The following is a 71,175-nucleotide window of genomic DNA, read 5'->3' as shown; positions in this document are numbered from 1 at the left end:
GCTTTACTTGACTCCTCCCTCCCTATAATGATTTCTTAGTGTGGGGATTATCTGCTGGAGGTACCACATGAATTTGCTTTACCAATCAGTAAATCCCTTTTGTCCAATAGCAAAAATAATCTGACTAAATTATTGTGTGTGTGTGTGTGTATACATACATATACACACAGTAAAACCTTGGTTTGCGAGCATAAATCATTTCAGAAACATGCTTATATTCCAAAGCACTCATATATCAAAGCGAATTTCAAGAACCATTGGCTCAGTTGTGATCATGTGACATTTGGCTTTATGCACTACTTGTATTGCAAGACATTGCTCCTTTATTAAGTTAAAATTTATTAGAAATGTTTGCTTGTCTTGCAGAACACTCACAGAACAAATTACTCACCATCCAAGGTTATACACACACACACACACACACACACATACATATATATACACACATGAGTGTATCACTTTCAAAAATATATCTGTCTTTGTTCTTCTATCAGAAATCAGATGAATGTTTCACACAGCAACCTGAACAGTGTGCTTAGGTCAGCCTTCCCAACAGCTGTGATCTATGCTTAGGTCAACTTAAAAGCAGCTAAAATTTTAGGGACAAACCACCAACTAGGTCTTTCAAAACCAACAAATTTTCCATAATTTGGGAAAATATAAATGCCACAGATAACATTTGCAGGTTTGTAATACAGCATTTAGTACAGAACCTGCCACATGGTTAAGTTTTTACAATAAATGGTTAGCGAATCAAAAAAGACCATACAGAAAAAAGCATTTCACCCAATTTGGATATCTAACTTGTCTCATGAATTTGGAAATATCACTTAACTGCCCTGAGCCTCAGTTCTTTTATATGTTAAGTGAAATAAAATATCTCAATTATTAGATGAGGCTAAATACCATACATGAAAGTATCTGTATATGGTACTCAGTAAATAAGAGTAGAATAAATAAAACTATAGCCACTGGTAATTAAACACTCTTAAATTAACCAGGGTTTTTCTGTAAACCTGTAATAGTAAAGTGTCAAAAAGACTATTCAGCTTTAGGTAATTCTCAACCAAATGGAAAAGTGGTTCCAAAATATATTTGCTCAAATGTTGACATATGATCTAACCCTATGATGATATTTTCTCCCCTGCAGACATGGATAGAGACAACCAGACTACGGTCACAGAATTCCTTCTCCTGGGACTCTCTGGGCAGTCAAAGCAGGAAGAGATTCTCTTTGGGCTGTTCTTGTGGATGTACCTGGTCACCATCATTGGGAACATTCTCATCATCCTGGCCATCAGCTGTGACAGTCATCTCCATACCCCCATGTACTTCTTCTTGGCTAACCTCTCCTGCATCGACATCTGCTTTTCATCAGTCACAACCCCCAAGATGCTGCTGAATCACATACTGGGAAGCAAGTCTATCTCTTATGTGGAATGCATGACCCAGATCTACTTCTTCATCACTTTCATCAACATGGATGGGTTCCTTCTGAGTGTGATGGCCTATGACCGTTATGTAGCCATCTGTTGCCCACTCCACTACAGCATGATCATGAAGCCCAAACTCTGTATCCTTCTGGTGGTGGTCTCTTGGGTCATTACAAACCTGCATGCTCTCCTACACACTCTTCTCATGGTCCGACTCACCTTTTGTTTCAACAATACTGTGCATCACTTTTTCTGTGACCCCTATGCAGTTCTAAAGCTGTCTTGTTCTGATACTTTTATCAATGACCTGATGGTATTCACTGTGGGTGGACTGATATTTCTGACACCATTTACATGTATCATCATTTCATATGCGTATATCCTCTCTAATGTACTGAAGTTGCCATCTGCCCATGGAATAAGGAAAGCCCTATCCACATGTGGATCCCATCTCACTGTGGTGTCCCTCTTCTATGGGGCAATCCTGGGGGTCTATATGCGCCCTTCATCCTCCTACTCAGTCCAAGACACGGTGGCCACTGTCATCTTCACAGTGGTGACTCCCCTGGTCAATCCCTTCATCTACAGTCTGAGAAATCGTGATATGAAGGGAGCCTTAAGGAAACTGATCTCAAATTCTAGAAAATTTTAGAGTTTAGAAGATTTTTGGCTATTATACATTGTTTCATTTTATAAACAGAGAAACTGAGTCCCAGATAGATATAAACTCACTCATGACTATTCCTCCAATTAATGATACATGATCATGCTCATGCTTCTAATGAGGCCGATAGTTGCTTGTAAGTCCTAAAACTGCTAAGTTTGTTAATTATAAAAAGGGCTCATTCTAAACACTCATTTTACCAACAACCAAAAACTCAGGACAAGACATATTTGGATAGTTTTGGGATGATTCCAGCAACCCCATGAGACAGTGGCCACCACAATGGTCTGGGAATTTCAGAGGACTTTAGAGCTGGCTCTAAATCAATGCCCTCTTGGCTTCACATTAGGAGGTGTTAAAATTATCCACAATTTACTGAGTCACAGAAAGGTTATCATTACCAAGACTGTACAACTAGTAATTGTTGGTTACAGAATGGTCCTATTGACTCTCAGGGTCACTGGTTGTTACTGAGTTAGGTAATTTTCCCTCTATCCTAGGCTCAAGTCAATCTCCCAATCTCTTAGAGTTCAGAACCCTACCTGTACACTACTCTCCCTCACTACCATTCTAAATTTTTGGTGCTTTTTTGCTCAGAATGGGAGTCAGGAAACGTCAGATAGTAGCTAGACTTCCTCATGGAACTCTTGGTATCCCTTCAAGTCAAAATGGTCTAAGGGAAGGGGCACCTGGGTGGCTCAGTCAGTTGAGCATCTGACTCTTGAATTTGGTTCAAGTCATGATCTCATGGTTTGTGGGATGGAGCCCTGCATCGGGCTCCATTGTGCTGACAGTGTGAAGCCTGCTTGGGATTCTCTCTCTCCCTGTGTCTCTGCCCCTCTTCTGCTTGCACTCTCTCTGTCTCTCTCAAAATAAATATATAAACCCTTTTTAAAAATGGGCTAAGGGAATTAGGATCCCTTGATGCTGAAGTGTCCAGAGTTACTATAGCATCTTAGGGACATGAAAATATGAATTAATTATAGAATTTGGATTGGGACCCAGGACTTCTGATTCAAAGCCCAGAGTTTGTTCTACTCCATGGGGCCAAGTGTCCAGGAGTCCTAGCCTCTTCTACTCTATACCTGAGGGCTCAGAACCCACAAGAAAGTTCCCACCTCCTCTTTCTTGGTGTCCAGAGGGCACTCATCTAATCTCCAGTGGCCAATCTTCAATATTCCTCCCCTCACTGGCCTTCTTGCCCTCGCTTCTCTCCTTTCTCAAACTCCTCCAATCTCCAATCCCCAAACTCCAATAGGACTGAGTGCTAATCAGTACTCATTGTTCTCACCATCAGCTCCTTTCTGACTTGGTCCTAACAGTGACCAACTCTTACCTTGACCACAGCAACAGCCTTATGGTAAATCTGACTGCCTCCTGCTTCTCCCTACACTTCTACCCTGCACACAGGATCTGTCTGATCATACTAAATCACTGATTGTATTTTTTCAGTCAGTCCTTATATAAAACATTGAAGAGGCCAGGATAAATCCAAATATTACCTTCAAATAAAATGTCTAACATGATTTGGCCTCAACCTATACCTACAATTTTATCATCAACTCACATATTCATCTGTTCCATGACTTGTCTCTCCTATTTTCCTTCTCTTTCCTTCCTTCATTCTCTGCTGGAAGACTCCCCAGATTTTTTTAAGACTGGAATATTTGTGCATTTCCCTGAACCCATTTACTGATCACATCCCACAGACATTTATGGAGCACACAATATAGTGCTTCTCAGATACAGCATGTGAACTTCCTAATGTATGTTGGTGCTGATGGAAACCGGACTATATGTGGTAAACCTGATGTATCTTCCTGAACTAGGAGTTTGACTTTAGAAGTAGTTTAGTGCAAATGTTCGAGATATAACAGACCAACATTGGTGTTTAAGGTTATAGGACCATTTTAGGCTCATCATATTTTTTGCATTGCCCATATCTTTCTGCATACATGTCTCATATGGTTATTACACAATGCACTTATTCAAGAAAGTACCATAGATTATGCATGGGCATATCCCCTACAATGCTTAGTAGACCTTTTCTTCATCCCAAATAATAATGTATTGAAAAATCATTGATGATGTGGTAGGCAAGTGTAATGGGAAACTGGAAAGCGGACATTCCTAGACACAAAAAATCAGAGTAGTAGAATTTACATCTAGGGATCTAGAATACTGACAAATTTACTCTGGAACATGGAAACATTTCACTGAATTCTAGGACCCAAAGAGGCATCAGGGTTGAATGGAAAGAGCCATGTTTTGGGGTATGGTTTTATTCCTCAGTCCCTCTCTCCCTCAACTTTCAGTTAAAGGTTGGGTATGAGAAGGAGGATGAAGACAGAGGGAAGTCAGTGAATGTACTAGATGGTACAGACTCTGATCACTCTGTATCCACATGGTTCCCATCAATTCATCTTAGGGCAGAAGCCATCATTCACCATACAGCAAATTTGCCTTAAAGGGGAAAAGAATCCTCTAAAATGTCAGTGTCATGGTGTGAACAGAAAGAGGAAAGGCCTTGGTCTGGGTCAGACTGGCTACGGTATGAGAGGTTATATGCTGGTCAATTTACCAGAGCCTCAGAACTTTAATCTTCCTACTTCTGCAGACCACCTTCTACTGAATCTTCACTGGCTCCCTGCATTACTTTTCACAGGCCGACTACATAAGGGGACTGTAGGGGAGACAGTGAAAGGAGTTTACTCCAGGGGCCTGGGCAGAATCAGCCTTTATTGTGGTTTCTTGCATGTGAGGCACCCATAGGATATGAACTCATGAAATTCTGAACTCATAAATTAAAGCTCAGCATCATCTGGGGCCTCTAGTGCCCTCTCCTCCATAGAACCAGATGCAGGACCAGGCTGGCAGAGTCCACCCTGGGTGCAGTCAGGAAATCAGGACTCTGTCTGGGAATTCACTCTCCAGGGCCTCTTCTCTGCAGGTGGGACTCCCAGCAGACACTATCCCCCTTCCTCACAGGCAACTTCCATCTGGCACTAATTAGCCACTAGGGGCCAGCTTTTTGCAAACAATTGAAACAACTTGGGTAGTTGACTTCAGCTCAGTGAATGTTGAAAGAGAGGCTTATCCCGCTTCCCAGCATATTTCCCCAGACACTGGCCATTGCAAATGAGATGTTTTCCAGTGACATGGGATCATCTCCCTCCAACTTGTGCTTCAAGTGTCTGCTCCAAGGCTACGCCAGCCCAGGGAGCCTTCCAGGAGAGCCTGGTACTATCTCTTATGAGCTGAAGCCTTTCACTGGTATTGCAACCTCATAAAGATTGTTACTGTCCTGCATGTAGTATCTTGTCTCCCTGTGCTTGAGGCCAGAAGCTAAGCTTCACATGGACTTTGTCTCTCACAACATCAATCGGCCTTCAGTAGATGACCTTGTCCTTTTATCCCATGAATATTAAAAACCAGTTTGGCCTAACTGATGAATTCTGATTCCTAATAAATCTAGTTATCTATACTAACTTTTCACGAGCCACAAAGAATCAGTATCTTGCCAAACCCATTTTCAAGACAGGCCATCTTTTATTTGCTCTAAACTTTAGGCATATCATGTTGACGGCCAAAAACTACTGGTCCAGGCTTGTCTTGATTTTTAAAGCTTTTAAATTTTTTTTTTAATGTTTATTTACTTTTGAAAGAGAGACAGAGAGACAGAGTGTGAGCAGGAGAGGGTCACAGAGAGAGAGAGGGAGACACAGAATCCGAAGCGGATTCCAGGCTCTGAGCTATCAGTACACAGCCCAACATGGGGCTCGAACTCACAAACAGTGAGATCAGACCTGAGCTTAAGTCGGCCACTTAACCAACTGAGCCACCCAGGTGCCCCAGGGTGTCTTGATTTTTAAATGTGAGATACAGTGATCTGTAGGCAGATCCCTGCTACTGTATTGTGAAAATATCTGGCAAGAAGGATGTGACATTATTTTTACTCTTTCTTAGGTCTTTGAGTATAAACAAATAAATAGCTTTTAAGCCAAGTTATTTTAAGCAAGCACAATACAGACTTCCCATAACTGATGTTGATATGCAATCTGCCATTTAATACCTTTTAGAATTTAGTTGAAAGAGCAGTTTCCTGAAATTGTCAGCAGACATGACATGAGGTATAAGAAAGTAAGGAAGGGGAGCCTGGGTGGCTCAGTCGGTTAAGCGACTGACTTTGGCTCAGGTCAAGATCTCACAGTTCATGGGTTTGAGCTCCTCGTCGGACTCTGTGCTGACAGCTCAGAGCCTAGAGCCTACTTCAGATTCTGTGTCTCCCTCTCTCTGCTTCTCCTGCTTGTGTGCTCTCTCTCAAAAATAAATAAACATTAAAAAAATAATAAAGTAAGGAAAAGCTAAAAAAAAAAAAAAAAAGATGGGAGCATGACAAAGAGACATAGCAGGCAACAAGAAAGAGCTCCCAATGACCAACACTAGAACAAGTCAAGCAACAAATAAATAAAGTAGTACTGCATTATAACCCAAAGTATAAAGTAAATAAACATGAGTCCATACTAATAAAAACAAATGATCGAATATACAAATAAATGGGGGAGAAGGGGTACATTTTTCTTACAGAAAAACTCCAAGTATTATATGTAGATACTTCTCCCACCCCAACTTGCCAAAAGGTGGAAGTTAATCCTCTTCCCCTTCCTTCATGGCGGCTGGACTTAGTGACCTACTTCCGAAGACCAGAGTACAGAAAAGGGAAAACAGTAACTTTAAAATACAGAAACCTGACCATGATACTACCTTAACCAAGTAATCAAGGTTAACATCATTCAAAGTCACAATGATATCATGTGCTCCCTATATGACATGATGAGAAGGGTCCTCCACCTCTGTGGGATTCTTCCCCCAAAGCCATAATGATAGCCTAACCATGAGAAAGTTTCTAAAACCCAAAACTGAAAGGCATTGTACAAAATACCTGACCAGAACTCTTCAGAAGTGTAAAGGTCATGAAAAACAAGGAAAGACTGAGGAGCTGATACAGATCAGAGCACACATAAATGAAATAGAGACTAAAGAAAAAACAATAGAAGTGAACAATGAGACAAGAGCTGATTCTTTGAAAAGAGACACAAAATTGATAAATTTTTGGTCGGACTAATGAAGGAAAAAAGAGAGGACTCGAATAAATAAAATCAGAAATGGAAGAAAAGTTACAACCAACATAACAGAAACACAAAGGATTATAAGAGACTACTATAAAAAATTATATACCAAAAAATGTGCCAAACTAGAAGAAATGGGTAAATTTCTAGAAACATAAAATCTTCCTAGACTAAATCAAAAATAGAAGATCAATCTGAACAGACCAATTACTAACAAAAATTGAATTAAAAACTTCCAACAAACAAAAGTATAGGACATTTATCCTAACATTTAAAGAAGAGTTAGTACCTATCATTCTCAAAGTATTCCAAAAATGTGAAGAGGAAGGAATGCTTCCAAACTCATTCTACAAGGCCACCACTACCTTGATATTAAAACCAAACAAAGATAACACACAAAAGGAAAATTACAGGCCCATATCCCCAATGAACATAGATGCAGAAATCCTCAACAAAATATTAGCAAACTGATTTCAACAATACATCCAAGGAAGAGTATTACAGATCCTTACAAGGGTCAAGTAAGATTTATTCCAGGGATGTAAGAATGGTTCAATATCCACAAATCATTCAACACGATATACCATATTAATAAAAAGAATAAAAATCATATGATGACCTCAACAGATGAATAAAAAGTGCTCAAAAAGTGGGTATGGAGGAAACATACCCAAACATAATAAAGGCCATATATGACAAACCCGCGGCTAACATCATACTCAATGGGAGAAAACTAAAAGCTTTTCCTCTAAAATCAGGAACAAGACAAGGATGTCCACTCTTGCCACTTACACTGAACACAGTGTTAGAAGTCCTAGCTACAGCAATCAGACAACAGAAAGAAATAAAAGGCATCCAAATTAAAGAAGTAAAACTGTCACTATTTTCAAATGACATACTATATATACAAAACCCTAAAGACTCCACCAAAAAAGTTTAGAAATAATAAATGAATTCAGTAAAGCTTCAGGATACAAAACTAATATACAGAAATCTGTTGCACTTTTATACACTAATAATGAACTCTCAGAAAGAGATTAAGAAAACAATCCCATTTACAATTGCATCAAAAAGAATAAAACATCTAGGAACAAATTTAGCCAAGAAGGTGAAAGATCTGTACTCTAAGACTATAAGACAATGATAACTAAAATTGAAGATGATATCAATAAATGGAAGGATATACTGTAGACTAGATTCATGGATTAGAATAATATTGTCAAAATGCACATACTACACAAAGCAATGAACAGATTCAATGCAATCCCTATCATTTATCACAGAAGAAGAACAAATAATCCTAAAATTTGTATGGAACCTCAAATAGCCAAAGCAATCTTGAGAGAGAACAGAGGTGGAGGCATCTCACGTGCTGATTTCCAACGATATTACAAAGCTATAGTAATCAAAACAGCATGGGACTGGCACAAAAACATAGATAAAATGTAGATACACAGATAAATGGAACAGAATAGAGACCGCAGAAATAATCCCACACTTATATAGCCAATTAATCTTCGATAAAGGAGGCAATGGGGAAAAGACAGTCTCTTCGATAAGTGGTATTCAGAAAACTCAACAACTACACGGAAAAGAATGAAACTGCACCACTTTCTTATACCATATACAAAAATAAACTCAAAATGGGTTAAAGATCTAAGTCTAAGGCTGGAAAACTGGAAAACTCTTGGAAGACAACAAAGGCAGTAATCTCTTGGACACTGGTCTTAGCAATATTTTTTTGGATTTGTCTCCTCAGGCAAGGGCAACAAAAGCAAAAACAAACAAATGGGACTCCATCAAACTAAAAACATTTTTCACAGTAAAGAGAACCATGAACAAAATGAAAAGGAACCTACTGAATGGGAGACAATACTTGCAAATAATATAACCAATAAGGGATTAATATCCAAAATATATAAAAAACTCACACAGCTCAATATCAGAGAAACAAACAATCCAATTTAAAAATAGGCAGAGTACCTGAATAGACATATCTCTGAAGAAGATAAATAGATGGCCAACGGACACATGAAATGATGCTCGATATCACTAATTATCAAGGAAATACAAATCGAAACCACAATGAGATATCACTTCACACCTGTCAGAATGGCTATTATCAAAAAGACAAAAGTGTTGGTGTGGATGTTGAGAAAAGGGAACCCTATGCTCTGTTGGTAGGAATGTAAACTGGAGCAGCCACTGTGGAAAACAGTACAAGGTTCCTCAAAAAATTAAAAATAGAACTACCATGTTATCCAGCAATTCCACTTCTGGGTATTTATCCAAAGGAAAAAAAAAAACCATTAAATAAAAAAGATATATACACTCTTATGTTCATTTCAATATTATTTACAATAGTCCAAGAAATGGAAACAATAGATGAATTGATAAAGACGTGGTATACACATACAATGGAATATTACTCAACCACAAACAAAATTGTGACATGGATGGATCTAGATGGCATTATGCTAAATGAAATAAGTCAGACTGGATTTATAATGATATGATCACTTCCTTATATAAACATTGCACAACTAACTGCTATACACCTGAAACTAATATAATATCGTATGTCAACTATACTTCAATTAAAAAAAACCACATAACTAGTAACTACGTACACCTGGGAAAATCTTTTTTTTCAGTGTTTCTTTAACTTATTTTTTAAAATTAACCTATTATTTTATTTTATTTTATTCTATTTTATTTAAAATTTACATCCAAATTAGTTAGCATATAGAGCAACAATGATTTCAGGTGTAGATTCCTTAGTGCCCCTTACCAATTTAGCCCATCCCCCCTCCCACACCCTCTCCAGTAACTCTCAGTTTGTTCTCTATATTTATGAGTCTCTTCTGTTTGTCCCCCTCCCTGTTTTTATATTATTTTTGTTTCCCTTCCCTTACGTTCATCTGTTTTGTCTCTTAAAATCCTCATATGAGTGAAGTCATATGATTTCCGTATTTCTCCGACTAATTTCACTTAGCATAATACCCTCCAGTTCCATGCACGTAGTTGCAAATGGCAAGATTTCATTCTTTTTGATTGCCGAGTAATACTCCATTCGATACATATACCACATTTCCTTTATCCATCCATCCATCGATGGACATCTGGGCTCTTTCCATACTTTGGCTATTGTGGATAGTGCTGCTATAAATATTGGGGTGCAGGTGACCCTTCTAAACAGCATACCTGTATCCCTTGGATAAATACCTAGTAGTGCAATTGCTGGGTTGTAGGGTAGTTCTATTTTTAGTTTTTTTGAGGAACCTCCATACTGTTTTCCAGGGTGGCTGCACCAGCTGGCATTCCCACCAACAATGCAAAAGAGATCCTCTTTCTCCACATCCTCGCCAACATCTGTTGTTGCCTGAGTGGTTAATGTGAGCCATTCTGACAGGTGTGAGGTGGTATCTCATTGTGGTTTTGATTTGTATTTCCCTGATGATGAGTGATGTTGAGCATTTTTTCATGTGTCAGTTGGCCATCTGGATGTCTTCTTTGGAGAAGTGTCTATTCATGTCTTTTGCCCATTTCTTCACTGGATTATTTGTTTTTTGGGTGTTGAGTTTGATAAGTTCTTTATAGATTTGGGACACTAACCCTTTATCTGATATGTCATTTGCAAATATCTTCTCCCATTCTGTCAGTTGCCTTTTAGTTTTTGCTGATTATTTCCTTCCCTGTGCAGAAGCTTTTTATTTTGATGAGGTCCCAGTAGTTCATTTTTGCTTTTGTTTCCCTTGCCTCCGGAGACATGTTGAGTAAGAAGTTGCTGCAGCCAAGGTCAAAGAATTTTTGCTTGCTTTCTCCTTGAGGATTTTGATGCCTTCCTGTCTTACATTGAGGTCTTTCATCCATTTTGACTTTAGTTTTGTGTCTGGTGTAAGAAAGTGGTCCAGGTTCATTCTTCTGCATGTCACTGTCCAGTTTTCCCAGCACCACTTGCTGAAGAGACTGTCTTTATTCCATTGGATATTCTTTCCTGCTTTGTCAAAGATTAGTTGGCCATACGTTTTTGGGTCCATTTCTGGGTTCTCTATTCTGTTCCATTGATCTGAGTGTCTGTTCTTGTGCCAGGGAAAATCTTTATGTACCCATAGTCATCTGCAAATCCTTGAAAAACTTATGAAGGTTACACCAGTGTGTACAGAATGTTTTTAGCAGCAGAATTTTTTTTGAAAAGTTTTTTATTGTGGTAAATTACAAATATAAAAATACACAATACAATTTACAATCTTAACTACTTTTCAGTGTACAGTTCTGTAGTCTTAAATTCATTCATAGTGTTATGCAACCATCACCACCACCCATCACCGCAACTCTTCATCTTGCAAAACTAAAATGCTGTACTGGTTAAACATTAACTCCCCATTCCTAGCCTCTGGTAACCACCATTCCACTTTCTGTTTCTATGATTATGACCACTTTAGGTACCTCATGTAAGGAGACTTATAGGCTATTTGTCTTTTTGTGACTGGCTTATTACAGCAGCATGTTTTCTTCACAATTATTATTACTCTTATCAGGCAATGAAAAACAAAAAACCTTGGGACAGAGTCAGTATTTAGCCTATTGAGAGCCATTTGATTAATGCGAGACAAAGGAATTTTAGTTAGTTTTCAGTTTGTTTCCTGCTTCTTGTTCCTCTGTTTCTCTTTTCTGGTCATTTCGTGGGTTACTCTTAAGATTTTCAGATTTCCATCCTGATTTATAGAGTGTTTTAGAGTGTATCACTTTGTAGTTTTTTTTTTTTTTTTGATGGTTGCTCTAGATATAACAATATACATTCATAACTTACCAGTCAGCCGAGTGCAGAAACCTTATTTCCATGCCTCCTCACTTTTAAAATATAATTAAGTATTCCCATTATATACATCGAGAATGTCAAATGGTGTTATTTTTGCTTCAACCATCATGTCTGATGTAAGAAACTCATGAGTAGGATAGTGTATTTTATAGTATCCGTTTTTTTTTACCCCTCCCCTTAAAGGCTTTTTAAATGTTTATTTATTTTTGAGAGAGACAGAGTGCAAGGGGGGTGGGTCGGGGTAGAGAGAGAGGGAGACACAGTATCTGAAGCAGGCTCCAGGCTTTGAGCTGGAATCACATGAATGAAATCACATACAGGGAAATCATGACCTGAGCCGAAGTCAGATGCACGCTTAACTGACTGAGCCACTCAGGTGCCCCAATCCCCCATCCCTTTTTTAATCCATTTTTATGTTCTTTTCTTTCATCAGTTTCAAGCCTTTGTTGTTACCATTTACTTCGTTTAGAGTATTTCATTCAGTTATTCTTTAAGGGTGGGTTTGCTGGCAATCAATACTCTTAGTTATCTTTTGAAAATGTCTTTATTTCCTTTTTATTCCTGAATGATATGTTCACTGGATATAGAATTCATTGTTGACAATTCCTCTTGTTCCACTTGAGAAACATATGCTATTTCCTTTGGCTTCCATGGTTCAGATCAGGGCAAAAGGGTGTTTTTTCCACTGGTGTTTGAAGTAAGGTGGGCATTACCAACAAAGTTCTCTGTTAGGCCACGCTTTTCCTGGTTTTGACAAAGAGGAACAGGCTTAGAGCTTTTTTGGTCTGTGTCTGTTGGAGGTTCTGGTATGGCAGCTTCTGGAACACATTAGCAGAAAGATACGGGAGAAGATAAGAAAAAACAAAGGGAATTTATCACCATGTTGCTCCTCAGCCCTGAAGTTCTTACAATTTGCCTTCTTCTTTTCACATTTCAGAGTCTTCATATGCTTGTTTATTGTTTGCCCAGGATTTTTTAGTTGTAAGAGGAATGACTTAGGAGGAATGGTGGTCATCTGTTTTGTCTCAAACCCCTGATACAGAGTTTTTCCCAACATTTTATTATGAAAACTTTCAAACACAAAGTTGAAAGAATTTTATAGTGAACACCCACATACCATCACCTAGATTCTACTATTAATATGAGAAGGGGTCTACTTCTCAACTTGGGTAGATGTCTTTAGAATTAGGTGTTGGGGTGCCTGGGTGGCTCAGTTGGTTAAGCACCCAACTTCAGCTCAGGTCACAATTGCATGGTAGGTGAGTTGGAGCCCTGCATTGGGCTCTCTGCTGTCAGGTAGAGCCTACTTAGAATCCTCTATCTCCCCCACCCTGCCCCTCTCTGTGTGCACACTCTCTCTCTCAAAAATAAACATTAAAATTTTTTTTAAATTATTTTTTATAAATTTTATAAATTATATATAAATTATTTTTTAATTATGTTATTGTTGGATTGTATGTTCCAATTGCCTTTCTGGATATTTCACATTTTTAAAAGTATGAAAAATATGATTCTATTTTTGTTTCATACACACAAATGTGTGTAAGCACACACAGTAGCATATATGAATAGATGTAGTGTTTCTTTATTAATATTTCTTCATTCCACATACTATGTGTAAACTTTTTATAATTTTATTTTCAAAATCAGGTAAACAACAAAGAACATCTCTCTTTACAAAACTTGTGCATATGCAATATACCAAAATTTTGAAAACTTTTTTTTAAACGTTTAGTTATTTATTTTTGAGAGAGAGAGAAAAAGCATTAAGGGAGGAGGGGCAGAGAGAGAGACAGAGAGACAGAGAATCCCCAACAGGCTTCACACTGATGTGGGGCTCAAACCCAGAAACTGTGAGATCATGAGGTGAACCAGACTTCAGATGTTTAACAGACTGAGCCACCCAGGCCCCCTTGAACATTTCAATATAAAGTACATATACAAGCAATTAAAATTGGAAAATATTTAAATGGTTCGATAAATATGAGATCATATTTAATTTCACAAGTACTCAAAATTAGATATAAAAAATTTGGCTTACTGAATAAACAAAAGCTTTTTCAAAAAAAATGTTTAAAAAAAACCAGAGTAGGCATGGATGCTAGGCACAGCACATATTGTCACCAACTGCTTATGGAAATAAAAACTGTAAAATCTTCCAGGAACGCAACTAGACAATGGGCTTAGAATTCCACCAGTCTTTGATCCAGTAACTCAAGAATTTTAAACTAAGAAAACAATCTTCAAAGATATAGGTACAAGAATATTAATGGAGCAAAAAACTGGAAGTAATATAACAATAGGGTTAAATAAATTGAGCTTAGTTCAATACACGTAACTAAAAAATTTAATTAGTCGTAGTGTGATGCGCTGAAGCCATTCAAAATAGTAGTGAGGGAGACTATTTATTGGCAAATTCAAATGCTCAAACCACATTCTTAAGCAGGGAAAAACCCAAAAGAGGTTACAATTGCTATCTGCAAGATTCCATTTTGTTAAAAGGAGGTCAGCAGTGATTGAGAGATTAACATGGAGTTTAAAGGGCTGTGAAAAAATGTTCACCAAATCGTTAACCTCTTCTGTGTACTGGCATCAGGTGCAAACCTTCCAAATGGGACATATTCCTAGTACGAAAAAAAGGGAGAAAAGGGAGGGAAGGAAGGAAGGAAGAACGAAAAGATAGCCTTTGACTTCTCTGCACCTAGAATGCCCCTACCCTCCTTCACTGCCCCGGAATCTTCCCTCCATTGCCTCTCCTGGAGGGCTGCCAGAGAAACTCCATTCTTCCAAACCCACCCAGATCCTCCGACCCTGCTTTCCTTTCGCTGTTTTCCATAACGCGTATTTTCTAAAATGTTATATAATTATGTTCATGGCTTATTGTCTGCTCTGTACCAACTTCCCCAAAAGTTCTCGAAAGCAATGATCTTTGCTTTGTTCACCAACTGATTTCCAACCAATGGTGTTTGGCACGTAGCAGGTGCTAGATACCCTGCGGCTGAATCACTGAAGGGAAAATACGTTTGTTCTCGGCGGTTGTCTACTTGCCTTACTATCATTTACCCAGATGCACAGCTTCAAGGCACCGCCCTTGGCGAACCTACGTTTGCATTCCGTGGAACTGGAAGACACAGCTTCGCAGCTCAAGGACTGTGACCCCCGAGCCCGGAAGTGGGATCTGGGCACGTGACAGGCTATCGCGCAGAACTACACTTCCCAGAACGCTTGGGTCCTCGCGTGAACTACATTCCCCAGAGGCCTTAGCGGCCGTCCCTAATTCACCCCCTGCCCCGCCTCTCTGGACACCCGGCTTCAGCAGCAAGCGGCTCCGGGCCTCAGGTCCGCGCAGGCAGCGCCCAGGCATCGCCAGGGGAAGGATTCCAACCCCGGGTTGCTGTCTGCCGAAGCAGCGCTGGAGCCTCAGCCTGCGGCGCACGGCCGGGGAGGCGCGGTGCCCAGAGCCCCCGAGGTCTTGGCGAGGTGAGCGGCGGAGGGTCGGTGGAATGAAGGAGGGAGGACCGTGGCCTCGGGAGGATGCGGCGCCGGGGCGCGGGGCACAGGCCCGGGAGGCGCGAGCGGGGTCTTTGTAGTTGTGGACGGGCCAGGGGCCGGGCACCCCCGATGTGCCCGCCCGGCATCGGCCGTCCCGCGGTCGTGCCCGTGACCTCGGCAGGTCGGACACTTGTCCCCACCGGCCCAGGCCCCCCTCCGCTCCGGTTTCCAGAGCGCTACCTGCCCAGCTACCGGCTGTCAGCAAACGTGAGGAATTGTGTTTCCGCCCCTCACCGGCGCCACTGCCCTCCGGGCGGCGGGCGCAGAGATGCGTTTTCCGCCAGAAGTGAGTTGTCCGCTTCCCCCCACGGCAGATCCTCGACGGGAACCGAAGTTTTCGGTTTCTGTGCCTGTTCTCCAGATAGCAGCCATAGGAAAACTGATGTCATCCCTTTCCGAAGCGGTTTTCTCCAAAAATCTGGAGATTCCTTGATAGGAGGGGAGTTGGGTGGGGAAAGCTTGAGGTGGAGAAAAGTTGTCCCATGCAGGCAGCGAGGTTGGGGCAGGTGTGCTGGAGGCGCGTGGTATAGATCCCGGTGCACCCTCCCTGGCTGTGTGAACTGGGGCAAGGTGCTCCCGCTCTACCCTCGATTTCCTGATCTGTAGAATGGGGGTGCTGACAATGGCAGCTGTGCTGCTGGACTAAACCGGTGTTGGCAGTCCCTGGCATGCGGTGAGATTCAGTGAGTCGCTGCGGCTGCTGATAGTCCTACACCCTTTTTCTCTGAGCCAGAGCGACCCGGCACTTCTCTGGTCCTGTCTGCTCACAGCTCCTTATTTCCCTCTCTGGGGGCACATGGGGTCATTCTCAGGTGGTGTGAGGATTTCAGAGTTGGTGATTCTGAGGGGTTGGAAAGCAGAAGGGGCTTCTCCCTCCTGGCTCCCTTTTTCTTCTTTCAGATCTGCCTTCTGGAGACTCCACCCATCCTAAGGGAAGAGCCCAGAAAGAAGATATGGCTATTGGACAGAGGGAAGCAAGGCCTCGGGTGAGTTCATTGCCATCTCAGATCTTAGAGACAGATTGATTGATTGATTGACTTTCTTACTTACCCACCTGGGAACTGAAGTTCCCTACTCAGTATAACCTTCTCCAGGGGTTGGAGCCCAAGCCCTTTTCTCTTTGAAGAGTTGGTCCACCCTGGTGGATGGCAGATTGCGTAGGGAATGCTAACCTCCTACCCGCCATGTCCAGTGTTTCTCTTTTCTTTTCCTAACAGACACTCTTTTATTCATCAATCACAATATACTGTCTGATTACTAACTTGACAGGTAGATGTCACATGGGGACAGAACAAACATGCACACTTGGCAGTTCCTTTCTGGCCTTGCTTCCTTGGCTCGCCCTGGTCTCCCTCCCTACCTTTGACTTTTCTTTATGATACCTTCCCTAGGCTCTTCCAGACCAGTGTTTTTTTCTCTCTCTTAACCTTGTAGATCATGTGCCTTGCTTCCGCATTCTCTTGAAAACTGTTCTTGACCTGCCATTTTCATCTTCATGTTGTGGAACGGGGGAGGGACCCCATCCCGGGAGGCCCGTGCATGAACAAGGAATAGCCGTGTTGGAGGGGACACAGTTGGAGAGGTCTCTTGACTGCGAAGGCAGAAAGATGACGCCTCAGGAAGCAGCGGCAAGGATTTCGTGGGGTATCAGTAGTGGAGAGGCAGGGTATCCAGAGGCTGACAAGTGGGGCTTTTAAGCCAGACTGCTGGGTTTGAACCCATCTCCTTGGTTGTTGTCTCTGGGCCTTGGACAAATAGCTCCATCTCTCTGTGCCTGTTTCCACTCCTGGAAAGTGGGGATCACAACCATGCCTACCTCATAGGGCAGGTGAGAGGATCACGTGAATTCAAGTGCATGGAAAGTGTTTAGATCGGGCCGGGCCCTCGCAGATGGTCACTGTGTGGCAGCTCTGGGAGCTGATGATGTTACTGCAGTAGTAATATCAGTGCTGACAGACGGGAACTGCTATCCCGTGTTTCCAGGACCCGGGAGATACGGGTCCTTCCATGACTCACCTTCACCTGACAGTAGCAGTTAATGTCCCGTGGGGGGACTTCCTGAGGGCTTTGCCTTTGTTCTCACTCTCCTGCCTGCGCAGCAATTATCATACCCATTTTATTTTATTTATTTATTTATTTATTTATTTATTTAACGTTTATTTATTTTTGAGACAGAGAGAGACAGAGCATGAACGGGGGAGGGGCAGAGAGAGAGGGAGACACAGAATCGGAAGCAGGCTCCAGGCTCTGAGCCATCAGCCCAGAGCCTTACGCGGGGCTCGAACTCACAGACCGCGAGATCGTGACCTAAGCTGAAGTCGGACGCTTAACCGACTGAGCCACCCAGGTGCCCCATCATCCCCATTTTACATATGAGGAAATGGAGGCTCAAGGAAGCCCGGTGACCTGATTTCAAACCCAAGTGTGTCTGGCCTCTGGGTTCATGCTCATTACTGTCCAGCCATTCCCCTGGTGCCTCTCTCAGAACTCAGGGCAGACCCGGCCCCCGTGTCACCGCCCGTCACTGTGACATTGTGTTTCGGACCCATGAAACTCGCTAGTGTCTGATCTTTGGGCTGAGGCCTGCCATTGCATGTTCCGGCTGCTTTTCTCTAAGGCTTTCCTCTTCCATTCCATTGGAGCCATGTTACTCTCTTGGCCAGAATCTTCTCCATCCCTGCGTGTGAGTGAATCCTCGTGGCATTCTCCCTAACCTCATCTGCCACCCTTTTGTCACCTGCACGGGCTTGTGTGTAAAAGTCAGTGACAGGGTGTTTAAAAGCAGAGAGAGAATATACCGAGTGCTGGGTTAAAGGCAGACTTGAATTATTGTCCTGCCTCTGCTACTAAGAAAGTATGTGACCTGGGTCTTGACTGCCCTGGAACTTCTGGTTCTCGTCCCTAAAATGAGGATTGAACTGGGAAACGGCATACAGGCCTGTCCAGCTACACAGTTTCCTTTCATTGAGCAAATCATTGCACACGGTTTTCTTCTGGTCTGTCAGTTGGATCGTAAATTTTTATGAGGGCTAAGATTATTTCTATATTAACTATTTCTAACTATATTAACTATTTCTAAGTTACCTTATTATGCATGTATTGCATGCTCATGTTTAAAATTTCAGAGAATAGGCACACATGGGTGGCTCAGTCGGTTAAGACTCCAACTTCGGCTCAGGTCATGATCTTGCAGTTTGTGAGTTCAAGCCCCACGTTGGGCTCTGTGTTGACAGCTCAGAGGCTGGAGCCTGCTTTGGATTTTGTGTCCCCCTCTCTCTCTCTGCCCCTCCCCTGCTTGTACGCTCACTTGCACTCTCCTTCTCTCTCTCAAAAATAAATAAACTTTAAAAAAATAATTAAATTTCAGAAATAAAAAATATATACATAAAGAAGAAAGTGAAGTCAATCTTAACGCAGCATCGAGAGATAGTTGCTGTCACCCCTTTGGTATATGTCCATCAGAATCCTTTTCTATTCACTTTTGTGTTTTGTATATGTATGTATTTATATGTACATAGGTATGCATCTGTTTTACCATTTTAGCTTTTTTAAATTTTTTTTTTCAACGTTTATTTATTTTGGGACAGAGAGAGACAGAGCATGAACGGGCGAGGGGCAGAGAGAGAGGGAGACACAGAATCGGAAACAGGCTCCAGGCTCTGAGCCATCAGCCCAGAGCCTGACGCGGGGCTCAAACTCACGGACCGCGAGATTGTGACCTGGCTGAAGTCGGACGCTTAACCGACTGCGCCACCCAGGTGCCCCTTAGCTTTTTTATTGTAATAAAATATACATGACATTATCACCTTAGCTTTTTTTTGCATGTATAATTCAGTGGTATTAAGTACATTCACATTATTGTGCGATTATCACCACCATCCATCTCCGTTGTATAGATTATCCCATTTATTTCTTAACCTCATGAGGTAGACATTGAGAGGCAGTTTTGCAGAATGGTTAAGAATGGAGCCTTGGATGTCCTCCAAATTGCAATTCTACCTCTACCTCTGACCAGCTGTGATATTGTGATTCATAGTATGAAATATATATTTGGTCTTCATTGCTGTTCCTGGCACATAGGAGATTATAAGAGTTTGGAAGCTAAATGATGAGTAATAATAGTTGGTTTTTATTCTTGAAATAACTTCAGAGCAACAAAGGTGAAATTGCTGTGTTTTGTTACTCATAACAAGTCATTTCAACCAAGCCAAAGTTGATATGAATGAGGTGACTTTTGAAAAGCCCCTAAGGATCCAATCCAATCAGGGGAACCAACCTTGATTAGAGGGTTCGATCTTTCAGGCTCTCTACCCCAACCCAGGGCCATTCATGCCTATGTAATGGCCAGTGATTTGATTCATTGTGCCCATAATGAAACGGCCATAAAAACCCAGAAGGACAGGGTTCGAAGAGCTTCTGGGTTGGTGAACAGTTGTCAGTGGGGAGAGTGGTGCATCCAGGGAGGGCGTGAAAGCTCCACACCCTTCCCACATACCTTTCACCTCTTTCCCGGGTCTGTTCTCAATAATATCCTTTTGGAATAAACCAGTAATCTATTAAGTAAATGTTTTCCTGCATTGTGGCACTTTCCCTGCATTTACCACTTGAGCAAGTTAATTAAACCTGAGGAGGGGAGTGGTGGAAACCTGTGCAATTTATAGCCATTTGGTAAGAAGCACGGGTTACCGTCTGGACTTGGGATTGGCCTCTGAAGTTGAGGCAGCCTTGTGGGACTGAGCCTTAACCTGTGGAATCAGGCTCTCTCTCCAGGTAGATGGCATGAGAATGGAATTAAATCGTAAGACACCTAGCTGGTGTCACACAATTGCTTGGCGTGTGGAAAACACACATGTCTGGTGTCAGAAGTAAAGCAGTATTGTAGTATTGAGAGTCGATACACAGGGGGAGTGAGTCTTCCTCTATACCAGCTGTTTGGTTTGGACAAATTTCTTTTTTTTCTTGTGTAAGATGGGGGCAATATAGTACCTATTTTATAGGGTTGTTGTAAAGATAAGTATTTACACTAAAAGTTAATACAAATCTCTTAAGAAGAGCTTGGTCCAAAGAAAGCTTTCAATAAATAATAGCTATTTAGATTTCCATTATTATTGTCCTCTGGCTTCAAGACAGTGTCTCAAGTTAGTTAACCTAACTTAAGCCTGCAGTGATTTTATCAGTAACATCATGATAAACACCTTGGAGGTGCATTTTTGCACACTGTTCGTTGTGATGCAAATATAGTAATTGGTAAGTTAAAAGATCCACACATTTTAAGTCTTTAAATATCTATTATCAAATTGTCATCAGAAATGTTATTCTAATTAACATTCCCACTAATGTCCTTAATTCCTCCCCACATCTCCTTACAGTGTTTATTAACACAGGGCCTGGTTAACAATTCATGCTTTCATGAACACTTCAGTATATATTTGTCACTGGCTGATTGTTCATTAAACAAATGACCTGAAACCTTCAGAAACCAGAATAACATCAGAAGCGTTTCATGGGAGCCCATCTACCCCCCACTGCCACCTTCTTTACTCTGTGTGATGGGAGGTCCTGGGTGAGCTGGGATGGCTTGTCATTACAGGTGTCACTGACGTTTGAGGATGTGGCTGTGCTCTTTACGCGGGAGGAGTGGAGAAAGCTGGGTCCTTCTCAGAGAAACTTGTACCAGGACGTGATGCTGGAGAACTATAGTAACCTGGTCTCATTGGGTAAGGAAATTTTCTCTGTAGATAAAAAAAATTCAGAAATTAGGATAAGTCAACACCTGCTTCCCAGGATAAAAGCCATGGGTCATCAGGAACTTTTAGCTGAATTTTGCCTTAAGACTGTACAAATTGTTAATAACTATTTAAAACTTTTTTCCCCTTATAGGCATGGATTTCTCCCATGACAGGACAACTGACATACTTTTATGTTAGAAGTTCCCTCTTGCTTAGGCAACATTTTCCCGCTATAGGAGTTTCTGTGATTTGTTTGCTTGGCTCACAGCAGACAGCATCCATCAACTGTCTTCATTAACCCACCACCGGCCTTTCCCAATTCGCTTTTACATCCCAATGAGCATTGTATGATCCACCTTTGAAAGGGAATCAGATAGTGTTTTCTCGTTTAAAAAAACTAAAAAGAATCTTTTTTAATGTTTATTTGTTCTTGAGAGAGAGAGAGAGAAAGTGAGCAGGGGAGGGGCAGAGAAAAGGGGGACACAGCATCTGAAACTGGCTCCAGGCTCTGAGCTGTCAGCACAGAGCCCTGTGTGGGGCTTGAACCCCAGAACCATGAGATAATGACCTGACGTGAAGTCAGATGCTTAACCTGAGTCACCCAGGCATACCTAAAAACGTTTTTTTTTCCAGTTTATTTATTTATTTCGAGATAGAGATAGAGCGAGTGGAAGAGGGGCAGAGAGAGAGGGACACAGAGAATCCCAAGCAGGCTCCATGCGTCAGTGAAGAGCCTGACGTGGAACTCGAACTCACAATCTGTGAGATCATGACCTGAGCTGAAATCAAGAGTTGGATGCTTAACCAACTGAGTTACCCAGGCGCCCCTGTGTTTTCTCATTTTAAACAGGGGACTTGGTACCTGTTCACAAATATGTAGTCTGTACATCTAACATAGTCCCTCTTCTGTAGAAAGCCATTGATACTCCATGAATCAAAGCTGCATATTTATCATATTTCTCTAACATACAATTATTACATAGGTATGTCCTAAAGGTCACTTGCCTTTTCCCTCATACATGCCCTCACATCATGGGGACACAGCAGGAGCACCCCCCAGAATCTCTTTGTACCATCCTCTGAGTTTTCTACATAGATCTGTGATGCTTCTTTGAGTCAAAACAAAGACTTGGGTTTTTTTGTCTCGTTTTATTTTTCTTTTTTTTGTCTATGAGCAGGACTCCTGTTTTCCAAACCAAAAGTGATCTCCCTGTTGCAGCAAGGAGAAGATCCCTGGAAGGTAGAGAAAGAAAGTCCTGGAGGCCCCTCTCTAGGTGAGTGGCTGGGACGGAGGAGCCCGGGAACTGCTTTGGGCAGCAGTCTGTTTACTAAGTGACGGTGGGGCTTGGAGATGTTGGTTGGGGAAGTTTCTCTGTCCTCAAGAAGTGGCGGGGAGGGGACACTAAGGCCCCAGACAGGAGCCTCCTCTTATTCTGCAGGAATCACTTCCCAAGTGAATCTCTCGGGATCTCCTCTTATTCTTTCCTGTTCTCAGAGGAGGGCGGCACATCAGGTATTCAGTCAGCAAACAGTGTATTTGAAGAATGGCAAAGAATTCATTTTGATGGAGGCTCAGGGGATGCATGTGAGACAAGGAGCTGAGAAAGGAAAGGGTGTCAGAAAGCTAGCAGGGGCCATGTTACAATGTGCTTCAACAAGATTCTTGGAGATGGACTGTCCCATGGAAAGAAAGGATTTTAAGCAGGAGAATGATATGGTCTTGGTGTTTTAGAAAAATTGGCCTAAATCTGAAACAATGTAGAGGTCTTCCAATAAAGGCATGGCTTAAGAAGCTGTGGCAAGTCCCTTGCCCTGGCATGGAGCGCCACGTCAGACAGAAGAGCACGCTGGTGTGGCCAGAGCTCCAGGGCAGGTCACAGAGCATGATGGTGATGTGCCCCCATTTGTGTTTAAGGAAAATTACGTGGCTGTTTGTATGTATAATATGTGTGGAAGTGCAGAGAGAAAGGTTAGGGGACACACCTTAGCTGGTAACAGTAGTCCCACTTGGAATGGAATCGAGAATGGGGGCGGGGGTGGGGATCAAGAATAGGCAGGATGAAAGAGGGCTTTATTTATGTGGAATCTGAATATTTCACAGAGAATACATTCATGGAGTCCTTATGTAATTTGAATTTAATAAGAATGGTCACCTTGGAAGCATTGTGGGGAATAGATTTAAAATGAGGGAAAACGTGATGTGGAACCTTCTGGTAACACTTAGTCATGTAGGCAAGATGTTTCTAGTGGGCTCCAGGAGGGAAGACGAGGGGTCCCTTTGTTAAGGGTGTAGCTGAGTTCGCTGTGGGATGGGTCTCAGTTGAGGCACGGGTGGAATGCTTCAGTAGAGACGCTGGTGGACAGTTGATTGAGGTCTGTGGGGACTCGAAAGAGATGTCAGGGAGCTATGGGTACAAAGGTGGCATCTGAAACCTTGAACTGACCAGGTGAGGGCACAAGGTACAGGACAGAATACTAGGAAACCTCACCATTTACGAGGTGGGTTAGGAAAGAAGAATCTGGCCAAGACTGAGAAGTCATCAGAGGAAAGGAACAGGAGAGGCTGCTGTCATGGAAGTGTGCGACAGATAGCTGATGAATGTTGGGGGGGTGGGGGGTGCTCGGCTTCTGGAGCATCTGGGTTCAAACCCTCACCCATGGCTTTCCTGTCGGTAATAAATGGTGAGTGAGCTCCACCCTAGGCACTGGCAACGTTACATTGACAGAAAGACACAGGTCCCGCTGGCTGCAGGTCAGGGTCGAGTGGGGGCACAAGTGTTCAGGAACTGAGTGCACACAGGGTATGGAATGACAGCTGGTCAGGCCCCCACTGGAAAGATGCAAAGTGCTGTGAGAGCTTGTGGCCAGAGGGGACGGGCCCAGCAGGAGAGGGGATGGGTGCAGCAGGAGGGAGATGGCTCAGCGGGAGGGGTGGGGTGGGGGGTGGGGGGTAGAGCAGGAGGGCAAAGGTGCAGGCAGAGCGTGCCCAGTGGGCAAAGACTTCCCGAGGAGGTGGGATCTGAGGATGCAGAGAAATAGTCCAGGCACAGAAAAGGGCATGTGTGTTTATGCAGAGAAAGGAAGCCAGCAGGTGCTGACGGGAGCCGGGAGAGAGCAGCAGGGACCAAAACCCACTGAGCCAGGGAAGCCCGGACACAGGATTTGGACTGTGTCCAAGAGCCACGCACAGTGCGTGAGGAGTCGGAAGTAACTGGCCACGGACCCAGGTTTACCCCCTGCAGAGATCAGCCTGCAGTGGACAGGGAGCCTGTTGGTGTAGAAGTGGGGACTGGTCCCGGGTCCTCAGGTCCACACGAGTCAGTGATGGCCCCCCCACGCTATGGGCCCCACAGAGGACCTGCAGGATAGGTGGACTCCTTCTCCAAGTCCCCAGGTCAGGGGAGCCTTCTTCCTGCCATAGGTTGAGGTTTTTGATGTGGGAACCACCCTTGTCTGTATTTCTATCTTTTTAACTTTGATTTGGAAGAAGGACACAAATTCTGTGGAAGCTGGGAGAGGCCACCACGAAGTGATCAGAGAATGCAGACCATCAGGGAACCAGGTGGGGTTGAGGAGGGTCCTCAGTCCCACTGTTGGGTGTGAGCCGGGTCTGGCATGGAAGGTCAGAGGAAGAGCAGGGCTCCCTTTGCCCTGACCTCAGGAGCCTCTGATCCATTAATGAATCTGAGTGAAGTGAGTATTCGTTCAGTTAAGGGGAATAGATAGTGTGACTGGAGTCCAAAGCTGTCCTGAGAGGCTCTGGGGCCACCGGGTGGTGGGGTAGGAGTCCGGTCAGCCTCCTCCTCCATTCTGGGGAGACGTCCCTGAGGGTAGACTGTGGGTGGATGTCGGATGGACATAAGGACATCACAGCTGACCAGTATGTGGGTGTCTCTAGATGGGATGAACCCCCTCTCTTCCCTCAGGTGGAAGTCACATGGGCCACCCTGGGAGTCCGGGCATGTGGCTGTGTCTGTCCTGTACCCCTGGGGGGTTGGGGGGCTCCATCTGTCTGGACTGAGGTGACCTCAGAGCAGCTTCCCCTCCCGAGGGCAACTCACTCCCCTGCGAGCACGGGTGAGGGAGCCGGTGTTCATGGGAGTGCCTCGGCTTGTTCACTCTAGACCCAAACCAAAACCTTCCCCTTGGGCAGCCAGTGATGGAAAAGCCCGTGCTCCCGGGGTAGGACTCCTAGAACCTCTAACTGCCTCCAAATATCCTCTTTTAAAAAAAATTACTTTTATTTCAATACTATTCACAAATAGGAAAAACAAAACAAAAACGAACTGTCATCCCAGGTATGTATGCTTTAACTTGAGAGATGGAAGGAGATGGCACGCAGGGTGTGTGTCTCTGCTGAGTCTATGAGCTTAAACTGTAATCACTGAGGTGGTGCTTTTCTGGAAGAGTTGTAATAAGGTGATACACATCATGAGTTTGCTTTACACCCAAACATGGAACTATTCTTGAAATCTAAAATTCAAAAAATGCAGGGAGGGGTACCTGGGTGGTTCAGTGGTTGAGTGACTGGCTCCTGATTTCAGCTCAGGTCCTGATCTCATGGTTGTGAGATCGAGCCCTGCGTGGGGCTCCTTGCTGAGTATGGAGCCTGCTTGGGATTCTCTCTCCTCTCCTCTCCTCTCCTCTCCTCTCCTCTCTCTCTCTCCTCTCCCTCTCTCTGCCCCTCCCCTGCTCACTTTTTCTCAAAATAAATAAATATTTTTAAAAATTCAAGAATGATCTAGGTAAACAATTACCTCCAATGAAAATATGTTCTTCTTTCCCCATCATTTTCTCTTTGTTATCTGAACGCAAGAAGCCTTGTAGGGTGGACTGAACCTGGGCCACGTGGTCAGCCAGGGGGCCACCTGGGAGTTGCCTTCCACCCACCAAGCTGTGCTTGGACTGCCCCTGCACAGGGGGCAGGGGGCAGGGGTCTTCTAATTTGCATGAAAGTTCTGCCCTTAACAGCCTAGTGACCCAGCAGGTGATGGTTTAAAGAGTGAATCTCTTAAGAGGTAAAAGCAGAGCCCAGGTGCTCTGGAGCCATGTCCAGTATGTTCAGGTCAGTCTTCTCCTTGTTCCTTTCCCTCCCTAACAAGACCCCTGCATGGCCCTGCACCTCCCTACTGCCACCAGCATCTGTTCTTGTAGCTGCCAGAATGCTCTATTAAAAGGTATATCAGGGGGCACCTGGGTGGCTCAGTGGGTTGAGCGGCCGACTTCGGCTCAGGTCATGATCTTGCAGTCCCTGAGTTTGAGCCCCACATCGGGCTCTGTGCTGACAGCTCAGAGCCTGGAGCCTGTTTCAGATTCTGTGTCTCCCTCTCTCTGACCCTCCCCCGTTCATGCTCTGTCTCTCTCTGTCTCAAAAATAAATAAACGTTAAAAAAAAAATTAAAAAAAAAAAAGAGGTAAATCAGGTCATCTCACTCCCCTGCGCAAAACTCCAGGCTTCCTTCTTGATGCTTACCTTTCAAAGAGACAGCTCCCAGCCTCTTAAGAACATCTTTGGGTTATAATGTTCACAGAGGCTTTACAAGATTTATATACATATCCTATCAAAAGCATAGAGAAAGATTTACAAATACAAATTTTCTCAAAGAAATGCTTTAAGAAAAAGGTGAGGACACATGGTTCCCTTTTGAGGTGCTGCCACACTATTTTCCAGAGTGGTTGGTACTCCTTGACATTGCCACCAGCTGTGTATGTAGTTAGCTTCCAATTTATCCACAGTGTTGACAAAACTTTCTGTCATCCCCTAATGATTTTTTTATTATGGTACAAATATAAAATTTACCACGTTAACCATTTTTAAATGTACAGTTTGGTGGCATTAAGTTCATTCATGGTGCTGTGCAACCATCCCCACCATCTAGCTGCAGAAGTTCTTCATAATCCCTTCCTGAATTGTCCCCACTAAACTAATTCCCCATCCACCTCTCTCCTCATCCCCTGCTAATCAGTGTTCTATTCTCTGTCTCTCCGTGTTTGACTATTCTAGGAACCTTACAGAATTAGTATCCTGTAACACTTGTCATTTTGTGTCTGGCTTATGTCACTCCACATAATATCTTCAAGGTTAATCCATGTTATAGCATCTGTCAGAACTTCTTTTCTTCTTAAGGCTGAATAATATTCTGTTAATATGGATATACCACATTTTGTTTATCCATTCATCTGTCACTAGAAATTTGAGTGTTTTCCACCTTTGGCTATTATGAATAACACTACTGTGAACATGGATGTACAGATACCTCTTTCAGTCCTTGCTTTCAGTAATTTTGGGTACATAAGGAGTGGAATTGCTGGATCACACAATAATTCTCCACTTAACTTTCTGAGGCACTGCTGTATTGTTTTCCACCATGGCCCCTTTCATTTTTATTCCCACCAGCAATGTGTACGTGTTCCAGTTTCTCCATATCCTTGACAACATTTATTTTCTGGTTTGTTGTTTTTTAATAATAGCCATACTAATGGGTTTAAAGTGGTATCTGGTGGTTTCGATTTGTATTTCCTTACTGATTAGTGATGTTGAGTGTCTTTTCATGTACTTATTGGTCATTGGTATATCTCCCATAGAGAAATGTCTGTTCAAGTCCTTTGCCCATTTTGTTTTTCTTTTCTTTCTTTTTTGTAATTCCAGTATAGTTCACATCCTTTGTTGTATTAGTTTGAGGTGTACAATATAGTGATTCAACAATTCTGTACATTACTCAGTGCTCATCAAAAGTAAGTATAGTCTTTAATCTCCGTCACCTATTTCACCCATCCCCCTCACACCTCCCCTCTGGTAACCATGTTTTCTCTACAGTTAAGTCTGTTTTTTGGTTTGCCTCTTTTTTTCTTTGTTCATTTGTTTTGTTTCTTAAATTCCATACATGAGTGAAATTATATGGTATTTGTCTTTCTCTGACTTCTTTCACTTAGTATTATACTTTCTAGCTCCATGTATGTTGTGGCAAATGGCAAAATATCATGCTTTTTTATAGCTGAATAATATCCATTGTATGTATATATATGCCACTTACTCTTTATCTGTTCATCAGTTGGTGGACACTTGCTTTGCCCATTTTTGAGTTGTTTTTTTTTTTGTTTTTTACTGTTGAGTTGTAGGAGTTCTTTGTATATTCTGGATATTAATCCTTTATCAAATATCAGATTGGCAAATATTTTCTCCCCGTTCTGTATGTTACCTTTTTATTCTGCTGATAGTGTTCTTTGATGCACAAAAGCTTTAATTTTGATGAAGTCCAATTATTTGTGCCCTATCTCAGAAATCATTGCCAAATCTAATATCATGAAGTTTTTGCCCTGTTTTCTTTTAAGAATTGTATAGTTTTAGGTCTTCAAGTGATAGATCCATTTTTGAGTTACTTTTTTGTGTGGAGTTGTTAAGGGCCTAACTTCATTTTTTTTGCATGAGGATATCCAGTTTTCCCAGCACCATTTGTTGAAAAGACTGTCTCTTCCTCATTGAATGGTCTTGGCATTCTTGTCAAAATCATTTATCCTATATGTGAGGGCTTATTTCTGGATTTTGTATTCTATTCTATTGGTTTATATGTCTGTCTATGCCAGTACCACACTATTTAAATTACTAATAAGTTTGTAATAAGTTCTGAAATCACTATACTTTTTGTAATAAGTTGTGATATCCCAACTTTGTTCTTCTTTTTCAAGATGATTTTGGCTTTTCAGGGTCCCTTGAGATTCCATATGAAGTTTAGGATGGGTTTTTCTATTTCTGCAGAAAAAAAAAATACAGCATTGGAATTTTGATAGGGATAACACTGAATCTGTAGATCACTTCAAGTAGAATTGCTATCTTAATAGTAAGTCTTATAATCCATGAACACCTGGTGTCTTTTCATGTCTTCTTTACTTTCTTTCTGCATTGTTTGTAGTTTTCATTCTGTCACCTCCTTCTTTGAGTTAATTCCTCAGCATTTTATTCTTTTTGATGCTATTGTAAATGAAATCATTTTGTCTATTTTCCTTTTGCATTGTTCATTGTTAGTGTATAAAAACACAGGTGAGTTTTGTGTTACTACTGCTGCTTTGCTGAATTTGTTTATTAGTTCTAACAGTTTTTGTGTGGAATCTTCAGGATTTTCTACGTATAAGATCATTCCATCCATCAGTGAGATAATTTTATTTCTTCCTTTCCAATTTGGTATCTTTTAATTATTTTTCTTCACTGATTGCTCTGGCTAGAAATTCTAACACTATGTTGAATAGAAGTGGTAGCAGTGGACATCCTTGCTTCGTTCCTGATCTTAGAGGAAAAGATGAGTTTTTCATATGTGGCCTTTATTACCTTGGGGTAGTTTCCTTCCATTCCCAGTTTCCTTCCATTCCCATTCCCCTTTTATCACAAAAATGTATTGAATTTTGTTAAATGCTTTTTCTGCATCACTTGAGATGATTGTGTGGTTTTACCCCTTCATTCTGCTAATGTGATACATTACATTAATTGGTTTTCATTTGTTAACCATGCTTGCATTACAAGGATAACTCTCCTTTGGTCCTGGTGTATAATCCTTTTATTATTATCCTGAATTATGTTTGCTAGTATTTTATTGAAGATTTAAAAGTCAGTATTCATAAGGAATATTGGTCTTCAGCTTTCTTGTAGTGTTTTTGTTTGACTTTATTATCAGGGCAATGCTGGCTTCATAGAAAAAGTTACAAAGTGGTTCCCTCCTCTTCAGTTTGTTGGAAGAGTTTGACAAAGATTGGTGTTAGTTCTTTAATATTTGGTAGAATTCACCAGTGGAAACCATCTGGAGCAGGGCTTTCTTTGTTGGAAGGTTTTTGAATGCTGATTCAATCATCTTACTAGTTATCTGTCTATTCAGATTTTCCTCTGAATAGTATAAATTTTCCTCCTAGCACTGCATTCCATAAGTTTTGATAAGTTGTGATTTCATTTTCATTTGTTTGTATTTTTAATTTCCTGTGTGATTTCTTCTTTAACTCATTTCTTTAAGATGGTGTTGTTTAATTTACACATATTTGTGAATTTTCCAGGTTTACTTCTGTTATTGATTTCTAACTTCATCCCATTGTGGTTGAATACCTGTGTGATACCTGTATCTTTAAATCTGTTGAAAGTTGTTTTTGGTGTAACATATGGTCTACTCTGGAGGATGTCTCGTGCATTTGTGAAGAATGCGTATTCTGTTTTTGATGGATAGCACATTTTATATGTATCCATTAGATCTAGTTGGTTTATTGTATTGTTCAAGTCCTTTATTTGCTTTCTTCTTTTCATCTGGTTTTTCTGTTCCTTATTGAATATGGGGTATTGAAGTCTCCAACTACTATTGTATAACGATTTCTCCCTTCAGTTTTGTTAATTTTTCCTTCATGTTTTTTGAGGTGTGTTACTAGGTATGTAAATGCTTACATTGTAATATCTTCTTGCTGAATTGAAACTTTTATGAATATACTTTATCCTTCTCTGTCTCTTGTAAGTTTTTTTCTAAACTTTATTTTGTCTGATACTATTATAGCTACTCCCGCTCTCTTTTGGTACTTCCATGTATATGAAGTATCTTTCCATCTTCTCACTTTGAACCTATTTATTTCTTTGGATCTAAAGCAAATCTCTTATTCAAACAAAAAACAAACTGAGATACAGAGAACAAACTGTTGCTTGAGGTGAGTGGGAAGAGGGGTGAAATAGATAAAGAGGATCAAGAGTACAACTATCTTATGAGCACTGAGTAATGTGTAGAATTGTTGACTCATTATATTGTACACCTGAAACTATATGTTAATTCTACTTCAAGAAAAAGAAAAAGAAAGAAATGAGCCTTTTAGACAGCATATAGTTAGGTTATGGGTTTTTTTTCCCCCCATTCTGCCAATATCTGTATTTTGAAGTAATTACTGATATGGAGAGACTTACTTCTGCCATTTTGCAGTTTGTTTTCTATATGCCTTATATCGTTTTGTCCCTGGTTTCCTGCATTATTGTCTCCTTTTGTGTTTAGTTAATTTTTTGTAGTGAAATATTTTAATTCTCCCATTTTTAAATATATATTGTATTTTTTATTACATTGCAATTATGTTTAACATCCTAAACTTATAACACTCTGATTTGAATTTATACCACCTTAAGTACAATAATGTACAAAATCTCTGCTTCTGTACACCTGTATCCTCATCCCCTTTTCAGTTATTGTTGTCACAGATTGCATCATTATGCATTGTGTACCTTAAAAACACAGCCTTGTATTTAAATACATTTAATTTTTAAATACATTTGTCTTTTAAATCATGTAGAAAATAAAAAGCAGAGTTATAAGCCAACATTACAATAATACTGGTTATTATATTGACCATGCATTTACCTTTACCAGAGATCTTCATTTTGTATCACTTTGCCTTGCATCCTTTCATTTCAACTTGAAGGACTCCCTTTAATAATTCTTGCAAGGCAGGTCTAGTAGTAATAAACCCCCTCAGCATTTGTTTACCTGGGAATATCTTAATTTCTTCATCATCTTTGAAGGGCAGTTTACCAGATGGAGAATTCTCTGTTGAAAGTTTTTTCCCTTTCTTTCAGCACTTGGACTAGATCAACTCACTACTTTCTGGCCTTTAAAGTGTCTGATGAGAAATTTGATAATCTTATCAAAGATCCCTTGTATGTTATGTGTCTTGCTTCGCTTTTGCTGCTTTCAATATTCTCTTTTTGGCTTTGGGTTTTTGACAGTTTGGTGATAATGTGTCTCAGCATTGGTCTCTTTGAGTTTATCCTTTTTGGAATTCATTAAGCTTCACAGATTTGTAGATTCATATCTCACATCAAATTTGGAAAATTTTCAGCCATTGTCTTCAAATGATCTCTCTGCCCCTTTCCTTCTCTTTCCAGGACTTCCGCAAGGCTATTTTGGTCCACCTGAGGGTGTCCCACAGGTCTCTTAGGCTCTGTTCACTTTCTTCAATATTTGTTGTTGTTATTCTTCCTCAGACTCAGTAATTTTAATGACCTATCTTCAAGCTTGTGGATTCTGCCTGCTCTAATCTGATTTTGAATCTCTCTAGTGAAATTTTCAGTTATTGTACTCTTTGACGCTAGTATTTCTTTTTGGTTTCTTTCTGTGTTTTCTATCTTTTTATTGATATTTTCATTTTTTAAATCATCTTCATGACTTTACCCATATCTTTCCTTAGCTCTTGAAAACTATTTAAAGTTTAAAAGTTTTTGTATAATATGCCCATCATCATCTCTTCCTCATAGATGTTTTTTGTCTATTTTGTTCCTTTGAGTGAGTCATATCTTATTTTTTTAATGCCTTGTGAGTTTTGTTTGTGTTGAAAATCGGACATTTGAATTTTATAACGTTGTAACTCTAGGAATTAGATTCTCCCCCTTCCCAGAGTGATTTCCTTCTCATACATTTCCTCCTTTTCACAAGGATAGGACTAGCTTAGCTATTTGATAAAACCTCTTCCAGGCCTGAATCTCCTGACTATGATTTACTGTAGTGTCTGAATACTTTTATGTCACAGTAGCATGGAACATTAGAGAACAGCCTAGATTTTTAGCTGATAGAGAATCAGCTTAAATATCACCGAATTTTAGTTTTAGGAAAAATTGGTTTTATTTCCAGCTTTATTACTATTACGTATTTGAGCTTGTGTAAATCGCTTAATCTTTGAGTCTAGTTTTCTTAGGAAATGAAAATATTATGCTAAATGATTTCCAAGTTTGTAGCTAGTCCTAGAGTTCTGTATTTGTACAAAATTGAAATATTCTATTGTGCTATTGCTAGGGAAGACAACCAACACTTTTGAAGCTACTAATTTTATGTTGAGCTTTAAAGTCCATAATTGTTATCTTGGAAAATAATATTTGACCTACAGTATGTCCACATAAATTCAAGAAAATCACTTTATAACAGGGAAAAATGGTAGCTGTGTGTGTGTATGTGTGTGTATCTTCATATATACAACTGATTTTTTGTTTTTGTCAGGTGTCTCTGTGCCATGGACCAGCCTGAGATATAAACTAAAGGTTTTCTCATGTCTTTTCTGAGCCTTTGTCTTTCCCTTGGCATGTATGATGACTTTCTAAATTCCCCGTGTATGCAGTTACTTTTGAATTTCCTTATACTTAAATATGTGGTTCCCCAAAGTAGGAAAAAGGTAACATGCAAGTGGGAGAGGGTAGGGGGAAGACAGACATGGGCCCTGAAATTCCCTGGCAGCTGCTTCAGCTAGTGGGGCAACAATGGCAGCTTGCCTTTCTGTCTGTACCTCCATGATCCCAAGCAATAATCCTCAGACAGAACCCAGATCTACAATAATTGGAGAACAAGGTTCTTGTCATCCTGGCTCCTGCAAGCCATCTAAAGAATGCCAGTACAGCTGCCTGCCATGGGGCTGGAGGCTGGGGCATGGGTAGCTGCTACTGACTGAAATTAAATTGCAATTTCCTGATCAAGCCTTCCCTTAGAAGCTGCCAGCCTTCAAATAGATTCCACAGTTTCAAAATCCTTCCATCAGTCAGATTCTGCCAGTTCATTCGTTGTTTTGGTAGGGAGGCAGAATCCTAGAGCTTCCTACTCTGTAATCTTCCTTGATGAAAAGGGGTCCACTTTTCCCTCTTTTTTTTAAAGATTTTATTTTTAAGTAACCTCTACACCCAACCTGGGGCTCAAACCCACAACCCCAAGATCAAGAGTCACATGTGCCACCAACTGAGCCAGCCAAGCACCTGCACTTTTCCCTTTTTTAACTCACATTTTACAAGTTTTAGTATTTTCTTTCTTGTTTCTCAAGCAATGTTGAAGATGAAGACTTGGATAGAAATCTCATAGTTATGAAGTTATTTCTTATCATTTGGGGAAGCAATTTTGATAATTTGCTTGCACTGAGCTACCATTGTCTTCAGTTATCCAGAAAGCTTTGGTATTTACTATTTATTTTTTTAAGTTTATTTATTTATTTTGAAAGAGAGAGAAAAAAGTGAGTGGGGGGGGGCAGAGAGAGAGGGAGAGAGAATCCCATGCAAGCTCTGTGCTGTCAGTGGAGAGCCCAACACAGGGCTCAATCTCACGAACCATGACATCATGACCTGAGTCGAAACCAAGAGTTGGATATTTAACCAACTGAGCTACCCAGGCACCTCAGTATTTACTATTTAAAGATAAGTTTTATAATTCTATAAGTATTCTAATTTTCTACTTAGGAAGTATGTTTTTTAAGTAAAAGTATTTTTTTAAGATCTTGTCTTTTGTATATTGATATTTTTAAATTCAGGTGTGGAACACTGACTTTTAAAATTGCAGGTCTCAGGGTGCCTGGGTGGCTCAGTTGGGTAAGTATCTGACTCTTGGTTTTGGCCCAGGTCATGAGCTCATTTATGGTTCCTGAGTTTGAGCCCCACATTGGGCTCCATGCTGACAGTAAATAAAGTTGCAGGTCTCTTATTAGATATGATCTTTAAGAGGAAAAAGATTAATCTATTCACTCCTATTGCAATAAATAACAGAAAGTGGAAGAAGACTTAATTTTTAGTTTTATTATGGAAAGTGTAAACATGGGAAGGTAGGAGTGGTAGAAAGGGTAGGTGCTAAAGCACAGGGCAGCCCCACAACAAAGAATTATCTATCCCCAAATGTCAGCTGAGGTTGAGAAATCCTGATCTCTACACAGGATTTAAAATATTTTTATGTATTTTCTTTAAAATATCTTTATATTTTTATAACAATAAGTTGGTCCATCCAAGAATAGAAGAGGTCATTCCATTCGTTCAGATGTACTTTAATGTTATTCAAGACTGTTTTCAAATTTTCTTCATAGAAGTTTTTTTACATTTCCTGTAAATTCATTCCTCTAATCCTTTGTTAGGGTCAGTGAAGGTTATTGTCTGTAGCATGTTAATTTTCTATCCTGCTACATCACTGACCAAGTTTTTATTGTTGGTTTTCTGGAGTTAAGTAGCTAGAGTATAATATCACCAGAAAATAGGGCTAGTTTATTTCCTCTTTACTCATCCTTGTGCATCTGATTTTTCTTATGTAACTGTATTAATACAATACAATACAATACAATTAAGTGAATACAATAAAGTGAAAATAATGGGCATCCTTGTCTTGTTCTTGATCACAGTGGAAATGTGTTTCTTCATTAAATAAGATACTGGTAGGGGCGCCTGGGTGGCTCAGTCAGTTAAGCGTCTGACTTCGGCTCAGGTCATGATCTCACTATTCGTGAGTTTGAGCTCTGCTTCAGGCTCTGTGCTGAGAGCTCAGAGCCTGGAGTCTGCTTCATATTCTATGTCTCCCTCTCTCTCTGTCCCTCTCCCACTTGCACTCTGTGTGTCTCTGTCTCAAAAATAAATAAACATTAAATATTTTTTAAAAAAGATACTGGTTTTAGGAGTAAAATATATGTATTTTAGCATGTTGAGAAAGTATCCCTAAATTCTTATTTTCTTCAATGTTTTTACTATTGACTTTTTTTTGAAGGCTTTCTCATTGTCTCTGAATATGCTCATAATTTTCTCCCTTAGGTATATAAATTAAAATATATACCGCAGTAAGTGGTATAATAAAGGGAATGGATTGTGAAAGGGTACTGGAGCCTCCAGTGAACCCAGTGCCCGTGGCACACAGGGTACACAGGGTACACAGAGGAGTTAATGCTGGAACTGAGTCTGAAGGCTACAGAAAAGTTTGGAGGGATGACATTTAGCAGTAGAAATAATTGCATTAATGAGAACAATGTCATGGAAATAATGTATAAGTCTGTCATAGGCTTTGGATGCCAGACCGCATGTCCTAATCCTCCAATCCTGCCTCTCCATTCATTCTCCTGGTCACTTGTACACTCTCACCTTACTTTTTTTTTTTTTTTATAATGTTCATTTATTTTTGAGAGAGAGAGACAGAGACAGAGACAGAGCGTGAGCATGGGAGGGGCAGAGAGAGAGGGAGACACAGAATCTGAAGCAGGCTCCAGGCTCTGAGCTGTCAGCACAGAGCCCGACACGGGGCTTGAACCCACGAACCATGAGATCATGACCTGAGCCGAATTTGGATGCTTAAGCAACTGAGCCACTCAGGCGCCCCACCTCTCAGCTTCCTTAAATGAGCTTCTTTGATTTTTTTAGTCACCCTTGTCCTTTGCCATCATCCATTATTATTTATTTTTTTCTCTTGCTAGGAAGCCAGAAAGCAAGCCCTTATTTAGGTATCATTAACATTTATTCTTTGTACACATTAAGTTTCAGCCAGTCATGTGAATCATAAGCATTTTTTTTTCCAGGATATAAGAGGAGTCCTAAAACTACAAAGTCAACTCAAACTCAAGATTCATTATTTCAGGAGCTAATAAGGAAAAGACTCAAAAGGGATGAACCCTGGAATTTCATATCAGAAAAATCCTGTGTATATGAAGACAGATTAAAGAAACAAAAGGACAAAAATGAAAGTTTACAAATAATTTCAGTCACCCATACAAAACTCCTCACTGTAGAAAGAAGCCATAAAAATACTGACTTTGGCCAAAATTTCAGCCTGAGATCAGTCTTTGTGAAGCAACAGAGGGTCGCTAGAGAAAAAACACCCTCAAAATATGAAATACAAAGAAATAGCTTCAAGCAGAATTCAAATTTACTTAACCAACCAAAAATCAAGATAGCAGAGAAACGCTATAAATGTAATATATGTGAAAAAGCCTTCATTCACAATTCATCCCTTCATAAACATCAGAAAAACCACACTGGAGAGAAATTATTTAAATGTAAAGAATGTTTGAAAGCCTTTAGCCAAAGTTCAGCTCTCATTCAACATCAAAGAACTCATACTGGAGAGAAACCCTACATCTGTAAAGAATGTGGGAAAGCTTTCAGCCATAGTGCGTCCCTTTGTAAACACCTTAGAATCCATACTGTGGAGAAATCCTATAGGTGTAAAGAATGTGGTAAATCCTTCAGCAGGAGATCTGGCCTTTTTATACATCAAAAAATCCACGCTCGAGAAAATCCCCATAAATATAATCCGGGTAGGAAGGCATCCGGCCTTCCTGGATGTCAGAGAATTCACCTCAGAAAGAAGTCCTATTTATGCAATGAATGTGGCAACACCTTCAAGTCTAGTTCGTCCCTTCGTTATCATCAGAGGATTCACACAGGAGAGAAACCTTTTAAGTGTAGTGAATGTGGGAGAGCCTTCAGTCAGAGCGCATCTCTTATTCAGCATGAAAGAATTCACACTGGAGAAAAGCCCTATCGATGTAACGAATGTGGAAAAGGTTTTACTTCGATTTCCCGACTGAACAGACACCGAATTATTCATACTGGTGAGAAACTGTACAATTGTAATGAATGTGGTAAAGCCTTAAGTTCCCACTCGACGCTGATCATCCATGAAAGAATTCACACTGGAGAGAAACCGTGTAAATGTAAAGTGTGTGGGAAAGCCTTCAGGCAGAGTTCAGCCCTCATTCAACATCAGAGAATGCACACTGGAGAAAGACCCTATAAATGCAACGAGTGTGGGAAAACATTCAGGTGTAACTCATCCCTTAGTAACCACCAGAGAACTCACACAGGAGAGAAACCATATCGATGTCTGGAATGTGGGATATCTTTTGGCCAAAGTGCAGCTCTTATTCAACATCAGAGGATTCATACAGGAGAAAAACCCTTTGAGTGTAACACATGTGGGAAAACTTTCAGACAGAGCTCATCACTTATTGCCCATCAAAGAATTCATACTGGAGAGAAACCCTATGAATGTAATACATGTGGGAAACTTTTCAGCCAGAGGTCATCTCTTACTAATCATTACAAAATCCACATTGAAGAAGATTCCTTGAAAGTAGATTTGCATGTGTGCAAGCCTTAAACCAAAGCTCATCACAAGATACATATTTGAGATTGATTTAATAAATGTAATGACATGAGAAAACATATCTATTTTAATTTTGTTTTCATCAGATATTAAATTCTAAGGATAAAAAGCTTTGAGTATGTAATGAGTATATGGAAAACTTTTGTACCTTTCTGTAACTTTTGAAAATATCCCAAGACAAGTAAATCACAGTTGCAAATACTGATTTTAACCACTTGTAAGATAAAAGATGGGGATTTTTCTATCTCTTTATAGAGCATTATACACTATATGTGATAGGTAAACATGAGAAAAATCTGGGGGTAGGAATTCTGGGTTTCTCAAAGACATCCACTGTATGAGCCAGTAGCAAAAGATAATTGATCTTAAAATATATGCACATGTAGACCAAATAATAGGTAAAAAACAAACTGCAAACTACCTCAGTCTCTGGAATTTGCCTTTTGCAAAACTGTTGTCAAATGTTCTGCATGGTTTTCATTAAAAAAGAGAAAGGAAAAAAAAAAAACAACCCTGTTCTCTTGCTCCTTTATTCTTCTAGTTATTTCCAAACTACATCTAAGAGTCTCCCAAAATTTTTTAAACAATTTCTTTTTAAAAAAATTTTTTTAACATTTATTTATTTTGGAGAGACATACAGGTCATGAGCGGGAGATGGGCAGAGAGAGAGGAAGACACAGAATCTGAAGCAGGCTCCAGGCTCTGAGCTGTCAGCACAGAGCCCAACGCGGGGCTCAAATCCACAAATTGTGAGACTGAGCCAACCAGGTGCCCCTAAAACAATTTCTAATTTTGTTCTCAGAATTACTTCTTAGTCGCCTTGAAGTCATTTATTAGTTAACTGTACTTGCTGTGTTCTGAACAGCATGTTAATTTAAGTAGAAAAAAATGTAGTTTTTTAACTTCAAGGTTAATAGCTTCAGAGTTAAAGCTATTAATATTTTTTTTAGTTGGCTGCAAAAGAAATCCTAAGAAGTAATTTAAAGAACATGTCACTGTGGCAACATCTTGAAAATGAATCAATCTCATGAAATAAAAGCATGTTTTCCCTACTTGATCTTTTCTATAAAAAAAAATTTTTTTTTTGCAACGTTTATTTTTATTTTTGGGACAGAGAGAGACAGAGCATGAACGGGGGAGGGGCAGAGAGAGAGGGAGACACAGAGTCGGAAACAGGCTCCAGGCTCTGAGCCATCAGCCCAGAGCCCGACGCGGGGCTCGAACTCCCGGACCCCGAGATCGTGACCTGGCTGAAGTCGGACGCTTAACCGACTGCGCCACCCAGGCGCCCCTCTACTTGATCTTTTCAAATTAAAAAAAAAAAAAAAAGACTGCAAAGGCAAATAAAGGAAATAATTCTAAGCCTTAGAAATGGTTTGCTTAAGGGGCGCCTGGGTGGCGCAGTCGGTTGAGCGTCTGACTTCAGCCAGGTCACGATCTCGCGGTCCATGAGTTCGATCCCCGCGTCAGGCTCTGGGCTGATGGCTCAGAGCCTGGAGCCTGTTTCCGACTCTGTGTCTCCCTCTCTCTCTGCCCCTTCCCCGTTCATGCTCTGTCTCTCTCTGTCCCAAAAATAAATAAACGTTGAAAAAAAAATTAAAAAAAAAAAAAAGAAATGGTTTGCTTAATCCCAGGTTTGAGCCAAGCACTATCCCGGGCGCTGCTAATTATACAGAAAAGAGAAACAGTCCCTATCTTCAAGAAGTCATGAATTGAGAGGATGGGGTTGAAGGGAATAGTGAATAAATATGCAAATTATCATAACGTATTGAAGTATTTTTCACAGAGAAATAGAGGTTACAATGATACTGTGTTACAGAACATCTTATAGAGATTTAAACAGGATTCAGAAAGAAGGAACAGAGCCTAACCAAGGGACCTTGACCATATACAGTGACCTATATGACAGTGATGCCTGAGCCCAGTTTTGAAAGAATAGCAATTCTCCAGAGAGTGAAATAAGTACTCCCTTTAAAAAAAAAAAAAATTATTTATTTTGAGAGAGCACATTCTTGAGAGCAGGGCAGGGACAGAGAGAGAGGGAGAGAGAGAATCCCAAGCAGGCTCTGCACTGTCAGTGCAGAGCTTGATATGGGGCTTGATCTCACAAATGGTGAGATTATGACCTGAGCCGAAATCAAGAGTCAGGTGCTTAACTTCTAAGCTTCAGTCTGTTCAGTTATCTTCGACCTCCTAAACTCATTCTCCACGCATTATCGTCAGAGCAATTTCCCTTACATATAATCTTTAATTGGTTCTATAATTTCAGAATCAAATTCAAATTCCTTTAGAATAGCAATTAAGACCTTTGGTCTTAATTGGCCTCTGCCTTCTTCTCAAGCATCAACCTCTGTCATTCTCATTATTTAATAGATGTTCTACAAATGTGCCATGCTATCACCCACCTGTACATTTGCATATGTGGCTCCCTCTCTTTGAAGTACTGATCTCACTCAGGGCACCTTTATGTTTGCCGGTGGGAGATGATAAATCTTTAAATGGAAAGGTCAGGAACCAGCATCACTGGTAGAAGTAACATCTGATCCCTGTACTCAAAAACCTGTCAGGAAGTATCTGTGTGTCTGGATATTATTCAGGTTCAGTAATGAATGAAAAAATCTGAAAACTGACAGAACGAAAGGATTTTAACTAAAGATTTCCTGGCCTGGAAGGGCTCTTCCTTTGCTTCAGGAAATGTGATATCTGTCCTTGTAAGGAGCCTCATTTACCAGGCTACTGACCAGGATTCTGTGGGCAAAGTCAGAGTTCCAGGTACACAGAGTCACAGGCCTGTTATCCATGGAGCTGCCCTGTGGGCCAGGACAGGAACTTAGGGCGAGGAAAGGTCCTAAGCCTGGGGTGAGAAATATAGAAAAAAAGAAAATGGATGTTAGATTGTTGTGATCAAAAGGCTGCTCTTGTCCCTCAGTTTCTTTGTCTTCCTTTGTTGCCTTAAAATTTTTAATATTTCATTAGCATAATACCCATCCATGTTGTCACAAATGGCAGCAGTTATCATCCTCTTTATGAATGAGTATAATCCATTGTGTACATATGCCACATCTTTCTTATCTATTCATCTATCAATGGTGGACACTTAGGTGGTTTCCATATCCTGGCTATTGTAAATAATGCTGCAATAAACATAGGGGTGCAGGGGCACCTGGGTGGCTCAGTCAGTTAAACTCATTCAGCTCAGGTCATGATCTCTTGGTTTGTGGTCCTGAGCCCCACATCTCACTCTAAGCTGACAGCTCGGAGCCTGCTTGGGATTCTCTATCCCTACCCCCACTTGTGCTTTCTCTCGCTCTCTCTCAGAATAAACTTAAAAAAAAAAACCGTAGGGGTGCATATATCTTTCAAATTAGTGTTTTTGTGTTCTTAGGGTCAATATGCAGTAGTGGAAATATTGGACCATATAGCATTTCTAACTTTTGAGGAAAATCCATATTGTTTTCCACAGTGGCTATGCCAACATTCCCACCGACAGTGTATAAGGGTTCCTTAAGTCAGACTGAGAAATACAAATACCATATGATTTCATTTATATGTGGAATCTAAAGAAACAAAACCAAAAACAAATGAATAAGCACACAAAAAGCAGAATCATACCTATAAATATAGAGGACAAACTATGGGGGGAGCACAGGTAAAATGAGTGAGGGAGAGTGGGAGGTACAGGCTTCCATTTATGGAATGAATAAGTCACAAGAATAAAAGGTACAGCATAGGGGGCACGTGGGTGGCTCAGTCAGTTGAGCATCCAACTTCGGCTCAGGTCATGATCTCAAAGTTCATGGGTTCAAGCCCCACGTCCGGCTCTGTGCTGACAGCTCAAAGCCTGGAGCCTGCTTTAGATTCTATCTGTCTCTCTCTGCCCCTCCTCTGCTCATGCACTGTCTCTCTCTCTAATAAACATTAAAAATTTTAAAGTACAGCATATGGAATATACTCAATGATAAGGCAATAGCATGGTATTGTGACAGATGGTAGCTACACGTGTGGTGAACATAGCATAATGTATAAACTTAATCACTATGTTGTACACCTGAGACTAATGTAACATTTGTCAACTATACACAAATTAAAAAGAAAGATTCTTAATAATTCTGTTGAGTCACCTAATAAAAAAAATTAAAAGATATTTTAACATTAGGTAATCCATTAATGTCTTACCTGTGAATTTGTTAAAATATGGGAGATCACGGTATTGAAAATAATAATCTAATGTTTTAAGAACGAAGCTAGTAATATGTCATTTTAAGGTAATAAAGAATCTTGAGCTTCCCCTTCTGTCTGTAATGAAGTCACAAGATCCATACTTCCTTCCAGCATCAAATGAGTAAAAAGCCCGATGAACTACAATGAAGCATAACGACAGGAGTGCAGGGCGCTGTCTGGAGGCAGGAACCATCCTGGCTGTCCCAGCTCAGAACTTCTGGAGCTTCCAGGATGCAGTGAGGAAGGGATCCAGGCAGAAAGCAGGGGTCCCCCTGAGTTAAGGAAATAGGGATGACAATTTGAGAAGGGAAAGGCAGCCTCAGGTCCAAGTATTAAGGAGGTATGTATGTACTTGCTGCAACAAGGGGGCAGTTTTTAAAAAAGCTCAGAAGAGTCTGATGAGACTGTGGTAAAGGAAAGAATCTGTTAGCGTGACTGGCCCAGTCTCTAAATAGTACCTTTACCTAAATTTTTAAAGAAGTTTCTGATCTTTTAAAAAAATGTCTAATTGGCATTGTTATGAAATTATGTGGTTTTTCTGATACCAGTTCTTTGAAATTTTTGAGACTACTTTATAGCCTAGCATGAGGTAATTTTTTAAAATAAAAGTGTTAAAAATGTGTTTTCATTAATTTTGGAATTTCTATATGTCTCTACATTAAATCAAACATTAATTTTGCTGTTCAGAAATTCTATATACTTGGTGACTTTTTTGGGGGGAGTTGGGGATCAGCTTTTCTATCAGTTACTGATAATAATAAGTTAAAAATATCTCTGTAATGGATTTGTCAATTTTCTTGTCAATTTTTGCTTTATATATTTTGAAGCTACATCGTTAAATACATGAGTTTATTAATATTTTCTTGGTGAATTAACTTTTTATTGTTATGTAATTACTTTTCCTACTTCTAGTAGTGTTTTTTCTTAACGTGTTATTTTGCATTTAACCAAATGTAGCCACATGAATTTTCTTTGTTTAATTATTTGCCAGGTGTATCTTTTTCCATCTTTCTACTTAGAAGATGTGTGTATCCTTGTTTTAGCAGATATCTATATTTTTAAAAATCTAGTCTTACAGTATTTTTAATTCGAAAGTTCATTCCATGTGCATATCTAGTAGTTACTGACAGACCTAGGTTTATTGCTACCATCTCCTTATGTACATTTGGTCTAAATTTTTGTTTCTGGGTTGTTTGGTTTTTTTGTGGATGTAGTTCATGTCATGTCATGTCATGTCATGTCATGTCATGTCATGTCATTTATTTTGTCTTCCCTCTTCCCTGTTCCATACCCTCTGCCTACTTGTTTGGAAATTGCACGCTTTATGTTTTGAGTTTTATCAAGGACCATTTCTATACCAGAGCAACTATGATGAATATGTTCATGTAGTTGCTAATGTAAGAATGCCCTGTAGTGGTGGATAAACTGTTGGTTCAAGGTATTTGTCATACTGTAATGACATATTTTTTATTTAGTTTGGTACTATCTGCATTACCTTACTTAGCTTGGATAAATGAATCGTGAAGACTTTCATATTTTTCAACATTTTGCAATAGTTGGGGCTGCTCTCAAAGGAAATAAAGTTAGTTAAATAAAGACACTACTTAAAAGTAGTAAAGAAATATTTTATTCAGTACTACTGCAATAGGGGAGAGAGGCTTCAGTAAAATTGAACTCCACTCCCAATACAGCAAAGACAGCTGCAGATTTACAGCAACAAGTAGAGTAAGGGGATCATGGATGGAAAATTACCAAAAGGAGACAGCAAAGTTGGGGGATTCTTGCAAACCTGTCTCAATAGGATTCTTGCTAAAGGCAGGACAAAAATGTAAACATCAAGAGTAGAGGATAAGGAACTTGATCATATATCAAGAATGGGGCTTCTACCTAAATTGACTTAGCAGGATTCTTGCTAAAACTAGGGCTCTGCAGGACAGGGATTGGGCCCAAAGATGTGGCCTAGAGGACTCAGAGGGAAATGTCTGAAGTTTGGTCAAGTCTTTGTCACAGCAGTAGAAAGAGACAGAAGAAACTAGCAGTTATCTTTATAAAACGAAATATTACAATCTACACTACCATATTGATCTCTTGAGCTACCAAATGTCATCTATTTCTCCAGTGTTCCAGCTGAAACAACTCTGGCCATATATTTAACTGGAGATTTTTGCTGCATTCTACACTGTGCTAATCTTGAAGCACTTAGCATAGCGCCTGACACTGAGCTAGGGTTGGGGGCACCTTAATCACCATTCACGTAGTGCCCACTAAGAATGCGGCAAGTTACTACCTTCTGACAAACTTTGGAAGAGACTGGTTATTTCACACCAGAAAAGTGAGACTTATTTAAGGTTCTCTTCCCCTTTCTCCCCTACGCCTGAGTTAGGCACCCACAGGCTCTAACGAGGAGGGGCTTCCTTGGGGTAGCGGGGGTAAGGTCGCCACGCAGTTCCCACCCAGCTTCTCAAGACAAAATCTCCCTAACGTGAGACAGCGCTGCTGGAAGCCACCACGGTCCTACAGTCGAAGGTGCCCCACCCTCCCGCGGGCTCGCGCCTGCGCACTCACTCCTGCGCCGCATCCCTGCGGCCTTGTGGGAAATGTAGTCCGGCGCCCCGGGCGTAGGCGCCGGGCAGGACTGCGTGAGCACTAGCTGCTCCTGCCCTGGTCGGAGAGGGAGAGGGTGAGTGCGGGGCTGCGGCGGGACCGGCCGGATCGGGCTGGCGCCAGGCGGAGACCCAAGCAGCAGGCGGCCGGGACGGCCTGGCGAGGCCCCTGAGGGGCGGGGCCGGAGGTGGATGGGCCCGGGGCAGCGCTCTCTCCGTCCCTGCGCGGCGCCGGGCCGCTTGCTCCAGGTGCGCCCTCTCTCGTCCCGGGAGCCCGGCCGGGTGGGAATACCTAGAGCTGAGGGCCGCCACCTGTCAGGAGCGGCGAGGGCGGGGGACCTGGTGCGGGCCCCCCGAGGGGCCAGTGAGGGGCCGAAGGCTCTGGGAGTCGTTCGCACGCTGCGTTCCTCCCTGCCGGCTTTCTCCGGGCCCCGCTTTAGAAGTCTCGGGGGGATGCTGCACCCGGTGCGCGGTCTGGGGGCTCCGGCACCTGCCCTTTGTGTAGACCTCGTCTCGCGGACGCGCCCTCTATGGTTCCCGATTCCGAGCGGTGCTGGCGTGGGCTCCCCTTGACCCATCTCCTCTAGGAATGGGGGGTGGGGGTGGGCAACCCCGTGCAGATTTTCTATTTCAGGAAGTCCTTTTCTTTCCTTGTTTAAAGCATTTTTTTTTCTCCTCCTCCCCCATCTCCCAAAAAGAAAAAGTTCACTATAGGAAAACTAGAAAATTCAGAGGAGCATAAAGGAAGAAATTACCTGAAAACTGCATTTTGGCGTGTATATATATATGAACATTGAAATGCTTTGTTTTTACACAAAGATGTGGACTTCAGTATCCTTTTCTCCATTTACTGTTAATGAGTTTTGTGGGGCCTTGGGTGGCTCAGGTCATGATCTCCCGGTTCTTGAGTTCGATCCCAATGTCGGGCTCTGTGCTGACAGCTCAGAGCCTGGAGAGTGCTTCAGATTCTGTGTCTCCCCCTCTCTCTGCTCCTCCGCTGTTCACACTCTGCCTATCTCTCTCTCTCTCTCTCTCTCTCTCTCTCTCTCTCTCAAAAATAAACAAACATTAAAAAGGAGTTTTGAAATACATTTGGAAAGGGTTTGAAGTGCACGAATGTTAAGCTTCGCGATTTTTTACAAATGTTTTTATCTAAGTACCACTTGAGCCAAGTGGATAAAAAACTTTTTACAAAACATTTTTTGAAAACATCTAGTTATACTAATGTTTAAAAACAATTCTCATTTTAAAGGGTGTGAGAAAAAGTATGTTTGTGCCCTATTCACTCCTTCCTTTAAGCCTCTGTAGTCTTTCTCAGCTTTTTTTTTTTTTTTTTTTTTTTTTTTTGGTCTTCCTCATCTGTTATAAACAATATAGGCCATCCCTGTCTCATTCTTTAAATCTCTTCACATGAAATTTCTGGGTCATACTGTAAGGCTTTTGATCCCACATCTTATTCTCTCCAGAAATGTAGCAGTTTGTAAACATTTGCAGTGTGTGCCTGATGGACCCACATCAAGTCTGGGTGTTCCTATACTCTAACTTTCTGAGAAGGTTGTTTAAATTTGCATTATGAACACTAATGAATATTTTTATGCAATCTGAGTTTTGTTTTTAAATTTTGTATGATACAGTGTTTTCTAACTAGGCAGAAATGTTACATTTTCATATGGTTAGACATGAAAACCATCCCTTCAAGTCTGTGTCAAGTCTGTGTTTGGACGTCATCTATCCCATTATGATCACAAAAAGTTCATCTGTACTTCTAGTACTGTAGCTTCATTTTATGTGCAAACTTTTATTTTCCAAATGGTAAGCCCTTGTTCTAAGTCCTAGTTCATCCTTTTCTCACTGATATGAAATATCACTTTTTCATATCCTGAATTCCTACGTGTAAAATTTTTTCTGAACCGTTTGTGTTGGAAGGGTTTTAATTTGTTCTACTGACCCTTTTCTCGGCTAGACTATAATCTGTGAGAGAGAAAATTTATCTGGTTTACAACTGTATTTGTAATGGTATCTCTCCCCTAGGAATGGTACCTGGTAACACAGTTGGTGGTCAACAATATATCTGGTAAATGACTCAGCCTGTTCCATAACACTGTGCTAATTACTGTAGCTTTATAGCTATCTGGTGGACAGGTCCTCCCTCATCATTCTTCCAAGTGTTTCCTGGCTGTTGTTAAACAACACAATTAATTTTTTAAAAAAAACCTCTTTTCGGGGCGCCTGGGTGGCGCAGTCGGTTAAGCGTACGACTTCAGCCAGGTCACGATCTCGCAGTCCGTGAGTTCGAGCCCCGCGTCAGGCTCTGGGCTGATGGCTCGGAGCCTGTTTCTGATTCTGTGTCTCCCTCTCTCTCTGCCCCTCCCCCGTTCATGCTCTGTCTCTCTCTGTCCCAAAAATAAATAAACGTTGAAAAAAAAAATTAACAAAAAATAAAATAAAATAAAATAAATAAATAAATAAATAAATAAATAAAAACCTCTTTTCCATAATGATCTTTAAAATACAATTACTTGGTATAACTTGGTTGGAAATATGTGAAGTTTATAAATTAATTTCAAAGAAGTGACAACTTAAGGACACTGTGACATCCTATCCAGGAATGTGGTATGTCTCTCTATTCATCCTTCTTTATGAATCTAAATAGCTTAGTAAATTTCATAAATAAAAGCTCCAGTTTTTCTTAAGTCAATACCACACATATCTTATTTGGTTTCTCTGTAGGTATTTTATTTTTTGTTGTTGCAGGAGCCTCATTTCTCATGGTTTCTTTTCCTTCCCTCAGCTCCGTCTCCTCTGGATTCTGCCCATCCCCTAGGAAGGGTCCCACAGAAGGAAAGAGAAGGCAATGGCTGCTCGGCCTCAGCCACTGGGAACTCAGGTAAGCTCCTTCTCTCTGAAACCTCTCCCTTACTCCCTACTACTTATTCCCATACTGTACCTGGGCTTCACTGCAGAGGACAGGGCTACAGAAATCTCTAAATCTGAAAATTTCCCACATATCCCCCATTAGTGTCCCTCAGCTGGAAGCCCTCATTCAGCTGGAAGCCCTGGACTGCTGGCCTTTTGGTGGTGCTCAAGGGTCACAAAAGGAACGAAAATCATATGAAAATTGGTCTGGGTACTTACAGGGTTTACAGACTCTCAGGGAACGTAAAAGAAGTCACTTCTCTACAAGATACAGTCATGATGACCGTACGTGAATAGGATAATAAGAACAAGTATGGCTAGGTACCCAGACTGTCAGTGTCCCAAGACCTGGAGGAGGACATCAGTGTGGCAACCGGGAGAAGTAAGGTTGGATAGGGATAACTGGAGAAGATTTGCTGTGATGGAGTTAAAGTGTCCCAAGATTAAGTCCTGACTCTACCATTAATAGTTGCATTGTCTTGGATAAGTAACCTGACTTCCCTGAAGTTCCTAATGAGGATGATGGAAATAACCACACTAACTGATCCTTTGCCACATACTTGACATTCTTAAGCATTTCACCTGGTTCATTCCGTTTAATAATATGTACTTCCTGCGTCTGTTGAAACATGAAAGAATGTAAGTAGAAAGTGCCCAGCGTAGTTACTAGAATGTTAAAGGTACTCTCCGTAAGGCATTCCTAGCATTATTCCAGCTTGGTGGAGCAAATGTGGCAGTGACTGGTGGTGAGAAGGAATCAGATACAAAGTTTGGGGTCAAATGCCAGGAAGGAGGAAGGAGTTTGTGTGTATGCTAGGCATGGGGGTAGAAGAGGAGGAATTTTTTTTTTTTTCAATATATGAAGTTTATTGTCAAATTGGTTTCCATACAACACCCAGTGCTCATCCCCAAAGGTGCCCTCCTCAATACCCATCACCCACCCTCCCCTCCCTCCCACCCCCCATCAACCCTCAGTTTGTTCTCAGTTTTTAAGAGTCTCTTATGCTTTGGCTCAAAGAGGAGGAATTTTGATAAGAGAGTTGGCATGTTCCTAGCTTTCTTAGGAAGAAGCAGTGTCCCAACAGCTAAAACAAATCATGCAGGGGCACCTGGGTGGCTCAGTCGATTGAGTGTCTGACTTCAGCTCAGGTCATGATCTCACAGTTCATGAGTTCAAGCCCTGCTTTGGGCTCTGTGCTGACAGCGCAGAGCCTGGAGCCTGCTTCAGATTCTGTGTCTCCGTCTCTCTGCCCCTCCCCTGCTTGTGCTCTGTCTCTCTCTCTCTCTCTCTCTCTCTCTCTCTCTCAAAAATAAACAAACATAGAAAGAAAAGAAAGAAAGAAAGAAAGAAAGAAAGAAAGAAAGAAAGAAAGAAAGAAAGAAAGAGAAAGAAATCATGCATGAAAGAGTAGTGAGAAGCCCAGGGTTTTTTGTTTTTTGGGTTTTTTTGTGGGTTTTTTTGCCCTGCGAGATTGCTTGCAAATGGAACCTGCTAGTTTTTACTAGAACCTGGAGGTGTTGCTCCTCTGGAAAAGGAATAAGATATTAGGGGGACTTGGTCCAGGAGACCCTAAGTTTTGTTTTTGTTTTTTTTTTTTCTTTTTAAGGTTAGGCTTGTGTAACCTTGTCTCCTCCAGTCCCACAGGATTTGTGTTTTGTCTGTTCGTAAGATCAGATATGTCGCTTATTTATCAAAGGAACCAGTTCAAAGAAGGCTTCATGAAGACAATTATTAGCTGTTGTGATTTCTGTTTCTGTACTACTTTCTCTCCTTTGTATTGTCAAGCTCCATTATAAAAGGCTTCATAACGCACCAAAATATAGGCAGGAGAAAGACGGAATTCCTGGAAAAGAAGGTTTAAAGGGGGAATGTTCAGAAGATTTTGGTTGATGAAGGTTGTGATTTGGTTGTCAGTAGCCTTGATTCTATTTAGTTAAAACAGTGTTAAGTTTTAAAATCAGCTTTTTTCCCAGGTATAATTTATATAAAATAACCCATTTTAAGCATATAATTCATTGAGTTTTGACAAACTTGTGCACCAACATAATCACTGCCCCAAAAAGCTAGACAACATTTTCATCACCTCAGAAAGTGTTGTCACCACCATCCAGTCTACATCCCCTATGCCAGGCAATCACTGGTTTGATTTCTGAATATTTCAGTAGGTGTTTCCTAGAAACAAGCTCTTGTTTTATGTAACCAAAATACAAGTACTGAATGAGGAGATTTACATGGATACAGTGCTATTAGCTATTACACATATTTTGCCACAAATGTCCTTTGGTCCAGAACCAATCTAGATTACAACTGGGATTCAGCTGCTACATCTCCTTAGCCTCCCTTATCCTGGAACAGCTCCTCAGTCTTTGTCTTGGATGACCATGACACTTGGAGTTGGGACGCATCAGTGCATCTTTCCCCTATTGGCCAGAGGTGTGACTGTGAATCGCACAAACATGACTCATATTTGCCCTTAAATTTTATCTTCTTGGGGCACCTGGGTGGCTCAGTCGGTTAAGCGTCCAACTCTTGGTTTTGGCCCAGGCCATGACCTCACGGTTTGTGGTTCAAGCCCCGCATTGGGCTCTGTGCTGACAGTACACAGCCTGCTGGCAATTCTCTCTCTCCCTCTCTCTCTGCCCCTCCCCTACTTGTGCGTGCATGCTCTCTCTCTCAAAATAAACTTAAAAATAAATTTAATCTTCTTTTTCTGAATATAAATACTAGGCATGTAGTTGTAAAAAAAAATTCTTAAGGCTATAATATATAATTACAGGTCTCAAGCCCTCAAAACTAAGCATTCTTCTGGCCTTTTAAATACCTATTTACATCCTTTGTCCAGTTTTATACTGGGTGGTTTATGTATAAAAGAAGCCTCTTATGTAATGTGGATACTAATCCTTTGCCATAAATCACCAATATTATTTATTCCCTGTCATTTTTCTTTTATATCTGTTTATAACATCTTCTGCCAGAAATCAGTTTTGGAAGTTTTATGCAGTTAACTTTCCTTTTCCTTTGTTTGGCTTTGGAATCAGGCTCTGAAAGGCTTTCTGTATCCTAAGATTATATAAATATTCTTCTACATTTTCTATTAGTTTTATCATGTTAAATTTACATCCTTGGGCTATATGGAATTTATTGTATATAATGAGAGATTGTAGTCCAACTTCATTTAAATTTTTTTTTAATGTTTTATTTATTTTTGAGAGAGAGAGAGAATGAGAGCACAAGCAGGGAAGGGGCGGAGAGAGAGGGAGACACAGAATCCGAAGCAGGCTCCAGGCTCTGAGCTGTCAGCGCAGAGTCTGAGGTGGAGCTTGAACTCAAGAGCTGTGAGGTCATGACCTGAGCTAAAGTCAGACACTTAACCGACCGAGCCACCCAGGTGCTCCTAGTCCAACTTCATTTAAAGATGTGGTGAAGCATTTCATCATCCATTCGCTAAACGGATTGAGCACCCGCCTACCACATGTTATGTGGTTACGCTCCGAAGAGAGCAGTGAATGAGTCAGGATGGGTCCCTTTCTCCTAGATCCTGTCTGGGCACAGTAATGAAGAAGAAATAATCACTGAGGACACTGTTAGGTGCTGTGGTGGCCACCCAGCAGGGCAGCATGGTGGAGTGTGATGTCAGTTTTAGCTAGGCAGAGCCGGAGTGGCACCTCTGAGGAGCTGGCATTCAAACTGATGTAATCTACTCAATAATGTACTTATTCTCCATAGATTTGAAATCCTACCTTTAATGTATATTCTATTTATACATATGTTATAAAAAGTATATGTATGTGTCTGTATACACACACAAGTTTTTCTGGACTCTGTTCTATCGCTCTCTGTTATAGTACCACACTATTTTGTTTAGAATTTATTTTGTTGAAGCAAATCCCCCCCTTGATTTTCTTTTAAAAATTCTAGTTATTGGACTATTCATTTGCATTTACCTTTATAGTTGAAATTTATTATCACCAAGTTCCAAAAGTAACTGTTAAAAAATATGCAATTCTGATTTGAATTCCACTAAATCTGTATCAATTTGAGGAAGACTACCATCTTTTACAATGTTTATTCTTCCTATTGAATAAAAATACTACCCTTCGTTTTATTCAGACCCTTCATTATGGCTTTTGTTAAGGTTGATCACAAGGATCTTACATAGTCCTATTAAGTATATTCTAAGGTTCATTTTTTTTCTTGCTATTGTGATTGAGATTTAACCATGATTGTGGTTTTTTTTTTAAGTTGGATTGCTAAGAATTATATCTGAAAACATTTCGTAGCTGTTGTGACTCAAACTTCACTATCATACTTTCTTTATAAATTATACTTTCATCATTAAAATATCCCTATTCATTCCATTTGATTCTTAACGTTTTCAAAGAATAACAATATCAAAAAGCCTGTGTTTTTAGGTTTAAGAAAGCTTTTTCATGAATGAGATAAATCCATGAATCTGCTTATTTCAAACACCATGAGTTACCCTGTGCTTTTAACATGCTGGGGAAGAAAAAGACCCATATGGAGTGGAAAGGAGAAAGGGAAAAACATCTGAAGGGATTAGCAGCAAATATATTTTATGGACGACAGAGATTAACAACAAATATATTTTATGAACAATATCATTAAATTTCACTTTGGCCTTTTAAAATGCTCTTTTGTACTTATCTAAATCAGTTTTCATGAGTCCTTTTATAGTTCAGGGATCCAGAGTGTTTCGTAGTAAAGACAAGCTCTGTGGCAACTTGGGAGCTCTGCTCTTCGGGTGACAAGAATACAGGGAAGTGGGGAAGACCGGTGTATAGCCCATAGGTGTCTGAATCTGAGCTTCTAATTTTGTCCAATATATTCAGCTAACAAGACAATTTATTGAAAAAAAAGTGGATTAATTTTTGGAAAGAGAATGTCCTATTTCTGATGTTACCTTCTTTTACAAAGAAGGGGCTTGTGTTTTGTTTCCACGTATATTCTACCTTATCTGCTATTTATGTGTTCTCTTCCTTGTTTCTTCTTTTTTCTTTTCTCCTTGCTTTCTTTTTATTTGCATTTGCTGTATCTTGTCTCTATCCCCCTACATAATTATTTTTTAACTTTGTGTTTTAGGTCTATCTCTTATATGTGCTAGATTTGAAACCAACTTGAGAGTTTTTGTCTTTTTAAAAAAATTTTTTTTAAGTTTATTTATTTATTTTGAGAGGCAGAAGGACAAGAGAGCATGAGCTGGACAGGGGCAGAGAGAGAGAATTCCAAGCAGTCTCTGTGCTGACACATTACAGAGCCTGATGTAGGGCTCGAACCCACGAATCATGAGATCATGACCTGAGCCAAAACCAAGAATCAGATACTTAACCAGCTGAGCCACCCAGGTACCCAAGAGTTTTTGTCTTTTTAATAGAGAAAGTCAATTCATTTACGTATGTTGTTACACAAGTATCAGGTCTTTTTCTGATTATTTAATTATCTAGGTGTATTATGCTTTCTTGTGTCCTTTTTTTTTATAACATTTATTTATCTTTGAGAGAGAGAGAAAAAAGCGTGAGTGGGGGAGGGGCAGAGAGAGACACACACAGAAGCTGAAGCAGGCTCCAGGCTCTGAGCTGCCAGTACAGAGCCTCATGCGGGGCTTGAACTCATGAACTGTGAGGTCATGACCTGAAGTCGGACGCTTAACTGACTGAGCCACCCAGGCACCTCTCTTGTGTCCTTTCTTCACATTTGTTAAACTGATGATTTTTCTTGGTTGGTTTTTTTCCTTTCATAAAATGTAAGTTCTGTCGTGTAATTAGATCCTACTAGTAGCTATCTTTATATTTCTTGACAATATTTGTGAGTGGTTTTTAACATTTTTTTTAATGTTGATATATTCATTAAATAATTAGGAGAAAATGAGGAGGTAGAAAGCAAATGAACTCTGCCTCTGTTTTGACACTTTTTCTGGAGATTCACAGCCAGCAGGATGTAAAACACACAAATTTTTTGGACGTTGGTTCCGTCCCATCTGCGGTCTCTGGGCCTTTTATGCCCTCTGCCCACTTACACAGCACAGCACCTCGTCGACTGTTTTATTCCCATTATCTAGTCCCTACTTCTTTCCATACCGTCTTCTTTCATCTTTTTCAGAGAAGTTTGAAGTAATTTCATGTAGCTGCTTCTTATTCCTGATCTTCCATTTAGCGCTTCATCCACTGTAAGTTGACTTCTGCCTTCACCACTCTGTGGAAATTAGCTAATTTTCCAACCAGCAGCTCTCTTTTCAGTCATCATTCTGTTTGACCCACCCCTTCCTCCCTGAAACTCTCTCTCCTCCTACCTGAGTCTCCTTCCCTCTCAATCCCTCCTCCCACGCCCCCTTCCCCCACTCTCTCTGATGGGGGTTGGTTGCAAGGGTTCTTTTCTTGGCTGCCTTCTCTTCTCACAACACAAGGAGTTAGATGTAGATGGCCTTTGGTTTGAGCCCCAGCTGTGTGATCTTGGAGATGTGATTTAACCATTTTCATCCTCAGATTTCTCATCATAAAATGGTGGCTTTAGTGCTATCAGTCTAACAGGCTGTCATATGGATTAAATGAGGTGAGGTGTCAGACACACTTGTTAGTGCAAAACTCAGGATGTTAGTGCTGCCTTCCTGTGTTAGTCAGGGTTCTTTAAAGAAACAGAACCCAGAGGATATACATAGATACAGAAAGAAGTTATAAGGCATTGGCCCAGGCGATTAGGGTGGCTAGAGTCCCCACAGTCTGCCCTCTGCAATCTGGAGGCCTAGGAAAGTCAAGGTGTATGTAGTCCTACTACAAACCCAGAGGCCTGAGGTCCAGGGGACTGATGCTCTAAGTCCTGGTCCAAGTCTGAGGGCTCAAGAGCTATGAAGGCCAGAGGAGGAGGCTGTGTCAGTTCGAGCAGAGCCAGCAAATTTGTCCTCTCTTAGCCTTTTTGTTCTATTTGGGCCCTCAGTGAATTGGATGATGCCCTCCCACATTGCTGAGGGCTGATCTTTACTCAGTCTACTGATTCACTGGGAGCGCCCTCACAGAAACACATGGAAATAATGCTTTACTAGCTATCTGGGCATACCTTAGCCCAGTCAAGTTGATACATAAAAGTAACCATCATGTGAACTCATTCAACAGATACTGAATGCCTATCCCGTTTTGCTTCCTAGTCTAAGGGCTAGGGAACGAGGCTGAAATGGGCTTATAAATTTGAAATGCCATTTCCAAGTCAAGCTGGGTGTTTTATTGGTCCTCTCAACCATGTTCTAGATGTACCCTATTTGTACACTTTTTCCCTCCATTAACTGGGATTCCCGCCTATATAGTAAAGCCTGAAATTCCATGTGCTGCCTTGACAACTTTGAGCCTCATGGGGGCTCCAGAGACCTAGCTATGAGTTCCCTTGGTCTCCTTGCCCCAACCCAGCAGGAAAAGCACCCTACTCAGCTAGCTCTCCCCTCGGCCTGACCAGGTGCACTCCTCCCTCCCAGTGAAACCTAATGGGTTTCACCTCCCTACCAGCCCATGCAACTGTTCAAACAAGCCAACTGCATCTTCCCACGGTTACCAAGGGTCACCTCACCCTCTTGTCACTACACAGCCTGTCTCCCACAGCCCCTGCTGGTTCACAAGTGCAGCCCCTGCGTGGCCCTGCATGGTGGGTATTTCCTCCTTCCCCAGGCTATGAGTTACTGATAAATTGCTGTCAGTCTTTTCCATCCAGTGCTGGGTGTCATGTGTTCACTCATCTTGTGCTATTTAAGGAGCAGGATCCCTCCTTCACTAGTGGGGTAAATGGGAGGCGATCAGAACACCACCTACTTTTCTCCAGTGGTAATCTAGAGCAGCCTTCTGTATGTTTCCTGGTTATTCCCTAATACCTCCTCTTCCTGTCCTTAAATGCCAAAGCATTTTCTATATTATACTTATCTTTGATTATTTCATGATAATGCACATTTTTATTTAGTTTCTTTTGGCAGATAATACATTTTTCTCACACAGATCTCTTTATCCTGTCCCTTCTAATGCTGCTTGTTTTTGCACTTCCCTCAGGGGGATTTTATTGGCATAATCCTTTGAGCATGAATTTATAGTTTCAGGAGTCAGTGACATTCAAGGATGTGTCTGCAGATTTCACTTGGGAGGAGTGGCTTCGTCTAGATTCTGCTCAGGGGAATCTGTATGAGAAAGTGATGCTGGAGAACTACAGGGACTTGGTTTCACTGGGTAAGGACCTCTTCTCGGAAGTCAAAACCTCCCTGCTGACAGCCTTCCCCACCTCCTGACACCTTGTACAACCAATGAAATTCAGGAATCTGCACTTGTAGTCCTGCTGTTATAGGTCACTGTTTTAGGGTGTTCTCTTTGGATGTGGGCTGGAAAATGGAGCCGTCAGAAGGCCTGAGGGGGAAGGGACAAGGACAGGTGCTGGGAATGGTTTACTCCATTCAGAACCCAAATTTAGTGTCTCCTCCCGAGCAGGGCATCAGCTTTCCAAACCAAATGTGAGTTCTCAGCTGGAACTGGAGGAACTGAGCCAGGTGACAAAAGAACTTCCAGCGTGCCTCTCTCCAGGTGAGTATCGGGTGGTGGGAACTGGCTGCCTGAGTGTGTCCCCCCAGAAGAAATCACAGTGGAGCTCCCTGGGTCTCTAGGAGAGGCTGCACCACCAACATGTATTCTCTCAAATGCCTCCACCTTACTCATGTTGCTCATCCTCTTGCAAAAGTCCTTACCAGGGAGGGAGGGAATCCTGGATGAGGATTTAAATGAGTTATTATATTCGTAGCACTTATTAATTGCCTTGAACATCAGCAAATGTTAGCAATTATTATTTCCTCTTCTGTCTTCATCTGTACTCCGAGTCCCTTTCTGGCTGTCTCTATATTCTCTTTCCTCTGTTTCCTGAGTCTTTCAGCCATACCCTGTATCCATAGCTTTCTTTTCCCTCATTCATTTAAAACTTTGTCAGCCTTTCTAAAGGAAACTAACGTTGAGTTGCATACTTGTATACGTGTTTATAGTCTTCATTTAAAAACAAATGAAGAGGGGCGCCTGGGTGGTGCAGTCGGTTAAGTGTCCGACTTCAGCCAGGTCACGATCTCGCGGTCCGTGAGTTCGAGCCCCGCGTCAGGCTCTGGGCTGATGGCTCAGAGCCTGGAGCCTGTTTCCGATTCTGTGTCTCCCTCTCTCTCTGCCCCTCCCCCGTTCATGCTCTGTCTCTCTCTGTCCCCAAAAAAATAAATAAACGTTGAAAAAAAAATAAAAAACAAAACAAAAAACAAACAAATGAAGATGACTTTAGCCTTGTTATTTTCACTAGTAACCTCACATCTTACATATTCCCTTTCTTGTTCCTAAATTTTTAATCTGCATCCGGATCTTTCTCCTCTAAGCATTTAATGCATTTAGTCTTTGTTATCTGGTTTCTAATCCCCATTACAACTGAGATTTCTCTGTTAGATGTTATCACTTTTTCTGAAAAAAAAACACATTTTACACCCTTTTATTCTCTACTCAATATGAAAGCATTTACCACTTCTTCTTAATATATTTTTTAAATTAAAGAGATAGACACATATTTTTTGATCTCTGGATAGTGTATGGCTATCAAGTACAAAGCAATAAAAAATCAGTAAAATAACATATTGATAGGAAAAATAGAATCTTCTGAACATTGCTGCTGGTTTCCAGTTAGCTTTCTGTTCTTTAGAACAGGATTTTAAAGAATCACTGGTTCAAAAGATGTATTTTGTAGGGCTCATGCTACATACTGCACAATTTTGGATATTTTATGATCCCTTAAGGTAGCTTTAAGTGCCTTTACTATATAGATTTCTGTGGATTTGATTACTATTGCTATTTTTATTTTTTCTTATGTAAATGACCTATTTATTCAACAAATATTTTGTGAGCACTAGGCCCTGGCCCTAGCACTGTGGTTATAGCAATAAACAAGACAGGTGGTTTCCCTATGGAGCTTATTAGTCTAGTGGGAGGACAAAAAATTAGTAAGGAAATAAAGTAGGGAGGGAGAAGGGACAGGAAAGGAAGGAGGAATGAAGGGAATGAATGACTTAGAGTCCCAGTGCCATGTGGAAAAAGCAAGCAGCATAGGGGAACTAGATCAGGTAACAGAAGCTGTGTTTTATTTATTTATTTATTTATCTATCTATTTATTTATTTATTGGTGGGGTTTTTTTAGTTTTTTTTTAATGTTTGTTTATTTTTGACAGAGAGAGAGAGAGAGAGAGCATGAGTGAGGGAGGGGCAGAGAGAGAGGGAGACACAGAATCCGAAGCAGGCTCCAGGCTCTGAGCTGTCAGCACAGAGCCCAACACGGGGCTCGAGCTCACAGACCGCGAGATCAGGACCTGAGCCGAAGTCGGACGCTCAACCGACTGAGCCACCCAGGCTCCCCAGTACTTATTTACTTAATGTTTATTTTTTTGAGAGAGAGAGAGAGAGACAGAGCGGGGAGGGGCAGAGAGAGAGGGCAGACACAGGATCTGAAGCAGGCTCCAGGCTCTGAGCTGTCAGCACAGAGCCCGACTCGGGGCTCAAATTTATGAACCTTGAGATCATGACCTGAGCCTAATTCGGACACTTAACCGACTGAGCCACCTGGAGCCCCACAGAGGCTCTGTTTTAGAGGGAGTGATCAGAGAGGGTGGATATTGAACACCAGTGACGGGGACAGAAAAGAGTAGTCAGAGGAGGAGGAGAGAACTTATGGAGAGCCACGGGAAGAGAGAAGCAGCGGGAGTGTGCAGGTGTGCTCTAAGAACTGGAGGGTGCTATGGGCCTTCGCCATAAGGACGCGGCCTTGGGGAAGAGCACTTGTAGTGCAGAGGGAACTATGCTGTGGGTAGATGAGTAAAGATGTTTCAGACTGTCATTTCAACAGAGTTAGCTTTAGAGGAAAAGGAAGAAAGGGCAAGAGCTGAAAGAAGTCAGAGGTCAAGTGCCTCTGGTTTGTTCACCAGCGAAGAGACTACTGTGTATTTACAGGAGCAGAGGGGAGAAACTGAAGACCCAGAAAAGTGGAGCAAGAGAATGATAACAAGAAAACTGGTGTGCAAACGCCAGGTCTGCTTTTTTCCAGGTTTTCTTCGATGTTACTGCCAGATTAAGTGACCATTTAGTCTTCTTATCCTGTCCAAAATCAAGACAAGAAAGCGTTGAGGACGGGGTGCTGTATTCGGCTCTTGCCCAGCCACCATGACTCACTCCTCATAACCCTATGGGGTAAGTACTGTCAGCCCCTCTCCAAGTGCAAGAGATGGGCTCAGAGGGGGAATGACATGCCAGAAGTTGAACACAGGATTCTTATTTTGTTTTGTTTGTTTTTGCCTTCGGGTTTAATGCTAATTCTAAAAAAAAAAAAAAAAAAAAAAAAAAATCCTAACTTTCTTTCCTTGCCTTGCTGTCCCTTCTTATTTCCAAGTATCTAGCAAAAATTGAACTTCTACATCCTGGCCCAACTTTCCTTTTAAATTTTTTTTTTTTTTTTACATTTTATTTATTTTTGAGAGAGAGACAGAACGCAAGCTGGGGAGAGGCAGAGAGAGGGAGAGAGGGAGACACAGAATCCGAAGCAGGCTCCACGCTCTGAGCTGTCAGCACAGGGCCCGACGTGGGGCTCGAACCCATGAACCATGAGATCATGACCTGAGCCAAAGTCAGATGCTTAACCGACTGAGCCACCCAGGCACCCCCCAACTTTCCTTCTAGATGATCGTTTTCCTTTTTTGTACTAAGGTTTTCATCTATACAGTTGCTACTTCATCATTAGATTTTGCCTCTTAGAAAAGCTGAGTAGAAAATGTAAAGACAGAAATGCTGTTCCTAAAGACAGCATTATTGCTAGTAAACTTGTTAATGTTGAAATAGATGGGAATTATTAGTAATATGGAAAGCAGTGAATTTTTAGCCTCTAATCAGTGGTCATTAGACTTAGCTCCGTTGGTGATCAGTTTTGAAGGAAACAAATAAGAACATGTGTGAAGTATTAGAAATCTATCATCAAAGATTATGTCTATAAAATAAGAAACTGGGATTCTGTAATATTTTAAGATCTCCAGGAAGCTACCCTTTACTACCCCTAAACATAGAAACTTATTATTTGTGTTTTATACACGACTTTGTATCATTCTCAGAAATGTGCCGTGTGCGCGCATACGTCTGCGTGTGTAAACACATGTACACATACACACAGAATTTATATACTGTTACAGAATCCGTATTTACCTTCATGTTTAGTACAAATGCATTATCTGTGCCTCCGTTAGTAGGAAAACTAATCTAAAAGACCATAAAAAGTGTAGGAATATCTATAGTTCATTGATCCTCATACGGGGCAGGCCCACCCCTGCCTCAGGACCTCTGCACTGGTGGTTCCTTCTGTGTGGGATGCTCTTCCTTCAATAGTCCTGTGGCTCCCTCCTTAGCCCCTAAAGTCTTGGCTTCAGTGTCCCCTTTTCATTGTGGCCTTTCCTGAAAACTCTATACAAAATTGTAAACCTTTCCCCTCACTCATCAAGTTCCCTGTTTCCATTTTATTGCTTTTCTTTTTTCCATAAGGTATGCCAATAAACTCCTAAGTATTTTACTTATTTACTATATTGACTGTCCTTCTTCCTCTCACGAAAACATAAGTTTCCTAAGGGCACAAATATGTTTTGTTCATTATTATATCCTTAGCACCCTAATCAGCATTTGGCTCAATAAATATTTCTTGTAGGACTGATTAATCATGTTCAGAGGATCAATCTGGCTGCTATATGCGAATGCACTGCAGAGTAGGAAGTCCAGTCAGGTGAAAAGCCAAATAGTCTGGTTGAGTGGAAGGAGTAGCTTAACTACTACATAGGGGATAGAAGATAAAAAGAAATCGACTTGCCCTAGGAAGAGCGAGACCTGCTGCCCAAGTGCTATACCCACCCCAATTCTCTGCAGGCTCTTGGCCTCTGCTGTGGCCACTGTCAGCCTTAAAGACTGAAGGATCTATATTCTCCCAAACCCTTTGGTCCTAGGGACTCTTGTTCATGTCCTGATGAGTACCAAAATTATATAAATCCTATAACTAGACATTCTAAGATCATAAGAGAGTATGAGCTATCACTTGAAAGGCCTGTTTAGGAAAAAAAGGAAAGGAAGAGAGAGCTGTATATTGTTTCACAGGAAATAATAATGGTAATGATAACAGCTAACAATCAAAGAACTCTTATCCTGGCCAGCCATATCGCTGTGCACATTACAGGACCCTTATTTAATGAGGTAGCAAAATAGCAAGCATCTGAAACCTCATCCAATCTTGGAAGAGCTGCAATGGGTTTGTTTTTTTTTTTTTTTTTTTTTTAGTTTATTCATTTAATTTGAGAGAGAGAGAGAATTCCAAACAGACTCCACACTGTTAGCACAGAGCCCGATGTGTGGCTTGAACTCACAAACTGAGATCATGACCAGAGCTGAAGTCAAGAGTCGCTCGCTCAACCGACTGAGACACCCAGGTGCCCTGAAAAAGCGACAGTTTTTGATCCTTAGTGCTCCAGTCCCAACTCCTCAACGTTTCACTAATTCTGAGTAAAGCTACCCTAACAATTTTGTTTCCAGGGAGACAGTTGTGAGATCTGGGAAAAATAAAAAGTTCCTCCCCTCTAAGTTGCCTAATGTATTGGTCACACTTTGGGAGCAATATTAAATAGTAATCATCCTTTCCTTGATGGTGTTGTTAGTATGAATTGTAGTAGGTTTTTTTTTTTTTTTTAATGTTTATTTTTGAGAGACAGAGACACAGCATGAGCAGAGGAGGAGCAGAGAGAGAGGGAGACACAGAATCCGAAGCAGGCTCCAGGCTCTAAGCTGTCAGCATAGAGCCTGATGTGGGGCTTGAACTCAAGAGCCGTGAGATCATGACCTGACCTGAAGTTGGATGCCTAACCGACTGAACCACCCAGGCGCCCCTGAATTGTAGTGTTTTATGTGTATGCTTGGGTACATTACTTATAATTTTGTTTTTGAATCGGGATTGGATGTTGGACATTATCAATTACTTTTAAAGCATCCATCAGGTTGGTCACATGTCCTTTCTCCCATGACCTATTAATATATTAACAGATTCCTAATAGTGAACATTCTGGAACTCCTTGGATAAATCCTTTGTTCAAACTGAATATTTAAGTAGTATTTCAGAAATGGTTTAGGAGTACTGTAATTACTACATCTTTCATATTTAAGAATGTTTTGGTTTTCTCTACACATGTATAGAGTACTAGCCATGTGGAATTTTTGAGTCACATCAGTCTTTCCTCAGTCCCTTGTAGACATGGCTTCACTGTCTTCTGGCATCCTGTGTTCTTGGAGAGAACTCTTAGGCCAGTTGTTTATCTATCTATTTATTATTTTAAAATATTTATTTATTTTTGAGAGAGAGCACAAGTGGGGGAAGGGCAAAAAGGCGGGGAGACACAGAATCCGAAAGAAGCAGGCTCTAGGCTCTGAGCTCTCAGTGCAGAGCCTGATACAGGGCTCAAACTCATGAACTGTTAGATCATGACCTGAGCGGAAGCTTGACACTTAACCAACTGAGCCACCCAAGCTCCCCTCTTAAGCCAGTTTTTAAAAAATTGTTGGTAGTCCATTTTTTTTTCTACAGCAAATCTCCAGAATTAACTTTAGATCTCCAAACTCCATGAAAAAATACTGAATCTTACTGTTAAGTTTTCTGCAGTACATAATGGTGTTTCAACTTAAAATTATTATTTTCCAAAACCGCAAATATTTTGTTGTTCTCATTTGTTTTTAGAAATGTCATACAGAACATGTAAAATGCATGTACTATTTAGCAAAAACCTACATATGCTTCTAATCCCTTTGTAAATGTTAACTAATTTTTGTTCTTACATCCACACTATGCAATAGGTGCTATTTAACTGATGAGGAAACAGGAGCACAGATAGGTTAAAAATAACCTGCACATGGTCACACAGCTAATGGAGCCAGGTAGTCTGGCTCCAAAGTTGTTGTCTTAACCATTATGCCATGTTGCTTCTCTCTATAGTTCATAACAATAAAGATGAATGAATAATAAGGAAAGCAAACACCCAGACACTAGAACCCAGATTTGTAACATTGCTAGTATCTTAGGAATGCTTTGTGTGAACCTCTCCATTTATATCCTCCTACCTCCACCCAGAACATAACTACTGTTCTCACTTTGGTGATAATTCCCTTTCCTTGCTTTTCTTTACAGTACTGCCATCAATAAAGGAATCTCTAAATGATACAGTTTAGTCTGTTTTTCACATTTACTTAATTGGACTCTTACTATATATATTTGTGTATAGATAAATTATTCATTCATTCTTTTTGTTATATGTACATATCTTATTGTTAATGTTCACTGTCGTAGTTGGGGCTGCTATAACAGAATACCATAGACTTGGTGTCTTAAACACCAAGTGTTTCTCATAGTTCCTAGAGGCTGGGAGTCTGAGATCAAGGGGCCAGTGTGATTGGGTTTCCAGTGAGGGCCCTCCTCCTGGCTCATGGACAGCTGCCTTCTCACTGCATCCTCCTGTGATAGAGAGCAGAGATAGAGGAGGCAGGCTCTGTTGTGTGTGTCACTTCTTTTTTTTTTTTTTAATTTTCTTTTTAACATTTATTCATTTTTTGAGAGACAGAGTGAGACACAGAGTGTGAGCAGGGGAGGGGCAGAGAGAGAGAGAGAGAAACCTGTGTTTCAGATTCTGTATCTGAAACAGGTTCCAGGCTCTGAGCTGTCAGCACTGAGCCCGATGTGGGGCCTGAACTCACAAACTGTGAGATCATGACCTGAGCTGAAGTTGGACGCTTAGCCGACTGAGCCACCCAGGCGCCCCATGTGTGTCACTTCTTATAAGGGCTTTCCCCTCATGACTTAATGACTTCCAAAGGCCCTCTTAGTATTATCTCACTGGGGATTAGGCTTCAACACATGAATTCTGAGGAGACACAAACATGAAATCCTTAACATTCCCTGATTTCTACTGTTATATGTGTTTGACAGTTTAGTTATTCTGTTGTTGGTGGGCATTTGGGTTGTTTCCATTTTTGCTATTGTGTACAATGTTACCTTAAAACTTACGAATTGTGATATACCTTTGCAAGGTAGATTAAGTGTATGTACCTACTAGTGGGTTTGCTAAATCATAGTCTTTGTACCTGTTCTGAGTTACTAGGTAGTGCTAAACTTTTTCAAACATCTGAACCAAACTGCATTCCCACCAGTGGCATGTGAAAGTTCCCATTACAGCACATTGCTAAAATCTGAAGATATCAGTCTGTATTTTTTCATTTTGTTACTCAGGTGTATGTGGTAATCATATCTCAATGGCATTTAATCAGCCTTCCCCTGGTTACTGTTGAGATTGGGTATCTTTGCTAGTTTACTCACCATTATGGTTTCCTTTTCTTAAGTGCTTATTCAAGTCTCTTCCCCATTTTTGTGGCAGGCTTAGTGTTATGTTTTATAAATCTAGGTTCTAGTACTGTATGGGCCAGGTGTTGCAAAGATCTCCTCCCAGTATGTCACTGTTTTTGCTGTTTTCTTTCTTTTGATGCTTTTGAACCTCTACATAGTTTCCAAATTTGGTATGTTTTGTGTATCATTTATCTTTGAGGGCAGTTCTGTCTGGAGTTTGTATTTGTCTAAAAGTGTGAATGGATCCTCCTTTGCCCTTTATGTTGTTTATTGGGTAGCACTTTGTTCTCAAAGAGCTTTAGTTGGACAGCTGGATAGGATAGGATAGTGAAGTGGGGTAGGAGGCAGTTCATGTGTTGCCTGTTGGTATTTCACCCTCAGATAAGTCCTTTCTGGGGTTACTTGGTGGTGTGTGTGTTTTAGAAGTAGAGCCTGTGTGGCTTTCCACTTTTTTTCTTTTTTGTGTGTGTAAGCAGGTGAGGTTATAAGGAGGAGGTCCAGTTAGTGCATACCTCAGGCTTCATAGTAAATTCTCCTGCCCACAGGCCTTTGGTTTGTTGATTCAGTATTGATCTTGGTTCTGGTAATTTTGGTCAAGCTGACAACTGATTCTCAGTTTGTAGTTTCCTGTCCCCTGCTCTCATTGTCCCAGGCCATTTTGTCTAGGATAAGAAGTGGGTTCTGAGAAAATAAAGTCTTAGTGGCCACAAGGTCCTTCCTTTTAGCCTGATCTCAAGCAGCTCAACAGATCCTACTTTGCCTTTCCCTGACACCAGTTCACATCTTTAAGGAATGGATATTTAGGAAAGGGTAGAGCCCTTTTAGCCCCTCTTACCTAAAGAGAATGAGAAACTTATAGCCTGTTGAAAGTTGGTGGGAGTGGGGGATAACCCTTAGATTGTGTCATTCTCCCTTTAATTTCAAGTAGGTTGTGGTATTTTATGTTCCAAACAAGCATATTCCCTAAGGGTAGTTTATGTGCATTATCTTACTTAATCCTCACCATATTATTTTTATTTTTTATCTGTGAAAACTCAAACCCAGAGAATCAAATAACTAGTTAAAATGGTAAGTTAATAGCTAGGCTTTAAACCCAAGTATGTCTGACTCCAGAGCCAATAATCTTTTGCTGTGTCACACTGTGATGTTATACAAAGATTTAGTGTCAGAACTAGAAACACCATTTCAGGAGAGAAGAAACTGCTGGTGGAAATACCGGTACAATGTGGCAGGGCTTTCTGATCTGCTTCCCGCGCCCCCCCCCCCCCCATCCCAGCTTGTCTGTATACTTCCCTTCATTGCATCTTCATTATTCAGCCTTGTCCAGTCATTCAGCCTGGTCAGTGATTTCAGTGTCCATCCCTGCTGTATACATAGGCTCACTCTTTTCTGTGCTTACCACCTCCTCTCGTTCTCCTGTTATTTATGGACTGGTTCACTGTTCCTTCCCTATGTTTTTCTTCCCAGTTGTAGGGACATCTTTGAAAGCTCTCACATGTGCCCTATAGTTATTCACAGTTTCATTCTCTTATTCCCACCTTATACAGTTTTTAGTTTCCCAGCACAGAAACCAATGTGCATTTGAATTTTTTATTTTTTTCAGATTGGAAGACAAGACTTGAAACCAAAGAGTCAACTATAAAGCCTAATACTACTGAAGATATAGCTTATGGGGTAATAATGGAAAGGGAAGGTCTCTGGCATTCTTCTTTAGGGGAAACCTGGGAACCTGATAATTGGTTAGATGGGCAACAGAAAAACCAGGATAGACCTCTGGGCCAAGTGTCAGTTACTCATGAAGAAACCCTCACTGAGAGGAGGACATGTGGAGGTAATGAATTTGCAAGATGTTCTAGTCAGGGGTCAATCCTTGATATAAAACAAAGTATTCCTGTGGGAAAAAGGCCCCATAATCAGAATCCACATAAAGAAGACACTAAACAGAATTCTGAATTAATTAAAACTCAAAGTATGTTTGTTGGAAAGAAAATCTATGAATGTAATGAATGTAGGAAAACCTTCAGCCAGAGCTCATCTCTTCTTAAGCACCAGAGGATTCATACTGGGGAAAAACCCTATAAGTGTAATGTATGTGGGAAGCACTTCATTGAGCGCTCCTCCCTTACTGTACATCAAAGAATTCATACTGGAGAGAAACCCTATAAATGTAATGAATGTGGGAAAACCTTCAGTCAGAGCATGAACCTTACTGTTCATCAACGAACTCATACTGGAGAGAAACCCTATCAGTGTAAAGAGTGTGGAAAAGCTTTCCGTAAAAATTCATCCCTTATTCAACATGAAAGGATTCATACTGGAGAGAAACCCTACAAATGTAGTGAATGTGGGAAAGCTTTTACCCAAAGCATGAATCTTACAGTGCATCAAAGAACTCATACAGGAGAAAAACCCTATGAATGCAATGAATGTGGAAAAGCCTTCAGTCAGAGCATGCATCTTATTGTACATCAGAGAAGTCATACTGGAGAAAAACCCTATGAGTGTAGTGAATGTGGGAAAGCCTTTAGTAAAAGCTCAACTCTTACCCTGCATCAACGAAATCACACTGGAGAAAAACCCTACAAATGTAACAAATGTGGGAAATCCTTTAGCCAAAGCACATACCTTATAGAACACCAGAGACTTCATTCTGGAGTAAAACCTTTTGAATGTAATCAGTGTGGGAAAGCTTTCAGTAAGAATTCATCTCTTACTCAACATCGGAGAATTCATACTGGAGAGAAGCCTTATGAATGTATGGTATGTGGAAAACATTTCACTGGGAGATCTTCCCTTACTGTACATCAGGTTATTCATACTGGAGAGAAACCTTATGAATGCAATGAATGTGGAAAGGCCTTCAGCCAGAGTGCATACCTTATTGAACATCAAAGAATCCATACTGGTGAGAAACCCTATGAATGTGATCAGTGTGGAAAAGCCTTCATTAAGAATTCATCTCTAATTGTGCATCAGAGAACTCATACAGGAGAGAAACCCTATCAGTGTAATGAATGTGGAAAAGCCTTCAGTCGGAGTACAAACCTTACACGACATCAGAGAACTCATACGTGAGTTAAGTTTTCACTGGACCCTTCACTAGGATTAACTGTTCAGTGATAATAGTCATGTAACATAGAAACCTCATAAATGTAATGACTGTAGGAATCTTTCAGTTGAAGTATAAATTACTATATCAGATAATACCACTGCAGGAAAAACCATATAAAATAGAAAAATCTTAATTCAGAAAGTAAAACTTCCTCCTTTACATCAGAAGGTTTAAATAGCTCATGTTCTAAACGAGGATTTGTGTTGAAGATAAGTTCTATTGTGTCATACTGCAGATCTCCTTTGGACATCAGAGACTTCACACTGGAGAGAAAATGTGAGAGTGCTTAACTGGACAGCTCAAAGACCTGGTATGTAGTCCTCATCTGCCACTAACTTGGACAAGTCACCTACTTTCACCAGGTCATGGTGTCCTTATTTGGTAAATGAGGGATTTTGAATTTAGAAGGTCTCCAGAATCCTGATTAGTTCTAAAATGCTATAAATATAACCAATATTGGGAAATCCTTGACCTTTTACCATGTTATATATGTTATCTAGATGCTCCTTATCTGCAATCTGGTTTCCCTGGATGTTTTGAGTCAAAAGTCTCTACCTCTACCAAATGCTATTATTATCCCTCCATTTCCCCACCCCCACCCCCCACTGTTATTTTCTCCCTAAAACATAGGTTGATTGCTACTGGGTGATGAAATAACTGTACAGATCTTAATGCCATAGCATGCTGTTTTGAGTTCTCAATTAAGTCATTAAACTACTGTTAAATAAGCTAATTACAAAACAGTGTAACTTAAATATAGTCTCTAAGTACATAGGATTCAAATACATATCTTTGTATCATAGTCTATCAAATTGGAAAGGAAAGGATGCTAAACACTAATAGACATGAAAATTTGACATAGTAATGAAATCTTTACAACTCAAAACATATTCAGAACAGTCATAGGTTTTATAGATCTACAGTGATGACAGCAGTTAGGACAATTTCATTTATTTCATACACAATAAGTGCTAGATATGTGATAGACATGATCAGAAAATCAGACTGGGGAAGGTATGTTCTTTGAAGGGCTAAACTAAGAAATTGGCAGTGGAGGAGAGGAAAGGAAGAATTCAAGCAATAAGGAGGCAGAATCTGGATAATGTGGTAATTGATGGAATGTAGGAACTTGAATTTATTTGGGTGGATGTAGTGCCTATCATAATTAAGAACACATAAAGTTGACTGATTCTGTGGGTCAGTGATAAGTTCAGTCTGGGGGATTTTAAACAATCTGTAGGTATCCAAGTGAAGATCCTGACAGACTAAAATAACTAGCAGGGTGGTGATGAAGGATACTCTGAGCATACAGTCATCAAACAGGGTAAGTGGAGGAGGTAGAACCAGTAGGAGCTAAGAGGAAACAACAGCCAAAAGAAAAATGAAAAACAGAAGGAAAAATTAGAAGATGGTGGTACAGAAGTAAAAGAATTTTGTGTGGGGTAAGAATAGTTAATATTTTCAAATGCTTTGGGGGGTTAAAGTAAGATAAAAATAGAAAACGACCTTTGGCGTTGGTTATTGATAACCTGTTAAATATTAGTAGGCTGGAGAGTGAAAAGGACTTAGTATCTTGACTGAGAAAGACATTTAGAAAGATAACTAGAGGGAGATTGGGTTGAGAGAGTATATCTATCAGAAGAGCTTTTTGGCTACAAATACTAGAAAGCCCAGTTAACAATCCTTACAAGCAAACAGGGATTTTTTTTCCTCACATAACAAATCTGGAAGTAGGCTGGCATTGTTTCAAAGACAAAATTAATTCAATGCCTTGAGTTTCATGGCTTTTCCATCAGGGTTATATGATGGCTGTTCTGCTTCAAGTAAAACATCTGCATTCAAGGCAGGAAGAAAGGGTATGGGAAGCACCAGCAACATCTGTGCCTTTTGTCAGGTTTTCCCAGAAGCCCCTCAGCAGACTTCGGCTTACATTTCATTGACCACAGCTGTGTTATATGGAGGCCAGTCGCAAAGGAGGCTGAGAAAATACTCTTCCAGCCTCCAAAGTGGAGGTAGGCAAAGAAAAGGAGGTTGGAGAAAAGTGTTGATTTAGCCAATGAACAGTCTGCCAAGAGTGGGTTTACATGATCACTGAAAAGAAGAGGTATGGGAGAGTCAAAGGTGCAGAAAGGAGGGGATGGGCAGCTCAAAGTGGGAAAACAAGATTGGGGCAGAGGTAGAAGCTATAGAAATGTTTTTCAACCTTTTTCAAAAGGAAGGAAACTTTTTACTGGGAGAGGTGGGAATCAAGAAATGATGGGTGCAGAAGATGTTTGTGGGTGACAATGGAGGAGGTTCGCTATGGATGCTGAATCCTTGGGCAGTTCAGTCTCTTTGGGCTATGTGACCTCTACAGTCTAACTCTTAGAACAAAGACAAAGGGGGACTGAAACACTAACCTGTATCCTCTGAAACTCAGATCTTTAATATTTGTCCCTTACACTTAGTTTCCTCCTTTTCCCTTCACTTATTTCTTTTTCTAAAGGAGGCAGAGAAGAGATGAGTAGAAAATAGATGAAAATGATAAAGACAGCAGCAAAACAAAGGGTCAGAAGGAGGCACGGGACAAGGGGGAGAGGAAAAATGAAGTGTATTGAAGCCTAAGATGGATGCACTAGTTCAAAACGTGGTAAAATATTAACTTTTAGAGGAAGCAGCTGGAGAAATGGGTCAGACAAATGGAGGTCTCGCTACTTTTTCAGGAGTTTTGGAAGTCTTAGGCCCTCAGTCATGCTGGGCAGCCAGTAAGGAGGACAGCCTTTGGTCCTCTCCTCTATCATCAGGGGCAGGACTCCCGGTTCCACTTACTGGGCATGAGAGCTTGGGCAAGACACTTAACATCTCCATGCTTCACTTATTTGCTAGTAGTGCAAACTCCATAGCTTTGGATTACATTAGATACTGATGTAAAGTGCCCAACATATTGAGAACATAGTTCTCAATAAATCTATTATTATCATCCTCATATATCTGAAAACAAAATAACATTCAGACTCCTTAGCATGGCATTGGGAAAATTATCTTAGAATCATTAGACTCAAAACAAATGCCCTGTAGAAAGGTTATATAACTGTGGGAGGCTGTCCCTCCCTGGGTCGGTTGTAACAGCCTCCTAACTAGTTTCCCTGTATTTGCGTTCTAGCCTCACCAGTCTCTTCTCCCTACAGCTAACCAGAGATTCTTTAAAAATGTGCTCAGCCACATCACTCTTGCACAGACTCCTTCACTGGCTTCCCATCACACATAGAACAAATCCAAAGGTCTTGGATGGACTTCAAGGTCTCTAGTACCCTTCAAACTACCTCTCCAACTCTCCCTTGTTCACTCTACGCCCTCTCCAGTCCCGTTAGCCTTGCAAAGCCTCAGGCCCACCAAGCACACTTCTGTCTCTGGACATCGCTGTCCCCTCCCCCTTGGACGGCTCTGCCCCAGAAAGTCACGTGGTTCCCTCTCTCGCGGTATTCACATCTCTGCTCAAATGTTACTTCCTCAAAGAGAATTTCCCAAGACACTACTTAAAATAATCCCAGTCCCCACCCCACTGTCACAGGTTCACTGCGTCGTCACTACCTGGTAAGTATTTTTCTATGTTTCATTGACTACTTCCTCTCGACTCCAACCTGCGTTAAGTGCAGGTTTTCGCTGCTCTTTCCCCAGCCCCTAG

General features: G+C 40.9%; 3 protein-coding genes and 1 long non-coding RNA gene across 8 annotated transcripts; 3 read left to right on the top strand and 1 right to left on the bottom strand.

The window, feature by feature from the left end:
• Positions 1-1,152: 1,152 nt before the first annotated feature.
• On the top strand, positions 1,153-2,244 carry LOC115514988 (olfactory receptor 1361-like). Its single transcript, XM_030317124.1, has 2 exons — positions 1,153-2,066; positions 2,217-2,244. Exons 1-2 carry the CDS (start codon positions 1,153-1,155, stop codon positions 2,242-2,244), a joined length of 942 nt encoding a protein of 313 aa, XP_030172984.1.
• Positions 2,245-15,384: 13,140 nt separating this feature from the next.
• On the top strand, positions 15,385-38,261 carry LOC115514362 (zinc finger protein 354B). Its single transcript, XM_030316266.1, has 5 exons — positions 15,385-15,528; positions 16,501-16,586; positions 21,191-21,317; positions 22,508-22,603; positions 36,621-38,261. Exons 2-5 carry the CDS (start codon positions 16,554-16,556, stop codon positions 38,201-38,203), a joined length of 1,839 nt encoding a protein of 612 aa, XP_030172126.1. The 5' UTR covers positions 15,385-15,528; positions 16,501-16,553; the 3' UTR covers positions 38,204-38,261.
• A 6,810-nt stretch (positions 38,262-45,071) lies between these two features.
• ZFP2 (ZFP2 zinc finger protein) lies at positions 45,072-68,244 on the top strand. Of its 5 annotated transcripts, none has more exons than XM_030316361.1 (7): positions 45,072-45,110; positions 47,825-47,920; positions 56,031-56,163; positions 56,419-56,511; positions 59,026-59,184; positions 66,003-67,470; positions 67,747-68,244. In XM_030316361.1, exons 6-7 carry the CDS (start codon positions 66,080-66,082, stop codon positions 67,799-67,801), a joined length of 1,446 nt encoding a protein of 481 aa, XP_030172221.1. In that variant the 5' UTR covers positions 45,072-45,110; positions 47,825-47,920; positions 56,031-56,163; positions 56,419-56,511; positions 59,026-59,184; positions 66,003-66,079; the 3' UTR covers positions 67,802-68,244. The 5 variants fall into 5 exon arrangements, 4 of the variants coding, with proteins under 4 accessions (XP_030172221.1, XP_030172227.1, XP_030172236.1 ...); XR_003968962.1 differs by lacking the exon at positions 45,072-45,110 and adding an exon at positions 45,216-45,282 and having other exon boundaries at positions 66,003-66,073; XM_030316367.1 differs by lacking the exon at positions 45,072-45,110 and adding an exon at positions 45,216-45,282 and having other exon boundaries at positions 56,068-56,163.
• On the bottom strand, positions 46,382-47,828 carry LOC115514432. The gene is made up of 2 exons (XR_003968969.1): positions 47,519-47,828; positions 46,382-47,247 (listed from the first exon to the last, which is right to left on the bottom strand). It is a non-coding gene; the product is annotated as an uncharacterized LOC115514432 (long non-coding RNA).
• Positions 68,245-71,175: the final 2,931 nt, after the last annotated feature.

This window comes from Lynx canadensis, chromosome A1 (genome assembly GCF_007474595.2).
Source record: "Lynx canadensis isolate LIC74 chromosome A1, mLynCan4.pri.v2, whole genome shotgun sequence".
Classification (NCBI taxonomy): Eukaryota; Metazoa; Chordata; class Mammalia; order Carnivora; family Felidae; genus Lynx; species Lynx canadensis.
This window is presented reverse-complemented; position numbering and strand designations above follow the sequence as displayed.

Coding starts and splice junctions, on each gene's coding strand:
- LOC115514988 (XM_030317124.1), top strand. CDS start 1,153: ATGGATAGAGACAACCAGACTACGGTCACAGAATTCCTTCTCCTGGGA. Junction 2,067..2,216: donor GCCTTAAGGAAACTGATCTC/AAATTCTAGAAA, acceptor CATGCTTCTAAT/GAGGCCGATAGTTGCTTGTA.
- LOC115514362 (XM_030316266.1), top strand. CDS start 16,554: ATGGCTATTGGACAGAGGGAAGCAAGGCCTCGG. Junction 16,587..21,190: donor AGAGGGAAGCAAGGCCTCGG/GTGAGTTCATTG, acceptor TTGTCATTACAG/GTGTCACTGACGTTTGAGGA. Junction 21,318..22,507: donor TAGTAACCTGGTCTCATTGG/GTAAGGAAATTT, acceptor GTCTATGAGCAG/GACTCCTGTTTTCCAAACCA.
- ZFP2 (XM_030316361.1), top strand. CDS start 66,080: ATGGAAAGGGAAGGTCTCTGGCATTCTTCTTTAGGGGAAACCTGGGAA. Junction 67,471..67,746: donor CGACATCAGAGAACTCATAC/GTGAGTTAAGTT, acceptor GTCATACTGCAG/ATCTCCTTTGGACATCAGAG.